The sequence below is a fragment of the Candoia aspera genome, chromosome 3 (assembly GCF_035149785.1).
Source record: "Candoia aspera isolate rCanAsp1 chromosome 3, rCanAsp1.hap2, whole genome shotgun sequence".
Lineage (NCBI taxonomy): Eukaryota > Metazoa > Chordata > Lepidosauria > Squamata > Boidae > Candoia > Candoia aspera.
This window is the reverse complement of record NC_086155.1, coordinates 185225815-185297903: the sequence shown is the minus strand read 5'-3', so window position 1 is coordinate 185297903 and position 72089 is coordinate 185225815. Positions and strand designations below refer to the sequence as shown.

The 72089-nt window shown below is 40.8% G+C and overlaps 2 protein-coding genes across 6 annotated transcripts; one reads left to right on the top strand and one right to left on the bottom strand.

Moving 5' to 3' along the window:
* Positions 1–14126: 14126 nt before the first annotated feature.
* LOC134494369 (GSK-3-binding protein-like) lies at positions 14127–16237 on the top strand. Its single transcript, XM_063299506.1, has one exon. It carries the CDS (start codon positions 14512–14514, stop codon positions 15211–15213), a length of 702 nt encoding a protein of 233 aa, XP_063155576.1. The 5' UTR covers positions 14127–14511; the 3' UTR covers positions 15214–16237.
* Positions 16238–28408: 12171 nt separating this feature from the next.
* ESRP1 (epithelial splicing regulatory protein 1) lies at positions 28409–71523 on the bottom strand. 5 transcript variants are annotated; one of them, XM_063299503.1, is made up of 16 exons: positions 71373–71523; positions 71043–71175; positions 70085–70213; positions 68019–68132; positions 63468–63582; positions 57095–57193; positions 55550–55604; positions 51952–52062; positions 44482–44614; positions 44349–44391; positions 39310–39611; positions 38072–38290; positions 34834–35032; positions 32962–33130; positions 31179–31284; positions 28409–29608 (listed from the first exon to the last, which is right to left on the bottom strand). In XM_063299503.1, the coding sequence occupies exons 2-15, from the start codon at positions 71172–71174 to the stop codon at positions 31194–31196; spliced, it is 1911 nt and encodes a 636-aa protein (XP_063155573.1). In that variant the 5' UTR covers position 71175; positions 71373–71523; the 3' UTR covers positions 28409–29608; positions 31179–31193. The 5 variants fall into 5 exon arrangements, with proteins under 5 accessions (XP_063155573.1, XP_063155575.1, XP_063155574.1 ...); XM_063299505.1 differs by having other exon boundaries at positions 34846–35032; positions 71373–71522; XM_063299504.1 differs by lacking the exon at positions 71373–71523 and having other exon boundaries at positions 71043–71338.
* Between the last annotated feature and the right edge of the window lie 566 nt (positions 71524–72089).

The following is a 72089-nucleotide window of genomic DNA, read 5'->3' as shown; positions in this document are numbered from 1 at the left end:
CACGAACTTCTTCTTGCACAATTTAGGATCAGACTAAAGAGATTAGGGAAGACCCACAGATCAGCTAGATATGAGCTCACTAATATTCCTAAGGAATATGCAGTGGAGGTGAAGAATAGATTTAAGGAACTGGACTTAGTAGATAGGGTCCCGGAAGAACTCTGGACAGAAGTTTGCAACATTGTTCAGGAGGCGGCAACAAAATACATCCCAAAGAAAGAGAAAACCAAGAAGGCAAAATGGCTGTCTGCTGAGACACTAGAAGTAGCCCAAGAAAGAAGGAAAGCAAAAGGCAACACTGATAGGGGGAGATATGCCCAATTCAATGCAAAATTCCAGAGGTTAGCCAGAAGAGATAAGGAATTATTTTTAAACAAGCAATGCGCGGAAGTGGAAGAAGACAATAGAATAGGAAGGACAAGAGACCTCTTCCAGAAAATTAGAAACATCGGAGGTAAATTCCAGGCCAAAATGGGTATGATCAAAAACAAAGATGGCAAGGACCTAACAGAAGAAGAAGAGATCAAGAAAAGGTGGCAAGAATATACAGAAGACCTGTATAGGAAGGATAACAATATCGGGGATAGCTTTGACGGTGTGGTCAGTGAGCTAGAGCCAGACATCCTGAAGAGTGAGGTTGAGTGGGCCTTAAAAAGCATTGCTAATAACAAAGCAGCAGGAGACGATGGCATCCCAGCTGAACTGTTCAAAACTTGCAAGATGATGCTGTCAAGGTAATGCCAGCAGATTTGGAAAACACAAGAATGGCCATCAGATTGGAAAAAATCAACTTATATCCCCATACCAAAAAAGGGGAACACTAAAGAATGTTCGAACTATCGAACAGTGGCACTCATTTCACATGCCAGTAAGGTAATGCTCAAGATCCTGCAAGGTAGACTTCAGCAGTTCATGGAGCGGGAATTGCCAGATGTACAAGCTGGGTTTAGAAAAGGCAGAGGAACTAGAGACCAAATTGCCAATATCCGCTGGATAATGGAAAAAGCCAGGGAGTTTCAGAAAAACATCTATTTCTGTTTTATTGACTATTCTAAAGCCTTTGACTGCGTGGACTATAACAAATTGTGGCAAGTTCTTAGTGGTATGGGGATACCAAGTCATCTTGTCTGCCTCCTGAAGAATCTGTATAACGACCAGGTAGCGACAGTAAGAACAGACCACGGAACAACGGACTGGTTTAAGATTGGGAAAGCAGTATGGCAGGGCTGTATACTCTCACCCTACCTATTCAACTTGTATGCAGAACACATCATGCGACATGCTGGGCTTGAGGAATCCAAGGCTGGAGTTAAAATCTCTGGAAGAAACATTAACAATCTCAGATATGCAGATGATACCACTTTGATGGCTGAAAGTGAAGAGGAACTGAGGAGCCTTATGATGAAGGTGAAAGAAGAAAGTGCAAAAGCTGGCTTGCAGCTAAACCTCAAAAAAACCAAGATTATGGCAACCAGCTTGATTGATAACTGGCAAATAGAGGGAGAAAACGTAGAGGCAGTGAAAGACTTTGTATTTCTAGGTGCAAAGATTACTGCAGATGCTGACTGCAGTCAGGAAATCAGAAGACGCTTAATCCTTGGGAGAAGAGCAATGACAAACCTCGATAAAATAGTTAAGAGCAGAGACATCACACTGACAACAAAGGCCTGCATAGTTAAAGCAATGGTGTTCCCCGTAGTAACATATGGCTGCGAGAGCTGGACCATAAGGGAGGCTGAGAGAAGGAAGATCGATGCTTTGGAACTGTGGTGTTGGAGGAAAATTCTGAGAGTGCCTTGGACTGCAAGAAGATCAAACCAGTCCATCCTCCAGGAAATTAAGCCAGACTGCTCACTTGAGGGAACGATATTAAAGGCAAAACTGAAATACTCTGGCCACATAACGAGAAGACAGGACAGCCTGGAGAAGATGTTGATGCTAGGGAGAGTGGAAGGCAAAAGGAAGAGGGGCCGACCAAGGGCAAGATGGATGGATGATATTCTAGAGGTGACAGACTCGTCCCTGGGGGAGCTGGGGGTGTTGACGACCGACAGGAAGCTCTGGCGTGGGCTGGTTCATGAAGTCACGAAGAGTCGGAAGCGACTAAACGAATAAACAACAACATTGATGTCAATCTTTTCCCTCCCAGCTTAGCTTTTCTACCAATGGATTAGAATAGCATAAATGAGCATAGATGGTGGAATCCTTGGTGCTCTCTGAGCTTGGTTGTTTGCTTGCAGATGTTTCATTACCTGACTAGGTAACATCATCAGTGCGAGCAAGTGTGGAGTTTGCTCTCTGTTTATATACAGTGGCTTGCCCTGCCAGTGTTGGTGGGGGTGTGGTTTTCTCCCTGGTAGTTCTTTGATTCAAGGAAGGAATCAAGCAAACCCCACACTCACTCGCACTGAAGATGTTACCTATCAGGTAATGAAATGTCTGCAAGCAACCAGCCAGGCTCAGACAGCACCAAGGACTCTACAGTCCAACCCTAAGCTAGAGAGATTCTCTTCTATTGGAGCATACAGTAGATGGTGACATGAGAAGTGAACACATAAGGAGCAAACGCCCTGTGTTGTTACTTAAGCAACTTAGCAACTTGTTCACAATGACAGTTTAACCTAGCTAATATCTGAATTATTAACTATTTGAGATTTTATTTCTGAATGTAATTTATGAAAGGAATATAGGAAGCTGATTAAATGGGGTCAGGTATTGTAGCAGATGCTTTACAAGGTTTTGGGAGGAAACAGAGGTGGTGGGGCAAGAAATTTATTCTGTACATTCAATAGTTGGCTGTGTTCATACCTCCCATTAGGCTAAAATGTGGTTAGTAAATTTATGGCTCAGTGCAGTGCAAATCCAGAACAGCATTCCCCCAGAGATATGCACAGCTCCCACTCTCCTTGGTTTCTGGAAGTCCCTTAAGGGTGGCTGTGGAGTCCTTGCTGAGTTATATTGAATGTTGGGGACTACTGTTTTGGTCCAGGCAGCCATGTGGTTTTTAGTTGTGTTTTTAATATATGTATTGGACTTATGGTATACCACCCGGAGTCTTCTTGGAGTTGGGCAGCCTTAACAAATCTAATAAAATGAATAAATGAATAAAAATGAATAAATTAAATTAAATTCAGTTAATTCAGTAAATTTAAAGATTTTACTGGGCTGGCATATTGTAGGAATAGAATCTTTTTATTCTTTCCAACCAATGGAATGTTGGAAAGAAAATACATAAAAACAGGATCAGGACTCTATCAATCAGCAAGGTAACTCTCTCGAAACAGGGCAGAATGGGACCAAATTCAGGGTAGCAGGAGAAGCCAACAGAAAGATTGAGCCCCAAAATAGTGGGATTCAGCCAGGATTGAGAAAAAAAGCCCGAAAAAATGATTTCAATGGAAGAGGCAACGGGGTACCTGCTTGGAAGGTTGGTGTCTCCTCCTTTCTAAGACTCCCTCCTTCTTCCTTCCCTGTCATGTGCCCTAGAGCAGTGCTGTTTTTAAGGCATGGGAAAGAATTCCAGGAACCATGCTCTGCATGCATTCCCTAGTTTCTTTTCTAAGGCAACTAGAACAAGCATACTTAACCGTTTGATTGGTGGGCATATCTGGAATATTGACAGCATGATGGGACACCCTCATAAAATGACTATCACGGTGGTGGTGGTGTATTTACAGAATAACTGTCCTGATGAGTTTTGTGCTCAGTCATAAAATCCACACTTATTCAAAGGCCAACTGGTATTCCTTGCTTCTTCCTGCAGCTTCAGAATGCTACCTACCACCCTAGCTTGCGTTTGTGTGCAAATGGGTATACTTCCAAATACAAGCGGTTGTGGCCATCCACTCATTTTATTTTCTAGGATTAGTTATGATCCCTATGTGGAAACTATAGGCATTCTTGGGAATACCATTGTACTGGAGATTGGTGGTTTGCATTACATCTAATTTTTAAAAATATAATTGGTATACTCACACTGTCACCTATCTCTGAAACAGAGGAGCATATTGAAATGTATCTTCTGAAAAGGAGCAGTTGTTGTTGTTGTTATTGTTGTTATACATTTTGGTATCTTAGTGTTCTTCCAAGAAGCTCTTCACATAGTTCAACATCTTCTCACCTCCATTTTATCTTCACCACATTCCAATGTGACAAACTAGGCTTAAGGGAAGACCCAGAGACATTCAGTAAATCTTTAGGGCTTCCTCCACTCAAAGGAATATATAGTATATTTGACCCTTATGGGGAGGTTTAAGCTCCTTCACACATGAGATGAGAGGGGTAAAGGCCTGAAAATGGTGCTTTTCCATGCTGGTCCCATTTGTGGAACAGCCTTCACCTAGATGTTCAGTTGTACTTTCAGAAAGACCCTGAAGATGGAATTGCTCCTTGGGGTATTGGAAGTCTAATGGTTTTATCCCTGATTGGGGCAGGTACCATTTTTTTTACAGTTTAATCTATTATTCTACTGCTTTAATTCAATTTTATTTTATGTTATCAACCTGCTGGGAGTCAATATAGATAAATAAGCCATACCATATGTCTCCGCTGCTGAATATCACTCTGTCAATCACACCAGGTTAACCACAAAGCAGCAGTGCATTTGCTCATACATTCAAGAATAAATGCTCCCTTGCAACAGTCTCTTACTAGAGTTTTAGGAAGAATGTTTAAAAACCAGCAGGAAAATAGATTTATACGTGTGGGACAAGAAAAAATGGTATTTGCTCCTCTTTCTATGATGGAATGAGGAAGGCGTATTTGTTAACTCACAGAGCACTGGAAGCTCCGGGTACATTCAATGATATGGTAGGGATAGTGTGCGTTCCTTGGCCAGTGCTGTCTGTGCTGAGCTTTGCCCAGTTTGAGCTAAGCAGTGATAGGCGAAAGTGTTTTCTGCAAGCTCTAAACTTCCAAGCCAATGGCCAACACCACACTGAAAGGGTTTTCAATCTGCAAACAGCAGAACACAGCGGAGGGACTGATGGTGGGTTATCAAATGATTTGAGGATTATTTGTAAAGAAAATGTTGGTGGCCTGGTAGAACCATGACTGAATGAGATTTATGCTGTAAAGTAGAGACTAGCCTAGACCCATCTAATGAACTTCATGGCTGAGTGAAAATCTAACCCTGGGCTACAACCAGTACTGACATATTTGTTTTAGCATATTGAAAGTTTGTTGGAGGTGATACTTTGGTGTAAATAGGAAAACTTTTTCTGAATATGGATTAGAAATGCATTTCTCCCTACAGAATTGGCGCTTTTCATAGCATTTTTTTCATTGCACCTCCTTGGTGGAAAAGACTTGAGCTGTTAAATTTTTGCCTGATACAGTTGTTAAAGGCACTTGAGCTTTATCTGAAAAGAAAAGTGGCATGCTTAGTCAAATGGGCTCAACTGCTTCTTTTTATATCTATTTTTTCAATTATATGTTTATTTTAAGTACACATCACATAAAATGCTAAGCCATAAAATAGTTTACCTTTAGCTTAATATGATATGTAAACATAGCCATTATGTTTTAGCATTATATACAAACTAGGGCAAATCATTTTTTAAAAAAATCCTGGCTATGTATCCATGCATTCAGTGCTTCCCCTCTTTTCCCCCTTACTTATACACCAAAAAAGAATTTTTCATTAATTCATAGAGGATTGTATTTACAGTATTTAAGAGCAAAGTCAATAGATAGTTGCCTTATTGTTCAGAAATGGGGCTTTAGCATACACATATCTGTCCTGAGACACAAACAAAGGAAGTTTAGTTCAGCTCCAGGCAGAACATCTTGTAACCTACATACAACCAAAGGCACATGCTGTGAATCATCACTGGGGACTTGTTTATTGATTGTTGCTTTCATAAATCTATTATCATTAAGCTGGCTTAACACATTGTCAAACATCTGAGTATCATTTCCTGCTGACTGAACTTGGCATCTTCTCTGAAGAGTTGGAATTCTCAAAGACAAAACACAGAAATATATATATGCATATTAAACAGGAATAAATTTAATACTCTTTAGTAAAATGTTGTTCATTCCTTTGTAATGTGAAAGGGCTCCATATGTTGAAAAGAAGCCACAGAACCATAGCAAAGGTCCCACATCACAGATCCCAAACTTCCTCAGCCCTTGCTACTTCTAAGAACCAATTCTGAAACTGAGTTTGTACACATAGGATGCAATGATCTGCACTTTTCACATCTGAATATGGCTAGTGGAACCACAACTCACTGAATGTACACAACACACTAATCCAAAATCAAAGAAGTCATGTTAGAGCTTAATATCTGGGCTCCATTTGTCCAATATAAGCTACAGGAAAGGGTTAACAAGGATGCAGACACTGCCATCTTATCATTCCCCTCATTGCTCATAGCTTGCTAAATTGAGGTGAAAGCTTATCTGAGTTTTGGCATTTTGTGTTGATCCAGAGCAGGTGCCACTTTGGATATGTGGAAACCAGAATTTGAAACTAAGACTTGTATATTACAAGTCCAGTTTTTCACAAATCCAAAATGACAACCTCCTGGGCCAGGGTTCTCCAAAGTGGCCAGTACTGGCCCCCAAGGAACAATGGGACTATCCAAGCGGTTGATGTCATTGTTATTATTATTATTCATAGTGCTATTAGTTAAAGTAGTATTTATTAAATTATTTTCATATAATAAATGTTTGGGGGTCGATGAACAATCTGAAACTTCATGAAGGGCTCAGTGAGTTGAACAGTTTGGGGACCCCTGATCTAGTCCAACCCAAGGTGCTAAACGTAACTCTAAAACTCTACTTAATAAGCCACGTGCTTTCAGCAGTGGGAGCAAGTCGATGGTGTGTGTGTCTTAGGTGGCTACTTCCTGTGGCTGAGCTTGTGTGGATGCAGCCAAAGTTCATAAAGGATGGCCTGATGCCAGAGGAGGCAGAGCCTTTTGCATCATTTACAGTGAAAAGTGAATTTACCTGGTCAGTTTAAATTCCATTTTCTACGTAATTCTATTCTTTTGCCTTCCCTCTTGTCACCTCTGCTTCTGTGTGGGCTTCCAACTGATTGGTAACAGGTGTGAGAAACAAGGAGAGTAGGGCTTGAGAACCAAATGTTAAAAGCAGGGAAACACTCAAGAGAGAATAAATCTAAAAAGTGTGCTAAATACCAAAGCGCAGTACTGATTTGCTTTTACAATTCAAAATTTAGATTACAACTAAGTTACACATATCTGTGTACACACACACAATATGTTACAATTAATAAAAAGAAAATATACTGAAGACAATAGTAAATATACCTTTACTGTCATGGAAAAAATTGGTCTGACCGTCCTCAGTGCATAGGATGCCATTCAGTCCTTAGCTGTGATGTCATGAAGCACAGCTGCCTTGAACGAATCCTCACAGCAAACCACAAACCACAGGTCTTTGGAAGACAAACCTAAGGAATCTTTTGGTGCTGCTTCAAAATTTGAAACACATGAAGTTGGACTCTGTGGGAGCTTTTCATCAAGCATCAGCCAAAGTAGTAGAAGCATCTTGCCAACAGTCACTGCTCATTGCTAAAGCCGAAAAGTGTGTGATACAGAAGAGACTCTTCTGAAGCATTGCTGCTAGGTGCCAAAAGCAAGAAGAAAAATTATTGGAAATTTCGCTGACAATTCTATGACACATCACATTGATGACATACGGTGCAATAGTGGAAAATCTTAATGGTTGGGGGTATTTTTCTTTTTTTCACAGTTCAGTGTGACAGTAACACCAAAGTAACAGAATGGTGTCAGTTGCTTTTCTAGGTTTGATACATTAATAATGACACTGTGAAAATAAAACTCATTAACGGAATCTGTGATCGCATCAAGGGCTTTCAGTGGCCTGTCGTAGGAAAGAGTGGTTGGTGTACGCACAGATAATGCTCCAGGCAAGCTTGGCTCTTGGTCTGTATTTGTTACATTGGGGGGGAGAGGTGGTGGAATCAGTCAATTCAGACAAGCATTTGTCTGCTAAAATATTCCTGGATGATACATGTGTTCCACAGTTGCAAATATTTTGAAGAAAACCACTTTAAATAGAAAACATTTTGCAGGTCTTCTCATGGATTTGGAAGGTTATAAAACCCTTTTGTTTCACAGAGATATGACAGCTTTCCAAAGGTAACATGTTTTCAAGGTAATTCAAGCTGAAATACATACTATAATACACCATTAAAACTTAAACAGAAAAAAATCCACTTTGGAAACATCAAACACAAGCTGAGACCCCTAACATGTTGTTATTTTGTTTTCATCACTTGTTGGAAATCGAAGTTACCATGAACATTGTCAAGAGGATGTGAACAACCAAATTATTCATCTGGACTGTCTTGCTGATGAATTCATCTGCTATTCATCCAGACAACTTTTCTGGCAACCTTACTCATAAATTAGTGTGCAATCTCCATTGATGTCAGTTCACTGCCAGGAGCATTTGACATAAAACATAATTTGAATGTGAAAAATCATTTTAAAAATTCAGACCTGGAGGAATTTTGGATATTTTTAAATTTACCCAAAAGTCAGGGAAGAAGCAGTAGCTATCATTTCTATGTTTTTTTCCATGTAACTCTGTGAAGCAGCTTTTCAACTTCACTCACAACAAAAATGAAACAAAGGAATTTATTGGTTGTCAAAAACAATCCTGCACTGTGCACTTTAGTCTTTCAAAAGCTAGGTTTTCCCAACTTGTGAAGAAAATAATATCCTTTACATTAAATCTGGCTTATTTCTTGTATGTGAGATGGGTGGCCATACAAATAGAATAAATAAATAATTTAAAATGTTAAATTACATTTTCATTAAAACTTTGTTAGAGGAAAAGCTGCTTATTTAACATTTAAAACATCATAATATTTTGTGACTGTTTCTAATTTTAAACATGGATTGAAATAATGGTTAAAAGAAGGATGGGTTAAATGAGAGGTGAGGAGGTATAAGGGTTTCTAAAAGATGAAAATAAGAACATGATGCCAGAAAGTTTGGGAGCCCTTGTAATACATGTTTTCAGGGGTCCTACTGATGCTAAAAGGGGGAAGCAGTATCAGCTGCCTTTGGCAAAACATCCTGTTCTGAGCCATTGCATCAGGGCAATGCAGTCAGAGATTCTGGATTTACACATCATGCTAAGATAGGATTTTTGTTGAAAATGTATAACAAGCCCATTCACTGATGGCCTATTTCAAATGGCAATTAACCAAGATGTTATCAAACTTCAAAATAGCTTCTTCCTAAAGTTCTTAAATGAAGCTTCCATATAGAAGCAAAACACAGCCCGATAAGAAATTTCTTCTTAATTTCATTTCTCATAGATAATAGTTTGAAATGTTGGAACCATGTTTGGCGAGAAATGAGATTAAGAATACTGTGTTTAGATTTTGTACCTATGTATGTGGTTGGCGAGTTCCTTGTTGTCACTTAGCAACCTTAAGTGCTTTGGCAATCGGGATGTTTAAAGAAATAAATGATTGCAGGTTCTTTGTTTCATATGTATTCTGGTAAATTCCGTTATGCTTCCTTTCTTAGTCTGTGTGTAATAGACTTGCAGATTGAAAGAAAAATGGGAAAACAATGCCCTAAAACAGCATTATTTTGTACAACCACATCACCAAGTAAATCAGCCTTCCTCACTCTGATGTCCTACTGAGGTTTTGAATTTTAACTCTCATAGCTTCCACTCATTATTAGAGCTAAGAATAATAAGAATCCAGCTGGAGGAAGGAGGCAGTATGTTTTCTCCATATCTCCATGATTCCAGTTATTAACAGTCCAATGAGGAGAACTATAAAGCTTTTTAATATACTTCCCAAAAATAAATAGGTTGGAACATCAATCAAATATTATCTTTTAGAGCAGATTAGATATATAATAGCAATGCATTTATAATATTGTATTCACTTGAAAGGAAAGTGACCTGAATTCAAGACGACTCACTCTGCACCACCAGAAAAGACTTGTCTACTCCGGTAGCCACATTCTCAGCGAATATAAATTAACCCACCTTTTTAAAAATTAGTCCACAGCAAAAGCACATCTGGACCTGTCAGATGACACTGGCTTGTTTTGAGAACCTGGCCATCTCTTTCTTTTTAAGCTTTTTTTTCAATAGATTTGAAACCAAAGCAAAGCTGGTCTTTTTGTTGTAGGACTAGACACTGGCAGGGGGATCCATGGGGGAGTCAAAAAAGTCAAGATGGCAGTTGGGGTTACAGAATCAAAGCCATGTCCCTTTTTTATGTATGTTGTAAGGACAGGATTCAATCATGCGCTTGTGGTTGCCATCTTGACTTTTCTGACCCACAGTCCCCATACACACTCCTGTGCAATGGAAGGAACTCTTGCCTCATCCAGCCTCCTTGCTCTTGGGCTCAAGGAAGTTATTCCATCTCAAGGCAGCCACTGGTCTCCTTCTGAACGAAAGGGGGAAGTAGACAGAACTCTTGTCAATTTTATTGTTGCTCTTTTTTTTCCCTGGGCTTCTCGTACACAAGGATGAGTTGCAACAATCTACATCATACATTGCTTGGCAATAAACTTTTTTTGCATTTCTTTTTATATATATGTGTGTTCTGAACAGATTGTTCCTAAATGTTTGTCCCTTTTTTTGCAAAGAATCCATATATATAAAATGAACTTACCTGTAATGATATAACACCTTTGCTAATTCTGATAATTCAGGCTGTGTTCTTAAAAGAAATATATTATATACACACATACACACGTACAAACACACACAACAATGCACCACTGGATAGGAAGACAGCTTGTGCATATAGAAGGAAGCGATGTCATAATCAAATAAAAAGCTGAATTGTTTGGCAACTGAAATATAAATAACATAAAGATGGAAGTCTGAAAATGACTGCCATAAAAGCAACTGTAAACAGGTCAGGACAACCTTGAAAGGACATTCTATACTAGATCATCAAGGAAAGAAAAATGTAAATATGCCCTCTGAATTTACAGAATGGAACAGAACACTTCTGAGGAGTGGAGTCCTAGTCTCTGTAAACAGATACATTCGTCATATTTCTCCCACTGTATGGGACAAAGCAGGGTAAAAAAACCAGACTTTTCTTATTTTCACTGCACAGCTCATTAAGGGTACCCTGGAATGTTGCTGGAGAGAGAAACACACCTCCCCTCTTCAGTGCTTGGTTTGTTATCCCTACACAGATTGCCTAGCCTCAACTACAAGTTATTGAATAAACTCTAATTGGTTTACACAACATTCAATTAAAGAACAACAACAAAATACTATGGTTCAGTGGGCTCTGAAGTCTCTCTTAAACTTGCTGATACAGTATAGAGTTACTGATTGCATCGTATAAACAGTTGCTCTTAGAAGAAGAAAGAATGAGCTACTGAATGGTTAGCCTCTTCATTTTCATTTGCTCCAAAGGCTGCAGAGAAAAGGTCTAAAAACTGGGATGCAGACATGCATCATGATTTACTTGACCTGTATCAGTGTTTCATGATATAGGCTAGATTCCACAAAATAAATAAAGCACTCCAAAACATACTATTTGTTTGGTTTGGATTTAATGGAATGTGAGACCCAGCCATTATGAGCAGTAATTGATAATTTATGGCATGTTTACATCCAGCTGATTGTGGCTTACTCACTAAACTTTGGCTCAGCATGAGATATGAGCTCAGACATATTGAAACTTAGAACAAGGCAAGTGAAATGCTCCTATAACAGTAACGTGTTCATTCAACAAGTTAGCCTGTGGTTTACTTGCCCTTGGTTTATTAAATAACCTCAGTTGCCTGGATTTGAACAGTACATTGGCTGTCTTGGGAAAACATGCTAAATCACACATGCCAGCTAACAACACTTTATCTTAACATGTATGTACTCAGGTACAGATTTCAAGGCAAGATAAATATATGCTGGGACCTGGTTCCTATACATTTGCTATAGGTAGAAAAGTTAGAGAGAAGGGTTTTGAGCTGTACTAGTTTGTTATGGAAGCGATGTATGAGAATACAAAAATGTATTATTGCTGTCTTCTTCTTTTTCCATTCCTTCTCATTCACTTGTGGCTGAACTTCCTATTTCCTAATTCCAGTTTATGCTTCTCATGAAACTTTTCAGACTCAGGACTCACCTTTAACTCAGAGATGTGCTTGGGGTCCAGAGCCTTACTTTTGATGCTGTGTATGCATAGCAATACAGCCACTGTTGTGATCCACTTTAAGATGATCTTGCAACCCAATAATACTGCCTTGTCCAATCTGGTTGGGCTTATGCTGGAAATGCTACCCCGTTAGCTGGTTGGCTACAAGTCAGCTTTCGACTTCAAAGGCAGCCCTGTGTAGAATGTGTTACATGAGATGAGAAGGACAGGAATTGTTAGGTTGTCCCAGTCAAAATTGGCACACTAGGCATTCCTCCCTGGTCATGGCCTCTCCCTGCTGCCCCGGCAGGAGCTCTAAATCCAGAAGGATTCCCAACTCACATACCTGCTCTTCTAGGGGGGAAGTGCAATCCCAGAGTGAAAGTCACAGCAGAAATTAAGCCAGATTGATCACTGACAAGCAGCAACTCTAACACACCGGGATTTAATCTGAGTTCACTTTAACTCAGTGCTTCCCAAACCTGGGTAAATCACCCCAAATGTTGGTAAAAAGGAGCTTCTAATGAGCAGTTTTGGGCAATGAAGGAAAAAGTTTGGGAAGCAATGCTCTAACTCCTCCAGGTCATGATAGCCTCCAGGCTCCAGACCAAGCCTTCCAACTGCTTGGCTGATCTGACAATACAGCTGATGATGCTTTACCTCAAACTAATGGATGGTGTCAACCAAAGTCCAGCAAACACCATCTGGTACAGCTTTCTGATCATCTGTCTTTTGCTCTGTTCTTCCTTCCACCATCCATCACACCCTTTCCAATCATCATATATCTCCCATTCCTTACAATAACCAGGCACCCAATTGTATACTTCCTGCCATCTCCCACCTGGGTGAGTTTGCACTAATCACTCTCTTAGCCCAACCTACCTAACAGGGTTGCTGTTGGAAAAAAATAGATCTTATACTTAGGGCCACAACTGGGGGGGGGGGGCAACCGGGGCGCCAAAATGAGCGTGGGGGGGCGCCAAAATGAGCGCAGAATCCACGTTTGCCCTGGGTGACACAGACCCTAGTTGCGGCCCTGGTTATACTGCACTTAGATATAAGCAGGTTCCAAATAAAAATACTACTACACTAACTACCTGAACTCTTCGTCATGATAAAACGTAAGATCTAAAAGCCTGTGTTGTTCACGTTTGAATTCTTCTGAAAATGGAGGAGCACTTGAGCAACTCAAGTTAATTTTTTGGAGTGGTTTAGAAATTTTCTAGACCTTTTCCCTTTACTGTTTAATTATGTAAGACAATTTTATATACCTGTTACTTTCCAGTTCCAAATAAAACAAATGATATAGCATACTGGTTCTTTATGATTTCAGAGCACAGGGCCAAAGCAACCTGTCCCAATAGGAACAAAGATGGTTTCAACTGAACATTAGAATGATAAAACAGTTGTGAATTCCACTGCCTGGGAAGATCCTCCATACTCTTTATTCGAAGTTTTTTAGTAGAGGCTGGATAACCACTACTATCTATAAAGAAGACTAGATCAGTTTTTGTGATCAATGGCCTATTCACAGCATGTGCAGTCTTAATTTCCCATAATTCCTACCATGAAGCTTTGTCCTGCAGCATTATGGGAAATGAAAAAAAAGAGAGAAACTGCTGACAAGGATAAACCTACTGGAAAGCATTTTTGCTAAGTTCCCCTCCTCCCACCGGCTCTAGCTGTAATTCAAACCTTCTGCGCATTTACTTAGGAGTAAAACCCCAGTGGAGTAAGTTTATTCCAGGGCAAATAAGCCAGCAACGAGCTGTCCCTCCCCACTGCCTTAGATCGTATCTTTACAACGCATGCCGGGTGGGTGGGTGTGCGTTTGTTGCCATGCTGACCTCCCCTGGCTCCAATCCAGGATCATGACGCCACTCCCGCCCCGCCCCCTGCTCTCGATCACAGAGACCCCGCCCACGCTCCCGGTCGCCGACGTTGAAATAGCAGGCGAGTCCACTGGAACACAGACTGTCACATACAGGGGAAGAGAAAAATGTGTAGAGGAAGAAGCAGTTTTAATTAATCGTCTTTTTCGCGTTTTTGCTCAAACTTCCATCCACGTGGACTACTCGCCGTACAACAGAGGACTCTGCGTCGGGGGAAGCAGCCGCAGTTCTTTGGCAACGTGAACCCCTTTGCTTTGGCAGCCCCCCTCTTTCGGTTGGAGCGGTTGGATGCGCCCGGCGCGCGTCATCCATTGTTTACAAACCAACCGCAGCAGCAGCAACAGCGTTGGAGAAGCGAGGGAGCGGGAGGGCAGAGGGCTCCCTTGGCAGTTGCGAGCGCCGTCGCTGCGGTGGCCCTAAAAACAGCGGCGCGCGCCAAGCGAAGGGGAAGGCAGGCAGCAGAGCGGCGACCAACCGGCGGCGATGCCTTGCCGGCGCCCGGGCGGAGAACGCTTCCTGTTCCTGGAGCGCGCCGCCGTGTCTTTGCAGAGCGGTCCCGGGACGGCCGGCAGCGGCTCCAAAGAAGTGGACGCCTTGGTGGCCAAGCTGGGCGAGGTGCTGCAGCTGAGCGCGCAGCACCGGACGCCGGCGGCGGCTCCCCGCCTCCTCCCCAGGCACCACGGCCGGGACCGAGCGGCTCCCTACGCCTCCCCGAGGGGTCTCGGCTTCCTAGCCTCACTACACCATCGCCACCCTCCGTCCCACCCGCGCCAGTCGCCGTCGCTGCTCCTGTGGCCGCCGCCTCCCCCCCCGCCGCCCACCGCGGACCAGAAGGGCAGCCCGCGAGTCTCCAAGCAGCTGTGCGGCCGGGGCTGGTTGCGGAGCTCCGCCCGGGCTGGGAGGAAGCAGCCCCGTCGCCACCACCGCTATCGCTCGCTGCTGCCGGCGGGCGACGACGAGGACGGCGACCCTCACCGCCTTCTGCAGCAGCTCATCCTCTCTGGAAACCTCATCAAGGAAGCGGTGCGAAGGTTGCAGCTGGCGGCCTCGACGGCGGCCGAGACTTCCACCGCGGGCTCCCCTGGCTCTGTTTCGTCCGCCGGGAGCTGCTGCCGCTGCAGGAGCAACGGCAAAGGAGACGCGGGCGCCGCGTTCGCCGTCGCCTCTTTGCAAGCCCTGCCCTAGCCCCGCTGGGACGCAGCCTGGCCCTCGGATAGCCGCCCCGCCGCTCCCCCGCCGAGCTACGGGAGGGCGCCGCCGGGAAGAGACTTCGCCTTTTTGGCCTCCCTGGTCGCGTTACGCGCGGAGAGGGACGCCGAGGCACGGGCGACCGGGTGCGACTGCGAAGCCCCAGCGACGGATTACTCAAGCCATGCCAGATATTTGAAGCAGACCCACGCGGTTTTAGCCAGGACTTTCAGCGATGATTATTGGTCGCTCTTTCGTTACTGCCGAGCCACTTGACGGGCTGCTGCTGTTTCTCTTTAAGGGAAACAAAAAACCGAGGTGCTATTGCAGCCCCGGACGGTTGCTCTCCAGCCTCCCGCCCAGCCGTTGACCAGGTCTCGTCCCGTCCCCCCCGCCCCGATGATCCGGATCTGCCTTGTGTGCTGGAGGTTGCGCCTGCCGCCAGGGCCCCGACGCCCTACCTCTCTCGCACTCTGTTCTCCGCGTGGAAGCGCAAAGAAGGGACCATCCCGCGTGGCATTGTCTAGTGTGACACCCTTGCGCGCGCGCCTTGGTGCGCGGGTTGGGAGTGGGAGGGCATGGGCTGTTGCATAGTAAAGACCTGTCCACGTACGATGTGAAGGGGAGGGCTGGACACTGTAGACGCTGCTGGACACACACATAATCCGGTTTGGAAGACCATGCCCTTCCCTTCTCCATCTTTCTCTCCAAGGTCACCCCTTTTCTCCCCCCACCCCGTGTTTTGGTGTCTCGCTGTGTTCCCTAGGCAGGTGCCGTGGTACTGTAACCCTATCCCCGCTTGTTTTGACTGGGCTGTGGGCAAACCCTGGGTGTTTTGTAACGGCTGGGAGTCTCCCGAGGACGAACGCGTTGGTCCAAGCTTCCCTCTCCCCCACCTCCGTTTCTTTCCAAAAGCTCCTCCTCTCCCCTCAAGCCGGATTTCTCAGAAGGGGGGTCATATTACAGCAAGCTTTCTAGGAAAACTGCCCCGGCAACTCTAACTCTTCCTGCGGGGTGGGGGGAGGGGAAGGCGGTTGTGATGGGTGGGGGGAGATGTTCTCCAGCCAGAAGAGAGCCAAGAGATTTGCTTGTTGGTTCCTGTATTTCATGGCAAGTCAATATACCCCCAAGGAAGGATATAAATATTTGCCCCTGTTTCTGATTAGCCGGAGAGGAAAATTCCATTTCGGAAGACCCCTGCCTGCACTCCCCCGCCCCGCCCCGCCCCCCCCCCCCCCCGGTCCCTGCAATTCTCCTCCTTTGGGGCATTCATAGTTGTTGTTTTTAAAATTAGAAATACAATCTCTGTCTTGAATCTGTATGAAGCCATTTTTTAAAAAAATGTGAATCTAAGTGCTGGAAAGCAGCTGGCTTCCACTAAACATTGTCAGAGATTGTGGATGAAGAGGAACTCTGTCCACAGAAGGTAGCTAAATCACAAGCTTTTTAAAATAAAAACAATAAGATGTGTATATATATATATATGCGTGCATGCACACATACACTCTGGTTTAATCAGCAGAAGCAGCTGTTGACAGTTTGTAGGTATGTCTGTATACACGCTTTGACGCATATATATATATATATATATAAACGTACATATGTACACTTCGTAACGGAGTGTTGAAGTTGTGTTCCTGGTTTTCAGGGGTTGTCTTTAATGTGTCTCTATTGAATAAACATGGTAGACTTTATATATTAAAAATGGAGTCTTCTGTGTCCTTTGTCCTGAAATGGTTTATGATGCCTCCTTAATGTGCATAACCAATTATTTTGCCTATTGCTGAGAAAGCTGGTTGGTTGGTTGTTTTTTTTTTTTAGCACAACTGGTAGAGCGTGGAATGGAAAGATCTGGTTAGAATTTCTACACTACGCAAGTCAGTTCCTTTGTTTCCTGCCAAGCACTATTCAAGGCACTTTTGTTCTTATTGCTCTTGATACTGCCTCTGAATGCAATAATATTTGAAACCTGCTACCCCTCCCTCTGCACATTTTGTGGTAGGAGAAAGAATGATGCTGGACCCCTTACAGCAGGTCTTAACTTGATTACAATTGAGCTACAGTGATCTTGGATGCAATCCAGATCCACTGAGATCACTAGCAGGCTCTCCATTGAAGTATATAAGAAGAGTATTGCTTTCTTTAGATGCCAATTAAAATAAATGCCAATTAAAATACTTTCAGAACACTCATTTGACGTTTGCTTTGGATTGCTGGATATAATTTAAAATATACTTTCTGTTAATCTGCGTCCCAATTTCATTCAAAATCTATTTCTTTGTGGTAGTGGTTTTGTTATAAAGAAAATGAAAGTGTTGTGTCAGTGTGATCAAAGCAAATAACACTTTGCCTGGGTTACCAGAGTTCTGCATTAATCAAGGTCTTCATCCAGAATACTAGGAGAAAATAGATTGTAAAAGGTAATAGAAGACTGTTAGTGAAATAGTCCAAAGAGAAATGAATCTTTTTGTTTGAACCAGTAAACTCTAAAGCCGTAAAAAAAATAAATTGTTAGAAGTAATAAGTAATATAAGTAAGTAATATAAGTAATATACAATTATTGAATAAAAATCTTACAGAATAGATGTGATTAATAAGTAACATAATTCCAAATCCAGAGTTAATACCTTTGTTAAGACTAAGCCACATTATACAAAAGACTGAGTTTGGATCTTCAAGAACTCTTTGTTATGCAAGTGGATTAGAGGGATGCAATCTTCTTTTTTTAAAGCTAAGTCTTCAGCCAGTCTTTTGCAAAACTGGGTTTTCTACCCACTGGCCACTAAGTTAAGGTCAGATTTGTCTCAATATTTTTCTGCCTATGGCAGTGTTTTTCAACCTTGGCAACTTTAAGATGTGTGGACTTCAACTCCTAGCTGGCTGGGAAATTCTGGGAGTTGAAGACCACAGATCTTAAAGTTGCCAAGGTTTTAAAAAAAATGCCCCATGGCCTCTAAATGTGTTGGGCTATTCATTGTTCCTAATCAAACACTGCCAGTTTTTATATATCCACAGGGATGATGGTCCACATACATCTGGGATGTGCCAGGTTGGGAAAGGTTTCTCCTTCTGCCTTATAGTTCTAAAGTTCTTGTCTGGGAAGAAGAGCTGTCAAGGAATTGGCCAAACTCAGCAGCTGCAATTTTGAATATTAATTCAATGAATACATTGTCAATATTGACTACACTGACAAAAACCACACTCTGTTCATTTAAAAAGTAAATATGCCATATTATTAGAGTTAACATATTCTGGGCCTGTTCACAATTCAATTCTCCCCATCTGAATTTAGAAACTATGAAGAAAAACATAGTTGTAAGAGTTCTGTGGAAATGTTGCTGAACAGACTCCTTCTACAAGTAAACAAGCTAAAACAAATGTGGTCTAATAGCTTGCCAAATAAGGCAACAGGCTTTTTTTAAAAGTCGGGCAAAACTACTACTCTGGAGCAAAGTTTAACTGAGACATGTTAATTTACAACATTTGTGTATGCGTAACAGAGATTGATTCCACCTCATGACTTAGTTCTGACATTATAGTGTGACAACCAATCAAAGCAGATTGTGGCTCATGGTTATTCATTTTTATTATTTTGATTTATATCCACCTTTTTATCCAGGGGGACACTTACAGCACCCAGCAATTAAACATAAACTATATTTTAAAAGTATTAATAAATTATATGCAAATCTGACCTGTAAGTTGTATGGCAAAAGAACCTGGCTAATCTTGTCTGGGCTCAGAAACTAAGCCAGGTTTGGTCTGGCTAGGATGGGAGACCACCAGGAGAATCCTAGGACTGTTGGCTAGATATAGCAGAAGGCAATCGCAAATCACTTCCATATTTTGGCCAAGAAACCTGCTTGACGTTTCCCCGAAGTCATAGGGAGACAAGTTTGATTGTCTGAATCTTTTACCTTTATGCAAGCCAGCTGATCTGTTGATGGATGAGACAAGGTTGCTAGCTGCCAGTTGCTAATAGTAATAGCAACAGGTGATCTGCAGCTGAATGCTGGGAAGAGAAACAAAGATGAGGTGGTCAGCTTGTGTGTGTAAAAATACATATGCAAGAGTGTGAAGGCTTTATGTGTGTACCTGTGGCTTTTTACTGATAATGTGTGCAGCTGAAATCTTTGTTTCCTCTATATCTTAACAATATAATTTTATAACTGCTTGCAGGTGAGCAACATTTGGGGGGGGATCTTAGTCTTTGTGGCCTGAAGGCCATAGAGTGGGTAGGTCAATGTCATGCATTGCACATAAAAAAGAGATGGAGGTTCAGTTGTGGCCATTATCTTCACTTTGTTGACCATAACCTGCAGGTGCTGCTGTTCAGTGGATGGCAACTCTCTTATTAGTTTTTCACAGTCCAAGCCAAAAGGGCACTCTGAGGGCTATAACAAGGGAGCTTGGGAGCTGCATGCTGATTTGAGGCTGCAACTTGTCCTGGAGAAGTGTATTAGGCTCACACTGACCATGGGAGAAAAGATATTGCAGACTTGGATTGAACAAACATGCAAGGTCAATCTGATTTTTCCCTATCACTTCAAAACTCCCCATATCAGTGTTTTTCAAACTTGACAATTTTAAGATGTGTGGACTTCAACTCCCAGAAGTCCCCAGCTAGCATGCTGGCTGGGGAATTCTGGGAGTTGAAGTCCACACATCTTAAAATTGCTGAAGTTGAGAAACACTGCCCTCTATTAACATGAATGTAAAAGCATACTCCTGGCTTACTGTTCTCAAGCCAAGAAAGGCAAAGGTAAAATAAACAAACCAGGTAGTGCTTCCAAAACTAAGTATGTAACTGTCAAGCTCATATTATACAATGGAGTTTTTAGAATTTAGAGTCCTAATCTTAATTCATGGGGTCTTGCCATCAAACTTTCACTGCCCAAAATAACGGTGATAGGGTAGAGCCAAAAGACAAAATAGAGTATTAGGATTGGAGCCAATTACCTACTACAGCTTATTTCCTCCACTGCAAGCTTTGGCTTTTACAAATCAATATGTAAATTACTAGACATCAGGGATTTTAACAGTTCAAAACTGGATAGCTCAGACTGTAATTTATTGCTGAGAATATTGAGAAAAAGTGCATGTCCCCACTTGTACCTAACCACAGCACACTAATGCCCTAGCAGCTGCTTTTTTTCCTCCCCTGTCCTCAGGAAAATGCCTTTATTTCATCCCCAGCCCATGACTGAGACAGCTTTCAGTAATTCTCAGCTGTGCCAGTGTTGACATAGCATTTCCTCTCTTATTCCTACACTATGTGAGGGAAGTCTCAAGGTGTGTACAATCTGTAGGTTGGGTCTCCCATTATCTTGCAGAGAAATCAGGTGACTGCAGTGACTGGGAACAGGGCAGGTACAAGCGAGGTCTGCCATGGAGAGAGCAAATGTCCCACTGTATAGTTTGTGGATAGCGCTATTGTTTGGCAGTGTGGAAAGGTCCTAAAAACAGAGTGATTACTACAAGGGCAGTTGCTGTAGAGATCATGTTCTATTATTTCAGTTTAGCTCAGTGTTTTTCAGACTTGGCAACTTTAATATGTGTGGATTTCAACTCCCAGAATTCCCCATGCTGTCTGACATTGGTCTACCTCATAGTTTTTATACTGTAGGGACTTGATAACACCCGATATAAATTCTAGCTTACCTCCTACCTCAAGTGTTTTGAATACAAAGCTTTCAGAAAGGTGTTGATATGTTAATTCAAACAGCATTATCTTTTATCAGAAAGCTTGGTCTCTCTCTGCCCTGTGTAAATCCTCACCTGGCTGTGGTCTTTCTCTGGCCTTTGCCCTCCTTCTGTGGTCTGTTTCACCTATTTTAATATTAATTTGTTTAGTTCTAGTTTAGCCTGTTGTGTGAAATCCAGCCATGGCGGTTTTTAAATCCTAAATTACAGCTTAGCAGATTGTGCAGTTCCAGCCAAATGTGGTTATTTAATGCCCCAACCTTGGTATCCCCCAAATGTGTGAACTACAGCTTGTAGAATTCTCAGCAACAGCCACGCCAGCTGAGGAATCTGTAAAGTTGAAGTCCACATAACTGGAAAGTGTCCCAAGTTGAGGAAGGAGAGTACGCATCACAATGGTGAACAATGTGTATGGCGTCCAATGCATCATAGTAATAGTGCCAGATGGCTTACAGAAACCGACTCCAAAACCCTCATGGTAGCTATATATATTTGCTTGGATTTGCTGAAATTAAAATGTGATGTTGCATCATACACCAGCAGGTTAGTAGCAAGGGAGTTTCTTAAGGAGGAAGTTCTTACCTATCAAACATGTGCATTCATTAAGGATAGTGTGTGCTGTCAGCATTATTAAATGGAGATTATTCCAGATGGTTAAAGCATTGGGACTTGGAAGACCCCTATTCAAGTAATCAGTCTTTCACCAAAGGCATCTGGGGGAGTGTGTGTCAGAGAGCAAAAGCAGCCTTTGCGCTAATGTCACTCAAGCTCTAGTGCTTTTTTATGTGCATTGTGTCAACTGCACACACATATTAAAGGGGCAGAGTTTGCAGCACAATGGTATAATGCTGCTTTCATCATTTTGACAAAAGTACTGGATCCTCTGATACTCATTCAGCCTCAGCTACTTCCAAGAGTTGTAGTGAGAATAAAATCAGAGAGCTCCTGAACAAAAGGAAGATATAAATTGGATAACTACTACTAGTAATAGCAAGAGTAATGTATGCAATAAATAAAATAGGCACAGGGTCTGGTAGCACCTTCAAGGCTAAACAACTTTATTGGAGCATAAGCTTTTTTGAGCATCTGTATAACATTTGAATGTCTTTTATTGACTATACTTGCACCACATTTAGTTAAATATAGTTGATAGAATTAACAAATTTTTCTGGTTAGTGTGTGGTTTATTTATGGTTGAGTGTGTGGTTCCAATCCAGAAAAAAACATTAATTCAATAAACTGTGGCTAACTGTTATGCAAGTATAGTCAATAAAAGACATTCAAATGTTATGCTTCGTCACACATAGCCTCAAGAGAAGAAAAGATTTATTTGTGGGTTTTGAAGTCCGTTTGTTTTCAAAATATTCTAAATTACTTTTCCCTTTTGCTACCAAAATGTGCATTAGTGTTTGTGTAATCATGAAAAATAACCCCATTTCTGTCTCCATTGTATGGAGGTGGATGGTAACAGACCTCTAAACACAGGTGGGAAAGCATGCAGAGCACGTGTCTGGAATTATTTCCATCCCTTTTACCAGTGGCCATAGAGGCATGTGTATTTTCTTCTGTGGAATGAAGTAACATGTTTCTGTGTGTAAGTCTGGGTTTCTGTTCTACCCTTGTGTCTGTATGTACGCTGGAAGCATGGGGTGGCTGCATGGGTCACATGACCAGGAGAGATGGAGGCTCAGCCTAGGCCACTCACTAGCATTCCAAGTTGCCTCTCCCACAGATACGCGAGGAATTTTTTTTCCTCACATGTTTTTTTCCACAGCTTGAACTCTGAGAGCCTTTGGTCTTGATCCTCATTTGTGGGACAAATAAATAAATAGTTGCTGATATTTATTGACCTGATGGGTCAATAAATACAATGCTGCCTTCAAAGTTGTCATTGGTAGCAACTCCAGTCCTCAGGCCCACCTTCTCCAAATGCTGCTCTTTCAGACATATTTGAGTGTGACTCCCATAATTTCCACACTGGCTATGGCAGTTAGAAATTATGGGAAGTTTTGTCCAATATATCTGGATGACACTAGGTTAGAAAAGGCCATCTTAGGTTCCATAGTTTTTTAATGACAATATCTTTCCTTCTTTTGTTTAACTGCTGAAAGTCACATGGTGCTTCATCTATGTGTTGTGTACACATAGTATCCACCACTAACTATTATGTACACTTACTGTTATGTATATGTGTATTTGGTATACCTAGTGTCTGTTTCTACCAGTGTTTAACTGAACCCACAGAGAAGATGATTGTAAACATTTTCTGGCAGTGTTTAAAAACATGCCTCCTATATAGAGGGTTTCTTCACCTGGTTCAGAGATATTAATCATCAGTAGGTGTGAAACTGCTGAAAAGGCTGGAAGGAAAGGTGTTCAGAGCAAAGGAGGAAATCCCTCTTTTTCAGTACTTTTTCTAACTGTAATTGCTCTTCTATCTGGTCGAAAATGCAGGGCCGCAACTAGGGTCTGTGTCACCGGGGGAAAACATGGATTCCAAGCCCATTTTGGCACCCCCCCAGCGCTCATTTTGGTACCCCCCCAGCGCGGCACCCGGCGCACATGCCCCGCTTGCCCCCCACCCCAGTTGCGGTCCTGCTGAAATGCATGAAAGCAGGAAAGCTCAGGTCCGTGAAATCAGCTTGTAGGTCAGGCTTAACTCTCCTCGTTAGTTCTCTCTGATGATTGCAACAGATGCAGATGCTGTAATACAGTGTACTGACAACAGAATGCTCTTGTTATTGCAGCAAATTATCTAGCCCCAACTGCATGTACTCTTCTGCCTTGTTCAGCTACATTCTTCTGATATTTTCCCCACTCTTCTGCTTGTCTAAAAAAATCAAGACTCTACCGAATGCATTTCTATTGCAGTAATATCAACATACTTGTTTGGGACTATATGTTTCTCCACAGTAGCACAATGGGGGGTGGGGGAAGTGTTGAATATCTCTCCCCCATAATACTTCTGCATCACTTTGTACAAGTTTTATTAAAATAGCATCATTTGAGAGATCCACAAACACATGCTTCATATGCCATTTTTTTGTGTTCTTAGTAATCAGGGGCTTATTCAGTTTTCTTACACCCTTTTTTGTCTCCTCCTTGGTTGTCTGGCTTATACTGTAATTTACATTATAAATTCCTTCAACATGGAGATTTAAGAAAAGTTTATACATGTTTCTCTCTAAAATACCATGTACAGGGACACTGCTCTATAAATAGTAATAATACAATTCTGAAAATTAGCTCATGTATTCTCAGACATGTCTACATCCATACACATATACACACTCATATCACTCTACTGTTTTTAAAGAGGCACATCTGGTGGTACTAAAAATAGGGGCTTGTCAGCACCTTGGTAATTTTAGGCTCAATGAGAAGCTATCCCCATGGTAACCATACAGTTGTTGAATCATTTATTATTTGAAGGAGAAAACCATAATAGCACTGACAATTTTTAACTCCAGAGCATCTTAAGAGTACTTCATTTTCCTGTATGCCCTGCTTCAGATCATTAATATTTATCAAAAGGCCCCAGCTCTTAAGCTTCTTTCAATTTGATGTGTAGAACCAGCATGGCATTTTAATGCATGGGATGGGCTGGAATTTGAAAGTATACTCACAGCATACACATTGCAAGAATTGCTATTTTTGTTCTGAAGAGATGCTACATTGCAAAAACTCTAGTGCTATATGATTTCAATTAGTCTTTCCCACAAAGCCAGATTGTTCTTTATTCCATTGATGGCTTTCTATATATTGCAACTAAACTCTTCCAAATATACCTTAAAACTGGGGTGGGCAAATTGCAGTTTCCAACAGCCACTTTTCAGTCTCCCCAAATCAGATCACAAAAATTTGGCAGCAAATGGCCCAAAACTGACAAATTGAGTTTTTACCACTTTTTAGTAGGAAACCAAGAGGAAAATGAAATATATAATAAGTCTCTGAGAGGCTGAAAACAGTAGAAAAGTCAAAATCCCTTTAATAGCCCCTAATAGGGAAAAATCTACCATGTCCTCTTTGATGTTGTCCAGGTGCTGATATCCCAAAGATCCATCTTTGGAGACCAAAAGGTTGCTATGCAGGCATGGACAGAAAAAATTGCAGTCCTTGGTGCTCTCTGAGCTTCGTTTTCTTGCAGATGTTTCATTGCCAGACTAGGCAACATCTTCAGTGCAATAAAAATTTGCTGAAGTCATTTCATACTTGAACTGAAAAGTCCAAATGCCTGGTGGCCCTCACAACTCTTTCCTCAAGCAGCTGGTTGGTCTCAGTTGATATTCATGGAGTTCCCAATTTGGGGGGGGGAAACTATTAAAAACATTGTATTTAAAATAAAATAAAGGCTCGGTTTTACTGCAAAGGCAAGATCATCCTTGCCTTGGAATGCCTCTGGATTCACATGGTCTCTGAAGAAGGCATTGTGTGAAGGGTCTGCCTGCTGATGTTGCACCTCAAGAGCATCTCAACGACTGGTTCAAAATGAGAAGGAAGACGGGTCCCCTTACTACTGCTGCTGCCTCGTGATCCTGGTAGCAATGGGAGGGGCAGCAATTGTGGGGAATGGGAAGATAATTAGGCAGGTTTTTTTGTACATATTTTGATAGTATTTTTACATGTTTTTTTGTAAACTGCCTTGCATGTAATGCTTGCTATACATTTTAAGGGTTCGTTTTTCTTCTACCACTGTGCTCTGCTACACAGTTTGCCTTAATCAAATTTATACCTACTGCATTGATCAAAATCACTATCTAGCCTAGTTGATGTACAGTCTGTCACATTTCTTTATTTCTGTTGGGAGGGACAACCCTAATCATTTTTATCTCCAAGATTGTAAGTAATTTGCCACCACTAACATCCCAGACCGACTGTGCATTCAGTCCAATTTCACTGACTTTCAGTTGCAAACCTCATGGCTGAAACATCTGGCCTTATTTTTAAACTGGGTTTGCCTCGATCCTGGTGTTTTGGTAACAATTTTCTAACGAACAGTTCTGCAATGCTCAAAAGTCTGCAAGCACTTTCTCTGGGCCTCATAAAGGCACCACTCATCTCTATTAATGACATTTCATGTAATCAGGAGAGAGAATTGGCAACTTGATCTCTCCAAGAGGCAACCTGATTTCTGCAGAAGAATGAAACCCACCTGCTTAGGAGAAGGCTATTCATTTAGTAAAGTCCAGAAAGTCCAAAAGAGGACTCATCAGTCTGCTGCCTTAGTGCCCTTTAAATGTGAATTAATTCCCATGCAGGCACACATATCCCAAGGGCATCAGGTTGGGGAATCAGATAATTTCCCTTCTTTTGCGACCTGCATGGAAATGCAGCTTAATAAAAACAAACAGCATTTAGACTAGGTAACTGTTGAGGGCTGGTTGACAAGGCCAGCGCACAAGCAGCACCAAAGAGATTGCAACAAAGCAACAGGGGAATTACGCGGGAAGACCAAGATTTAGGCTGAATGCTAAGCACACAATCCTCTTGGCTGCCTGAATCCTCAAAATTCAAATCTGGTTGTGCAACCACTATTGAGTATTTCTGACAACAAGAGCAACTACCTGGAACTAGCCTTAAGAAAAAACAGTAAGACAGTACTGATGTCCAGAGAATTTCACCCAGTCCTTCCTTCCTTGTGTTAATTCACATCAAGGCATCCAAAAAATCAGAATACGTCTGGTAAGTCTTTTTCCAAGTAACAAATTTTATTAAACAGCTTAAGCTTACATGGTTCTCCTCCTACAATATTGAGGTTTTCCTTAAGTGTTGTCCTTCTCTTACTCAGAGCTATGTTCATGCATGTAGTACAAACAATTTCCATGCACAGAGCATAAATTCTTATGATTGCAAGCAAGAGGGTCTGATGATTTGTATTCAGTTAGGGAGAAAGGAGCACATGCAGAAACCATCTACTGTTGTTGAGAATCTGGTCCAGAACTTACCAAAGTAAGGCTGAGATGGGATGAGAGACAGGTTAGATCTTGAGCTCCCTCTTCTGGAGTAGTTCAGAAGAACAGGATTGGTTCCTACCATACTGAGAAAAACAGGGCTTTAACACTTGTCACTCTCCAGGAGTCTGCTGATGCTCTTTAAGTGTGTTTATCACAAAAGAAAGGTAAATCTGCATGGTAATGTTGCATGGTGTCAATATTATACAAACGTCTACTTAGAAGGACCTGTACAGAGACATAAAAAGAAACTGGATCTACATCAGGATCTGTTAAATAAGCTGTATCTGGCTAGGTTCACACATTGCGATAAGCCAAGCCAAACAAACCAGATAATGGCTTAGCCTGATATGGAACCCCAGTTATAAAGACAAACACTTTTCAACTTAAACTTCTCCTGTTCTGTTTCCTTCTAACCCCACTTCAGTCAGGTATCTAGTGTTCATTATCCCTGCAGTGGGGCCGAATCCATGTCAACCTATTGCTTAGGAGGAAGATGGATTCTGCAACCTATTTAAGAATATGTCCCCTCTGTAGCTTAACCATTAGCAGAAAATGTTAAATGTTCCTAAAGCCAATGCAATAAAAGATACCGTGAAAAACAGTAAATCAGCTGAAGTGGTGAAAATGGAAAATGTGTGGAGCTGGGTGCTGCTCCTGGTAACCACCTATATGTCAGCAGCAAGACAGGAGGAATTTGCCCTTTCATTCTTCCAGGATGGTTTTCCAACTTTCAGTCTTGCCTACAGTCATGGGATTCCCTCTGGTGGCTTCCTGTCCAAGTACTAACTAGTCTGGACCATGCTTCACTTTTTGAGATCAACCAAAGTCTGTTAGATGCTGCCACTTAGATGATAAGAATTCTGGGAATTGAATTCTTAAAGTTGCCAAGGTTGAAAAACACTGCAATAGAATCTGAAAATAGAATTGAAGATACATTCTCATTGGCTGACATTATACTCAGGTTTCTAATGTTTGATAGCAAAGATATTTAATGTGCACTGGAGATTTTTTAAAAGCCTACACCTTACATGCCAGTATGCGAGGATCAGAAATAGGAGGAACATGGTTTATGGGACAGGTGTTAATGCTTTCAACAAATAGTGTATCACCTTTGTCTAAAATACACCAGATGGCTTCATAAATCATCCTGCACGTAGTGTATAAGAACATTGGGCCTGCTGCACAGCCCCATCTTTTGTTTGTTGTCTTCCTGGATATGGAATGTTTCATACAAAATGTTTTCTATGAAGAGCTTGATACTGATGGCATCTGTTACTGAGGCTGTATACTAACCAGGGATTCTGGAAGGAAAGCCCAAGATTATACAATATTATAAGAAAATATATTTCCACAGAGTTTGGCACTATTGCTAACGCTCTTGTATGACCCAGTCCTCGATGCAAATCCAGTTATGTTCAGTTTCCAGAGCAGATGTTTGTTGACCGTTTTTGGAAGAAAAAAACACAACTTGAAAGACCAGCTGCTTATTCCCCCACCCTTACTGCCCACGTACAAAATTCAAGAATTCAATAAACTGATTTAAAACAGTTTAATATTTGTGGAAGACGAAACTGTAATGTGAGTCATCAGTCAAAGAGCATAACATTCATACAAGCAGGTTTGTACAGAATCCAGCAAAAACAATTCAAATTGATTTTTACAACAGTGACATAGCCCTTTTTAATTTTATGTTTTTGTTAATTCATTAAGAACACCAGCAGAAGAATTGATGTAGAACATTAAAATGAGAATTTCATATCCCAGCCCCCTATAATGTAGTGGATCTCTACATTTTACTCCACACATTTTAATTCCTTCCTCAACAGGAAAGACAATGGTGAGAAAGTGAGAAAATCCTCATAACTGTCCACGGCCTAAGTTTAATTTGATACTAGTATTTATAAGTTATATATTGGCTTCTGGAAAGAGTAGAATTGTTGAAGGATTTGTACACCATTAATGGCCTCCCCACTGTTAGATTATCTGGGTAGAGGAACTTAAATATACAGTAGTCATGTGCAATATACAATTTTTTAGAGCATTAGTTTATATATATTTATATATTTATATGATATATATTACAAAATGATACAGCACTCTCTCCCCTCCCCACCCCATACTGCATTTTACACTGACAAGTAAACCTGCCTAGAACCTGGAAAATATTGTTAAACAAATAAATATACACAAATCAAGGTGTGTGATACACACCCAAGCACACATACACACGTGTATACACACAACACACACACATACACAAACCTCCATGGAATAACTCTGAAGGTCTTCAGACCCTTTTGTTTTATTAAAAAAATGTGCATGGAAATAAAAAAAAGTTGGTTTGTCATGATGTGCTGTATCAACAAATGTTAGCAGTGCCTTAACCTTGGTAGGATACTTTGGGTGATCATGGATAAATGTAACATTTTGAATACAGGAAAAGATACCTACAAATACCCTTGTGAATTCGGCAGCGGTGCTTTCATGTAGTGCTTTCTGTGGTCCCCAAAGCTTTCAGTGGCACGTACAGAATGAGGGACAGGAGGAAGGCTATTCCCGGGATGGTATGTGTGCATGTTCTGTTATTTTAAAAATCCACACAACCTCCTGACACCAGCAGATATCCAAGATAGTGGAAATTCTGTTTTAGGAGATTGCAGCCATGTAGAATTCAGAGCCTGCTCAGCGGGATTTCCTTTTTGTTCAGTGAAGTTGTACTGGATGTGAGCTGGAGCCTATAACAAATGCAGAAGGACTGGCTCACTTCATTCACATGGTTACATAATTGGACTTACTTCTAACCTACCAGCTCATTACCACACTGGATTCTTTCTTGTGCAAGTGGTAGAATCTTATGCAATCTGCCCCAATTTGTTCCTCCTTTCAGTGTAAGCAGAAAGTCAGTCAGTGCATTCACATAACATGCTAAGCCAGCCTAGTATTAGCAGGGGTTAAGAGAGTCACCTCCCCAACATTTTCCCAGAGAACATCACAAACCCCAGCTAGCTGTATGTTGACACTCCCCTTGCTTGGTATCCCAGCAATTTTGTCTATCAGATGACCAGGTGCCCCAAACAGTGGAAGGGCCAATAAGGTCAGAGGCCATTTTGCATAAGGTGGGTGAAGCTAATCCCTCCCCACCCCCTTGAACGTCCTTCTTTCTTCCCACACAAGCTTGGGAAGGAGTAGAAATGAGGTAAAAAATGAACTAAATGATATGGCTGAAAAGGCCCCAGTTTGGGCTCCTTCTTCCTTCCATCTCTATGTATGTATGCCAGATAAATTAACTGCCTCCATCTGTCCTGGTTTGGACAGCACAGGAAGCCATTGCTGAGTTAAATATACATACATCAAAACATGGATACAAACTGTGGATTTTCGCCTTAGCCACAAATAACAATGGCCTCTGCACGTTGCATTAGGCTTGAATAGTCATGACTTAGAAGTTGTATGAACAAGGTTAGTTTCACCTGCATGGGCTCTTAATGGGTGCATGAGGGTTGTAGATGCTGAATGCAGCCCAGGTGAGGAATTCCTTGGTAAACGTCATCACTGGTGGCAAGGAATGAGCGGATATAATCAGAGCTGAGTCATTTTTTGCCCATCTCACCCACTTTTTCTTGCCTATTAATAATTTCCAGGATTAGAGGGAGCATGTCTGTGGGAGCCAGATGCCCTACTTGTGGGCTTCCCAAAGACATCTGGTTCACTAGAACTGGAAGTCAGATTCTATGCTGAGACACATACGGGACCTTATGCACACTGAAGGCTAAACCATAGCCAGTGGTGAAGATATTATAACATGTTCTTCTGTCAAATAAAATCAACATTTGATAATCCTAAACACATTTAGGATTTGAAAGTGCATAGACAGGAGTACTATATGCCATTAGCCAGGAAAATGAAACATGGGACTTGTGTGTTCAGAAACAGAACAAATCTCTCCAATCGGCCAAGGCAGGAACAATCTAGTGAAAGCTTGTGAGCTGGCAGGCCTGTACTGAAACAGTTACGTGATGGCAGTCCCCAAGGATAATTTGTCACCTAATAATCTGAAGATGCACGTGGATGCAGTTATTACCCCATTTGCTATATCTCACCATTCAGAAATGACAGCATGGAGCAGCCAATCCTTGGCCAGTAATCTGAAATGACCCTGGTAGGTGAGGAGGAAAGTAAAGATGGACAGATTTTGGGTATTTGGAGAATTGTAGGGTTTGGATGGGAGGAAGGTGAGAAACTACACCAAGAAAAGCTATTAGGAAGGTTCAGGATACTGGCAGAAAAAAAAGTATGGAGCCTTACCTTTGTTCAGAAAATTTAACTACTTGGGCCTTTAAAGAGGAATCCGTTCTTTGGGCAGTGCCCTGGCCTACCCATCTGGGTGTACAGATCCATTCTCTGCTGCATGCTGTAAAATCAAAATTGAACCACGATCACAAAAGGAACAGTCGAATGTATGTCTGTTGTACAACGATGTGAGTGAAAGAACACTGACAGGGGAGTTGTTGCAGTTGAAAGAATGGTCTGATGAACACTGACCGTAAGTGCATTTCAGATTCCGGAGAAGCCACCTGCTGGTCACCAAATGGCCATTGCTATGCAATTATTCTGCTCTTTGTATCTTGTGGCCTTGAATAAAAGTTCCAAGGGCATGGAATGATCAAGAAAGATCAGTTAGATAGCCACATTTACACACAGTGCTGTGCCATTAGGGTCAGATTTTATAAGATACTTGCTCTTTGGAGGGCAAAGAAAACCAGCTCTTCACTATTCAGTGAATAGTTAATAATTTTGCAGAATTTTCACAATTTAGAGAACTGACCTTAAAGTCAGGGTCCTCAGTTCTTGGGTATTAACATCTCCTAAAAATCTTGAAGTTTGTCGTCCTTCTATATTCTTCACCCCTTCTCACCTCAGCCTTGTCTCACATTTTCTGTTCATTGTCTCCAGGTCAAGCACAGACTCCTTCTCCAGTGCTCCTGGATGACCTTCCCTTGTTATGTCGTCCTCCTTTTCTTCATCACTGTGCAATTCTTTGCACAAATTCTTCCTCAAATTTCCTGGCTTTTTGAATTTCTTCTTCCTACAACCTGCTCTGTTCCCTGGTATGTATTCCCTCTGTCCCTACCAGGCTCTCTCAAAGCCCTGGATGATTCTTCAGCCACAGCCAAATCAATGGGCCTAGCATCAGATGGCTTGAGGAAATGGATACACTGCAGTGACAAACAGCTAGTTCTGATGCTAGTCCCTGGCTAACTCAAAATGGAGACTATCAGCCTATATTAGATTTTTTTCTCTGAAAATCCATTTACTGAACATGGACAGTAAGCCCTAATGCATTGTGTATATAGCCAGGCATTGTGGTTCATAAACTTGTGATTATCGCTTGTATTGTATGTGAACCTAGGCAACAAACTAAGCCCCTGTAATATATCATTTCTGCCTAACTAGAATTAGTTACTGAATTTACATATTAAACCATGGTTTGTTTCAAATAAAGTTATTGAATAAGCCACTGCGATTGGATTAGTAGATAGATGAGCCACAAATAAACATTATAACATTACAGCTCAATAGTAATGTTCAAATCCAGCTGGTTTTCTTTCCTTTGATTTCAGACTAATTGACTGTTCTGAACAAGAGAATAACCCCACTGAGAAAGCCTTCTGAGATCTCCTTCATGCACAGGGGATGATCCTCTGCTTCCCTTTCTCTCTGCACTCCATGAAAATCTGCGAGTCTGTCTTTACAAAAATGGCCTGCAAAGGGCTGCAGATGAAGGGGAAAAATTGGCTAAAATCAGACCCCTTGCAAAAAAGGAAGCAACTTAGAGCCCAACTCTGCACATCACATTTTGAGGAGGCCTCCTTTCCAACTAGTAAAACATAAAAGAATGGTTCTGTCCACAAGCTGTCTAAACCAAACTGTGTTTTGATACTTTTACCCACTGATAACAGGCAAATTGTAGCAAGGCATCCTTATTAGCGATAAGCGACTGCTTCTCATCCTGCTCATCGCCTGCATTTCATACAAGGCGTTCTTCCTTCCCCTTCCTTTTGTTTTCCCTTGCCTTGGCGGGGATTACCTAGGGTAATAGGTGGTGTAGTTCATGAAGAGCTGAGTGCCGGCTGGATAGTACGCTGTGGATGGCTGAAGGGTGCGTGGGTTGAGGAGTATGGAAGGCTGGTAGAGCGCTGCTTCTGTTGGGATTATTGCGGTGGGTGTTGGAAAAGTGTATGAAGGTGGAGAAATACCTAAGAATAGGACAAGACAAAGGGACCATCAGTCACAACATTTCCTGCAAAGCACAACAGCTAAAGCTTAGGCCGCATTCTTGAACCTAAAATGAGATCTATTTATATGGATTTTTCTTCAATTCTGGCAGAAATATATAACTGCTGTGACTTGCACTTGCATTTTTAAGGAAAGCTTAACTAGGTGACACATGATGAATGTCATATGGAGCCTTTCTTCTTTTGAAAGAAATTACTGAATCACACTGAACTCTCTAGATCAGGGTTTCTCAACCAGGGTTCCGTGGAACCCGGGGGTTCTCCAGGAGGTCACTAGGGGTTCCCTGGGAGATCACGATTTGTTTAAAAAATAATTTCAAATTCAGGCAACTTCACATTAAAGAGGTAAGTTTTATTCTTTACTTTTAGTTTAAGAATACTGTTAATGCATACATACAGGCCTACACATGAAATGGATATAATAATTTTGTAACTTCTGGCCTATATTTGAGCCTGAATGTGCAGGGATTCCCCGAGGCCTGAAAAATATTTCAAGGGTTCCTCCAGGGTCAAAAGGTTGAGAAAGGCTACTTTAGACAAAGAGTTAAAGAGTTAATTACTAAAAATGGAATCTTACTCTAATCATTTGCAAGTGGCATGCTTCACTTTTTTCTTTTTTTTGTTAAATTCTCCACGCATTTACATTCATTAAGAGATGTGATTTGTGTGTCAGATCTTGGAATTATATTACAGGCTGTAGTTTAGAATATTAGTATGCTTTCGGAAGTTGCATGAATTCTGTTAGATTTGATCAAAAGTTTGTTTAATCTCGCAATTCCATAGTAGTCAGCCAAATGATCTAGGAAGCTCAGAAGCAGAGCTTGAAAACAACATTGTTCTCTTGCTCTTTGTTGGTCCCCAACTGGCATCCAGGAGAAGATCAGCTCCCAAGCTAGAAGGTGCATATAACCATCAAGGACTATAGCTACTGACAAATCTTTTCAAAGCCATTGGAAGATCGAGCTACATGTTACATTAAAGACACACTGCAAAACTCTTATTCTTCAAGGGGAGAGACAAGCTGGACTTGGGAAAAAGTAGTCTAATTTTTCCTCCCACTACAATGCTTCTGAAAAAATGACCATATAAGGCCCATTGCTGCCAATTAGAGACCTTTTATTATGGTTAACTGTTGTAGAGAGCAATTCTTTATGAGGAGCAGCATAACTAGGAGAGACGAATTAGCCCTTCTTGGTTGTTATTTTTCTGATCTGGTTCAGGATCCCCTTGCTCACTTTAAAAAAAAAAGTGCAGTATTATTGTGTCCTTCAGCTCTGTGGGATCCTATTTCTCATCATTTCAAGGAGCTAAACTGTGCTACAGAGAATCAACAGTAAACTTAACTAGCTAAGCTGCAAATAGTTTATTCTAAAAATCATCCACACTTGCCCAGTGCAAATTAGGCACCCAAGGGTGGGAAAAAAGAGTGTATGTCAGCAGAAAAGTGAGAGTAGGGAAGACAATTCCTCTTTAAATCACAATAGTCCACAACCCAAAGGAAAATAACCATCAAAGTTTGCAACTGATTTCAAGTGGGAAAGTTTGCATTCTCTATCCCCATATGCTGAACCTTTCCAAGAGAGGGGCATCAGAGTCAAGAGAAGAAGCCCCAGCACCTACCAGCATACAGCACAGAATAGCACCAAGACCCAAGCAAGACTTACATGGTAACTTACATGGTGGTGGGGATAAGCCATTTCGATTTAAAGTGCCCCCCATTAATACAAAGTTCATCTCCTCAGCAGAACATTGAAAGACTTCAACGTATCTGTCTTTCATGGTTTTTTTATGGCACTTCTGAGCTGCTAAGAAGGCTCGGTCTGAAGACTTCATTTGAATAAATGCATCTCCTGAGGGTCGACCCTAAGGACAAAAGAATGAAGAACTGGAGCAGCACAACAAAACCACTTGCTCGGTATATAAGCATAGCTTTGCCTTAACAATTGTAAGGTTAAATTGGAAGACTGAACGCTTTTTCCACTCTGTGTTGCTGTATGTGCAGTATCGAGTTCCTAAAATGTATGAATTTTTCAAAGGATTGGGGTCGTCTTAGCTTTTTTAAAAAATATGCAATGCAAAGCAAGAGATTGCCTTTAAGAATTTACACTAAGCATTTCTCCATTCAATAATGGTACAACTATTATTTAAATCATGATGAGTGTGCTTTAAAGTAGAGTTTTTCAAACTGTTCCACGGAACCCAGTTTTTGGGGAGAGAATTTTCCAGCCCACTTATTTTTGTGAAAAACTCACATGAGCGAGTAACAAGAACTGTATGAGTTGAAGTGTGGCATGAAAATATCATTTCTGGTATAAGTAATGGAAGTTTCTACCTCACTCTATAGTAGAATTGTGAGCTATTTATTGCTGAAGGAAATGCTGGGCTTACCAACATTTCCAACAAGCCTTGAGTTTGTGCCTTCTCATCCTCCTCCAGCATAGCTGCAGAGAAATAAAAATGTCTGCTCCAGTTATTAACCACTGCTTTGCACTATTATGTGCAAACCCAGAAAAATGGTATTTTAAGTAGGAGTTGGTGAGACAAGCCACTTTCACACTGTAGTTAATGAAATTGAATTATTTGTCTAAAGCTGTATTTCTTAAGCAAAATCTCTGTTGAGACCTACGAATTACCCCCATAATATTTTTCAGATGCCCTGAAGCTGTAACAATGGAATGTATTAAAAAGCAAACCTTTCCCCATAACTATGGGTTATTTACACAAAATAATCCTTTCTTCAGGTTATCTCTGTTGTATGGGACATGATCACCCCTAAACCTGCATGAGCTAGAAAAAGACAATACAATGGCAGAAATAAAAGTCATCATCATAAAAGCTTCATATGGACCAGAGAGTACTTTTAGGCAGTGCTAGAACTGGACAAATGGAAGAATCAGTTTCAGCTAATTGGTGCTTCAGAGAGAGGTCAGCTATCAGATTTTTAGCATCAAAAACCACTCTAGCATATAGCATGAAGGGCAAGAGTTCTGATTTTTAATGTTGGAGGTCTACTTATTTCAAATTTTAAAAAAATGTTTATGTATGCTACAAATTTTGAAATCCATGAAGGTGTTTATCATTTTAAAAACAGTAACAAGAACAATAACAGTGCACACAAGAACATAAAACAGAGCGAACAAGCGTAACAGATGGGGCAAAGTGTGCCAAACTTGCCACATAAGGTAAGGGACGCCCCCATCTCACTTTCATTTCATAAAAGTGTATAAACTATCTTGTTATGTAGTGCCTTCAGGGTGGATGGATGTGGACTTGCTTTGTGGACTGAGAGAGAGCAACTGGCCCAAAGTTATCCAGTAAGCTTCTGGGACTGAGGGTGGAGTAGAACCCGGGTCTCGCTGCTTCTAGCCAATACCTTGGCTCTACACCACACCAGCTTTTATATTTCTTGACCTGAAACATTTTTGTTGGGCAATAAACTAGCATTATGGATTTATCTTCAAGAACACAGCCTAAAATAATTCTTGCTGTCCTAAAGTAAGTAAAGGGACAATACCTTTCCAGACCACGTTTGCATCAAGAGGTCACCTGGACCATTTTTGCTTTGCCAAATAGTGACTGGGAAACATCTTTGATAATCGTTAGGTAGCTGAAAAGGCTTTCTACATTCAAGAGGCACCCATCAAATCCACAGTTATATCTCATAACTGCATTGACCAGCAGTAAATCTCCTCCCTATTACAACTAGGGGCTTTGGTAGGAAAGCCTAGCTCACCATCCCACAGCAGGGCAGAGGTACCATCGTATATGGACTGTGAATGAAGTGTGCTGGGCTATCTTCATTCTGATAGCCTCAGAGCATGTGCCATTGAAGTCATGTACTTTTTTGTCCTCCTGGGACTACACAGATCTCTCTACTAACTTGAGCTTAGGAGGGATCTTAAACTGCTAGGCAAGGTTCCATACAAATGAGGAAGAAGTATTCCTCTTTATTTCATATTTGTTTTCTTCAATGCTGGCTTTCTGTTACCTTGTAATATTATGGATATGACCATGACATTTGACTTTTGTGAAGTCCTGGTATGGTGGTAGGTATAGTCTAAACCAGGTATGGGCAATTTCCTTAGCCTTAAGGGGTGCAGGTGAAGTTAGGAGAGGGCTAAATAGCTTATGGCATCCCAGTTGTTGCTATACTCGCTCCAGCACTCCTTGCTATTGGTCATGTTGGCTGGGTTTCTGGGAATTGTAGTACTGCAACATCTGGAGTGCCACCCCTGTTCTAGAAAGTGCACACATACCATGCTTCTATCTTTCCTGCAACAATCTTAACTGCAGAGTCCTTGGTGCTCTCTGAGCATGTTTGTTTGCTTGCAGATGTTTCATTACTTGACTAGTCAGGTAATGAAATGTCTTCAAGCAAACAATCAAGCTCAGAGAGCACCAAGGACTCCACAGTTCAACCCTGAGCTACATATATTATCTTCTATTGGTTCTTAACTGCATTGAAATCACAGGAATGGAGAAAATGAGGGCGTTCTTCCCATCTTCCCTTCTGTGTGCCACTCCCTGATTACCACCATTCTGGCCACAGATTTCCTGAAAGGCAATCTCCCAAAGAGGCAGATTCTGAAAGGCCCAATGCTGTGCAGAAACTAAAGTGTTCCATACTAGCATTTATACCTAGAGGTCATTATTGTTGCTGGACCTTTCAGGAAGTCAGCCTTTTCCTTCTAGGCCAAGCAACTATAAAGCCTTGTCTCCATGCAAAAGTGGGAGCATCGGACACTCTGGCTTCCTTACTTGATTTCTGAGCCTTTGAGAAATGTATCCCTTTAATCAGGTCTGGCCCTACCACTGGGCAAAATGAAGACCCATAGTCCCATTCCTTGTCTGAGGAGCAACTACTTCATTGCAAGTAAATTCTTGTTGGTATTCTTCACTAACCTGGTGATTTAATACCATGTGAACCCCATGAGTTCTGATATCTGCAGAAAACTCCCCCAGGAATCCCAAAATGTCCTCAATAGTGGCAGCATATGGAAGACCACGCAGACGAATACAGTCCCTGACAGTGGTGGGAGGCACAAACTGCTGAGGTAGCACAGGAAGAATAGATGGATTTGGGAGAGGAATGAGAGGAGCAGAGGAATACCTGTTCAGGACCTGCAAGCAAAAACAATAACCGTGGACTGGTTATTCAGAGGCAGGAAACATACATGATAGTGTAAGCTCTAAAGTCAGCTGAATGCATTTGAAAATAAAGGCTCCCCATAGAGAGTAAGAGAAAAATAGAAAATCCTAGCCATGTTCATGATCTGGCCTTTCTTGTTTTGAAACCAAGCACTTGGCACTATGGCCCTCACCGCTCCAAAAACTATTAAGTATAGTCCCTCATGACTAAAAGACCATGCATCCCTATTCTGCACTGACAGGCAGCAAATCTCTAAAATTTGGGTTATAGGGTATTTTCCATGCTTTTCCAAACGATGCTGGAGATTAGATATGGAGTCTTTATACTCAGGCATGTATCTACCCCAACTACAGCTGCTTCCCAATTAATTGGCTGAACTTGATTTTTTAAAAAAAATGTAACTTAAATTGTCTAAGGCCTCCTCCACACTCTCCTTGCCCTAGCACTGAGATGGTCTGCTAATCATTTGTAAAGGACAGATCATCACAACATAGTCTCTGTCTCAGTGCCTGCCACCACTGAAGGTGGATGAAAGCCATCCAGCAGGAAAATGGCTTCTTCTATCAGAAGACACAATACAACCTTCTGTGTGAACATTCCAGTGCATCAGGACTGAGTCATGGCAGTACTATCCCTCTCATCTGGCCAGTGGGCTTGCCCTGCACCATTTAGGGCTTATAATTACTTTATTTAATTTTGGAGGCCATAATTTAAAAAAACATTTCCCTAGTTCAGGATATTGTCATCCAAAATGACCAACTAAATGCTTTGTAGAAGTTCACTAGCCGTCAACTGATATCAAAGAATTACCATCTCTGATATCAGAGGTAATATATAGTCTCAATGACTAGGTTTATCCTCCATGAATTTGTCTAGTCTCCCGTTAAAGACATTCAAAGTGGTAATGATTGTTTTATCTTACAGTTGTAAATTCCGTAATTATCTTGAATTAGCATCTCACACCATAACATTAGTAAACACTGGCTCTCACCTGCTGTACCTCAGCTGCTGTACTCCTGAAAAGTTCTATGTACCTTTTACCCAACAAGTCCTTGTGCTTTTTTAGTGCATTTTGTGCATATTCCTCACAGGCAAACAACACAAATGCATCTCCCGTTGGCCTATTGTCAGGGTAAGTCACAAAAAGGATTCCTTCTTTTCCACCCGTCACAGGACAGTGCTGACCAAAAAATGCTAACACTTCTTCTGATGTTACATTGAATGGGAGACCCCGCATCCGAACAATCACTTGGTTTTCTTTAGAAAGGAACTGGGCTACTTCATTGGATGTCCCTTGAAAAAGAACAAGAAAAAAAAATTAGAAATCTAGGTACCCACCCATGTCCCAGAATTATTAAGAAGGAAAGTAGGTCTAATGGGACAGCAACCTATGCATAGTGTGGCAACCATCTTAGGTGCAATGTGCAATATTTTTCCAGTGGCATGGGAAGCACACACACACACATATGTATACACAGTGGCATCATCCAGATTGCCAAGATCTGTCCTCATTGGTTAATTCTTTTATATCCTTATCAGATTTCATTCTGTAGAGGGTAAAACAGGTTATCTGGAGCCTTGTGTAATGGTAGGTTGAATTAAGAAAAGGCTTGACTAGAAGCACCCTAAAATAGAAGCATGTTATTTTGTAAAATGTGTGGCTTTTACCCAGCTTATATCTCATTGAGAAGTGAAAGTGCTTTATTGCCAGGGAAAAGCCAGGAATACTATCTTATGGGGCACATCCTGACAAGTCATGGAACATAATTCCTTTAGCTGTTCGTTAAGGTCCACCTCATCTAAGGTAGTGTGTAGCCTTCATTTAGTCTATAATCAGCTAGACTGAAATAATAGAGTCATAACATGGATGCTACGGTCCAAAAGAAAAGTTTATTTATGTACTCCAGTCAGTACACATGGTGTTTTATTGAGCACAATGGAACAAAACTCAGTTCTAGAGAGTTTACAATTTGATTGATAGATTAACCATAAAAGCCATCCCACTTGTAGATGAAGGACAACTAGTCACCATCTTGAAAGAAGGGCTTTTATGGAAAAGCTGTCTGGATTTCCTCAACAGTGAAAAATATCTTATTTCTGATATAAAATCTTGACAAAATCATAATGGTCCTTTCCCAAAGTTCCTCACCAAGAGGAAAATATATGCCTCGTGAACACTAGGTTTGAGTTAGATTTCTGCTAGTGGTTCACTCACTACAACTATTAGAAGAAGCTATGTGAGTTTACTTTTTCTTTGATAATAATTTTATTAAAGATTCTAGTTACAACAGTAAAAACTAATACAAACTAAAAAAAGATAGAATAAAAAGAAAGTAGAAGGTACAGAAAAGAAAGGAAAAAATAGAAATAGAAAAGGCAAGAGTATAGTAAAGAAAAAGAAAAGAAAGAAAAGAATATAGTAGAAAAAAAGAGATAAAGAAGTGACTTCCCACCTTCATCACAAGTATAATCAATTTTAGTAACTTATCACCTCCTCTTAAAATACAACAAATGATCTCTTCTTCCCATATCCCATCTCTTATCTATAAACAAATCCATAAAGCATCGTCATTTCAGGCCTGGTGTCAGCAAAAGTCCATTAAGGATTACCAGAAATAACAAGATATTTATTTTAACCTTGATCAAATAAACTAACTGTATATTCCTTCCTTTTACTTCTAACAATCTTAATCTGTAGTCCATTCAAATAATGTCTTAGAACTTGATTTCTTTTCATTTTTTCTTTGTCCCTTCTCACAAGATTCTTCAAAATTTTAACAAGCCTCTTTTGTAAATGCAATATGGGAAAATTATAAACCTTTTGGTTTATTGTTTGTATGGTGTGAAGGTGAAAGGTCCCCTGTGCAAGCACTGAGTCATGTCTGACCCTTTGGGGAGATGCCACTTTCGCAACGTTTTCTTGGCAGAGGATAGCGGGGTGGTTTGCCATTGCCTTCCACAGTCGTCACCTTCCCCAGTAAGCTGGGTACTCATTTTACCGACCTGGGAAGGATGGAAGGCTGAATCGACCTGAGCTGGCTACCTGAGAATCCAGCCTCTGCTGGGAACCAACTCAGGTCATGGGGAGAGTTTTTGTTGCAATACTGCCGCCTACCACTCTGCGCCGCACGAGGCTATTGTTTGTATATCCCTTTTAATTATTAAAACATCAGCCAGTTTCTTTTGTATGTCTAGTGTAGCATCTCCATATCGTTCTTGTAGACTGTCATTTGTAAATCCACTTTCAACTCAGTCTCTATCTTGTCAGGTAAAACTTGTTCATCTTCCATAACAAGTTTTAGACACAATCTCTCCTTAGAGGCCAATGTCTGTACTGAAATTAATTTCTGACTCCATGTTTTCAAATATATCCTTTAGTATCTCCAATGTTAGAATATTTTGCTTCATTCTGTAATTGAAAGTCGAGTTTATGTGTTCTTCTCCTTTAACTGTAATCTTTAGTTCCCTGTAGTGTCCAATTTTTAAAATCTTATGTTTTTTTTAAAAATTCAAAACAAAAGCATTTTCCCATGGGAAGGATTCTTTATAATTAATTCCAGAATCTTATTTCAAATTTATCTGAACCCTTAGTCTGTTTGTAACTTTCTAAAATCAAAGTTTTAATCACCCGTTTGCTGTTCATTCCAAAAATTTTTTTTAAGTTCTTAAACTTGCGTTTAATACTTATTTCATTAAGGACTGAAGGGAACTCATTCAGTGCTGTCAAACTTGTTGATCCAAAGGTTTCTAATAGCTGAAAAGCAGTTAACAAGCAATTTCCAAAAGTGATTAGAAAAGGAACTATGTAAACTTAGTGTCCTTTCAAAGGCACCAATTGTGGTTTGAGCAAGATTCCCTTGTCTCCCAGAGTTCTAAACCTGCTGGAAACTGCTATCTTGCGGTCTCCTCATGAGGAGCAGCTGTCTGGAGCATTCTGGGTGATCTCAAGTCCTCTCCTTGTCCAGAGAGGTTTTGAAGAGCTGATTTACTGGCTGGCTCTTCATTCCACTGTTGTCCTCGGCTCCACTTTTTGTGGAGCTGTCTTCAGCCTGCCATTTTTTCCTCTGGATTTTACTTTTTTCTGCAAGGATGCCTATGCCTTACTTTTAAAAAGGGAGGATTATCTTAGTTTTGCTGAGGATATGCTAATAGAGGCAGATAAATATTTTCCACCTAATCTTCCATTTGTGAGTTGTCTTAAATTCAGGACTGTCTTTCTTTAAGGCAAATGCAATATTTATCTTTCTAACCTAGTATAATATCTAAAATTATGTTCTGTTTTTACAAAAGTTGCCTATTTTTTCCCATATTCTTTTCCATCTACCAAAGAACTGTGCATTTTCCTGAAAAACAGAAGCAAGTATAGATAACAACTGGACTTTATATTTTCAAAAACAGGGGACCAACAATTCTTATTCTACACCATAGTTATTCCTGGAAGGAACCACTATAGCATTCTACAGCTTCTTCCCATCTTTCACTGGGAATTGGACAATGTAACAACTTAATTAATTAATCTTTCATCTTGGCTTTGACTGTGCAAGCTTCCATGGTTTTCCAATTTGCTTCTCCCCAGCAAAGTTTATATCACCTTGCATAGCTAAGAGATCAGGAAAGCTTGCCTATTCTTTGTGATTGTTAAGCTGGTTTAAGGTGGTATTAACTAAGATTGATTAGTTAAGATTGATTCCTATTTTTTTAAAAAATCTATAGATGCTGAGAATAGCATTATCCATGTAAACATGTGTGTATTAGTAGTTCCACATTCACTATTACACAAGAAGATAAGTCTAAAACAATCTTCCTCAGTCTGATGTTCTCCAGATTTGCTGGCACTAAGATTCAAGAATGCCAGCATACATTGGGAAGGCAGCACTAATCTTTTTCTTTGCTTGCAGAAAACAGAATGCCTCACTGTAAACCACACTGTTGTACAGAAGCTCTATTCCAATGGCTCCTGGACTAGAAACTAAAAATTAAACTACTATAGTGCTTAAGGCTTCCACACCCTAGTAGAGCAGGTTCTGTATCCTCAAACCATGTGGTAAGCCCTACTGTTACCACCCAGTTCACACTGTGACTCTTGTTCACATACAGTACAATATGGTTTGTTAGACTTAACATACTTTGTAAACTGGTGGTTTGTGGTATGATCCCAGCTGTTGATTGATTCAATAAATTATGGCTAAGTAATCATGACTTACCATATTTGAACCAGACTGTTTTCTTTAAATATTTACAAGGCTTCAAGAAAGTGCCTTTACATTACCATTACAGCGTGGGAGCACCAGCTGCATGGTTCAGTTAAACACTGCAATTGGTAATATCTGTACACTACTGGACCATCATCGTTTCTTGCACTGTATCTCTGATCTTGTTTAACATGCCTTTTTGTATGTGTGTGCGCCTTCAAGTCAGCGTTGACTCCTGGCAACTGCCTGGCAAGTCCCTGCAGTTTTCTTGGCAAGATTTTGGAACTGGTTTGCCACTGCCTTCTTCCTTGGATTGAGAGTGACTGGCCCAAGGTTACCCAGCTGGCTCTGTGCCTAAAACAGGACTAGAACTCATGGTTTCCTGCTTTCTAGCCTGGTGTCTTAACCACTACACCAAACTGACTCTCAACATGCATTATGCTAGATAATAAATTAAGACGTTCCCATTTTTGAAGTTGCACTGCTGCGTTATGCATGTATTTACATTTTTATTGGTGTCTTGGATCAATGGCAAGTGCAAAGTATGCAGGTTCTTCAACCTACAAAGAAATTGTAATTAGCTGAGTCTTGCCCTAAAATCACCTGGGGAGCTTAATGGCCAAGCAGAGTTATGTACCCAGAAATCTAAAGATCCTGGCTAATTTGATCAATAATTTCAACTTAAAAGAAAGGAAGGTTTTACCATTTAGGATTAGCTTTCCCCAACATGGCTACTGCTGAAAATTCTGACCGTTGAAGACCACACATGTGGAGAGAATGTGGGTTACGTAAAGCTGGTTTAGAATGTTAATTTGATTTACAGAAAAACAAAGATTACCTCCAGCAATTTTCAGGAAGTCCTCACCTGTTGCTTTGTACACCTGGGAATAAGAAAAGAAAAATATGATTAAACTTAGGCAAACCTTTCACCATTTCACCCAAATGCAGATTTTAGAATTTGACCAACTCACCTCAATATACCGGTTCCCCATGTGATGCTTGTGTCTTTGCAATGCTAGTTCTCTGTGCTCTTCACTTACAAACCTGACAAGGGCTTCTCCATTTCTTCTGCCTTGGGCATTGAGACAAAGCGCAGCCCCTCCTCTAAAGAGATAAGATAGCAAAGAGAGGCAACAAAAAGGAAACTTAAGTAGATGTTCCTTTTTATAAAACCTATACTTACATGGAAAGGAAAAAAGACACGCTGGTTATTCTTGGATGAATTCAGATCTTCTATTAAAAAATAACAATCAGTGTAATTATCCCATGTGAATTTTAGTAAAAAGTTCAGTTCTAAAGTTCATTTCCTGTTATTTGTATTGAAAAGATTTTAAGAATAACTACGACCATCTCGGCAAGTTTATTCAATTAAAAGATTTGTGGAAGTTCACCTGACCGTGGACTTCTGGCTTTTAGTGGCAACACCTTGATCTACAATCTCAGTGTCATCAATGCAGTAGTTATGTCCTAATTCTGGACTGCTCTCTGACTTAAATGGTAAAACAGATAACTTCATTTTTTTCTTAAGTAGTGGATGTTTTTTGAGTGAATTCTGGATCCTCAAGCAGAAGGTTAAAAAAAGAAGTCACCTCTCACTCGCCAATCTTTATCCTTGACTAGCAAACAGGTTCTAATTAAAGAAGATGAAGCTGAGGCAACACCCCCCTCCCCCTTTATGGAAATGCAAAAAGTTATATTAACTCCTGAGATCCCAAATATGGTGTCTATTCTAGAATTGCTTGTAACTTTAAAAGCCTTTCTTGTGACTTAACCAATTATAGAATTACAGAGTTTCAGCATTTAAAAACTTCTGCAGAGGTTCTGAAAACATCTGCTGAAGAAATAACACACTACCTTGATACCCTTGATAAGAACACGGCAGAACTCAGAGAGTCCCCCATTGGGGGAGATGGGCGGTGATATAAATATAATAAATAAATAAATAAAATGCCATTATCTCTTCTGAGAAAAAAAAATCAAATTGAACACACTAAAAAGTACACTCAACAGACCACTAAGGAATCTGACAGGTAGAAGAAAGGGAATAAAGATGTTCAAGATGGCCTGTCGAGGTTTGGAATGTAGAAATGATCTACATATTTTTGAATATTTCCTGTAATGCTGAACAAATTTATTCTTTGGTGCTGTATATGGCAATGTTCCTGCATGAGATTTTTCTCCCTACAGCCTGAATACAAGCTGGAGATAAACTACACATCTTCTAAGTTTCCACATCCATTCACCACAGAAACCTGGCCTAGTGATGGTTCTGTTTTTTCCAATTCGCAATTTGTGATAATAATATTAACTGTCCAGTTAAGCTGGCTTTTTGTAATGAAAAGAGAAGGAGATGTTTTTTCTAGAATTGTTTCCTCAGGTAATTCAGAAATGCAAGCTGTTTAATGGTGCATGTTTAGTATCAAGACAGCATGGGATGAATTTTTCTCTCTATAGCCAGCTTTTTTTTTTTTTTGCTTATCTCTGGATTCTGCTGAGAAAAAATGTTCTGATCTGAAGCTGCTGGTGTATTTCTTTTAATTTATTTATGAAAAACAGGGCTGCTCTGTTCTTTATGACTCTGGACAGCTTACACACTACAATGATAAGCATTCTATAAAAACACTGAAGTCCCCAAAAGTCCAGGAAAACAACAATTATTTAAAAAGCAGAATACCATACAAGGGGTCAATCACCCACTCTAACCCAAGGCCTGGGACAGAGTCAATCCTTAAGGCCCTTTTCCTATTTTTCCTTTGCTTTTTATAGATTTTTAAAGTTCTTTATTAAATCTGGAATCCTAGTGGAATTTTTTAGATTTTTAAAATTCTACTTTGCGTTTTTGTTGTTATGTTATGTGAAATATTATTTTAGCCATGTAAAGGTTTATTTTTTATTTTTAGTCTAGACCTATGGAAATATTTTTTCTACAAGCAGTGCTGTATTTATGTCATCCTTAGTGGTTTCCTGGAATATTATAAGTCTTTGGTGACCTTCTAAGAGGACATGGATAATGTTGGAAAGGAAACTAAAACAGCTGGAACATCCTACTTTAATGATTCAGTCGACTAGAGTTTTATTTATTAGATTTATATCCCTCTTCAAGGCGATGTGCATAATGGCCCCTCCTCCTGTTTTTTCCCATAACCACTCCATGAGATAGGTTGGGTAAGAGAAAGAGACTGACCCAAAATCAGCCAATGAGCTTCCATGGCTTAGGGGCACTAGAACCTGGGTTGGTCTGTGCCTAGTCCAAGATTATTTTTCATCACTATTGGACACCCTAGAAAACGTGTAGTAAGCGTTGGGTTTCAACTTCCATATGATGGAAATGCAATACAGTATTATAGAATATTGTCTTATATTCTATAATGTTCTACAGCTCCACCATTTTGGCTTAATATGCATATGTTTGTTAATATGGTATTGGGAAGATGAGTAAGAGCTAAAGATAAGATGTTATACTAAATTAGATTCCAGATTTTTGGTATATATTGAAGCATGAAAAATTCCATGCATAGCCTCACCTAAAAATACTGTTTTACTCTGCTGCAAAGACTCTACCCCATCTGATTTAAAACTCTTGATGGAAGACACGTACTTATTTCCTACATCTGAAGAGGCTTTTTACTGAGGCTTTGAATATCAGTATTACTCCATTTGGTCAACTTTTTTTCCCCAAATGTACTTTTTTTTCTCATCCATTTTTGTTTCTGCTTTTTCCATTTTTTTAAATTCAAAGCTTCTCTTTTTATGTATTAAAACCAGTATGTTTTTAAAAGTCAGTTGACCACATACAGCTGGGAAATTACAGGTCAGTCTCAGATATACTATTTTCTAGCTAAAGTGATTGAGAAAGGACAGCCTTGAATCTGAAATGATTGGATGCTGATAATCTAATCCCAATTCAATTCAGCTTCTGGACGGAATTTGAGACTGACTGTTTTAGCTGTCAAAGTGGATGATTTATGATTGGAATTAGATGGTGTATTAATTTTAGATTTCTTGATGGTCATCAACATGGTATCCTCCTGGATCATCTCAAACAGGGTTTCTGAACCTTGGCAACTTTAAGATGGGTGGACTTCAACTCCCAGAATTCCCCAGCCAGCCATGCTGGGTTGCCAAGGTTCAGAAACCCTGATCTAAAAGGTTGGATCTTGTGGCAATCCCGTGAAGTCATTCTACTTCTTCCTGTCTGATCCAGAAGGTAGTGCTTGAATACCAAAATTCATTCTATTGGCCACTGACCGTAGTGTCATCTTGCCTCCCATTGCTCCCTTTGAACACAGTTCAGCGCCACCAAGAAAATAGTTGATACTCTTTGATAATAGACAGAATGAGGGTAACATGTTGGAATTAAATCCAGATAGGACAGAGGAGTTGTGGTCAGGAGGGAACCACACTTGGCATCTGGGGCTCATCCTGTCCTAGACAAGGTTGCATTTTCCTTGAAAGATCAGCTAGCACTTCACTTTGAAGCTCAGCTGTTTCTGAACCTCCAGCAAGAAACACATCTGCGCAATTAACATGTAAGGTACCAGCTATAACAGGTGCTTAATGCTTTGGTTTCATCACCAATAAAATACTACCCTGAAACATCTGAGACTATCTTCATATAACATCTAAAGATAATGAAAATTATAGCAGCTAGGCAACTAACAGGTGCACAATATAGATAATATCCATATTGAAAGGGCTGCATTGTTTTTTTGCCAGGCAAAATGTACAGTGCTGATACTCTATGCAGCCCTGAAATGGTATGGAAATGCCTTCCTCATTCTGAACCTCTTTGCAGGTTAAGATCTATAGAAGAGGCCATTTTAAATATTTTATTTATTTACTCACTCAGATGCAGAGTAACTTATAACTGGCTTATAGCAATAATACTAAGAATCATCCAAAACTATAAGGAATAGAACACATCCACAACATAACTGATCTCGCTACATGCCCACACCTCAGGTTAGTTCAACACTCCATCTTGTCCCCAGATACCCTCTGGAACGTCCAGGCTTCTAAGGCTCTTCAAAAATTTAAAAAAGAAAGGGCAATTTCTGGGGATATTGTTCCAAAAGAGCGGGTCATCACTAAGGTTTGAGATCAGGGTCCTTAAAGATGGCATTCCCTTGGTGGTGGGACTCTCAACAAGTTTTTTCTCTCTGTTCTTACTAGATAGGCAGATTCTTCCTGGAGCAGGTAGTCTTGCAGCCCTAAACCATTCAGGGCTTTAAAGGTGACAACCAGTACTTTAAATTGTATTCAGAAGCTAATTGGCAGTCAGTGAAGCTCCCGCAGTAAAGGGCAAACAACAGTCCACCCATAACTTTTCAGGTCTCTGCATGTTGAACCAGCTGCAGCTTTCAAATGATCTTCAAGGGCAGTCTCAGAGTCAGCAAATCCAGATGTGAAATGAGAAGGGCATGAGTAACCATCAAGAAAGATTCCCATTCAAGGAACAGTTGCAAAAAGCTCTCTTGGACCCAGTCTCTGCTTACTGTTCTAGCAGGTGCTGTGAGTCCAAGGGGACCTCCACATATGTGAACCAAGTCTGGGGGAGAATCATCCCATCTCTGGATTATCTCTGGAATTGGTCACCTTTCAAAATCCACAGCCACTTGGCCTTCCTAGAATTAACCTTAAGCCTGTTTTCCTCCATCCAGACCCTAACAGTCTCCAGGCACTAAGACAGAACTTCAACCACATCTCTTGCTCAGCAAGAGGTGGCAACATATAACTGGATACCATCGGCTTATTGATGATACCTCATCCTTTGCTGACAGATGACTTCCCCCAGTAGCTTCAAGTAGACATTGAACAGTAGTAGAGAAAGGGCCAAGCCCTGCAAGTCCAGGAGGACTTGATCATTCTCCTCCATACCAACTGGAGCTGGCACTTGGGAAAGAGAAGAACAACTGCAACATATGGTCCCCAACTCACAGATAGCCTAGAAGGATACCATGGGCAATAGTATCAAAGGCAATTGAGACATCCAAGAGAGTTGCATTCCCCTATCCTGGTCCCTTCATTGGTCATTCACAAGAGTGACCAATACAATTTCTATCCCATAACCAGGCCTGAATCCTGACTGAGAAAGGACCATAATCCACTTCATCCAGGGCTGCCTGCAATGGTAGACCCACCAAACTGTAAACAACCTTCCCTAAAATGGGAAGGCTGGAAATAGGTTGATTGTTATCCAAGTTATCTGGGTTGAACAATAGCATTTTGAGTTGGGGGGATGCACCACTTTCTCCCTCATGGCTGATGGCATAACCTTCTCACTCAAGGATGCATGAAGCACTACCCATGTTCCCATCATCTCACTTTCACTAAACAAGAGGGACAGGTGGCAGAAGTAACTTCAAGAGAATCCCATCCACTTCTGGATCCATAGGCTCCAGCTGATCCCAGATAACCCCACAAGATGAAGTTGTTGTTGTGCTGCATGACTAGCCAATGCCCAGATACTACACTTTCAAAAGCCCTTTTCCTGAATTGCTCACAATCTACAGAAGCAGCTGTCTTGGGAGTTGTTCTGGGGTCTCCACCCTCTCCACCTTTAGAAAAGGAGTTAAGAGACAGCTCTTCAGCCAAAAAGTTCAATTGTTTTTAAGTGGTGTGGGTTGTATTATTCTTCACTTTTGTTTTGCTTTCTGCTTTACTTATTTGTGTCTTTTCTTTTTCAAAAAATCTTATTAGTTGCCTTCATGAAAAGCTGGAATGTAAATAAAATCACAGCAGAAAAAAGCAACAACTTTGCATAAATATATGAATAGTCAAATTACTTCTGCTGTAGGATTTGGGTTCTTTCAGAGCAGGATACTCAGATTCATATGCACTGCTTATACATTTTGTGCCTTCAAGTCCATGTTGACTCCTGGCAACTGTCTGGATGGTCCCAGCAGTTTTCTTGGCAATGTTTTTGGAAGTGGCTTGCCATTGCCTCCTTCCTAGGGCTGAGAGGGAGCGGCTGGCCCAAAGTCATATGCGCTATTACAAGACTATTAGAAAAAAGATTGGAGTAAGCACAATGCAGGGAGATTCTTGAATCACCCAAATTCCTTCTTTAGTATTTGTTTCAAGTAGAATATTGCAGGTACTGACAGTCTGTTCAACTGTTTGGCAGCAAGAGAAATGCATGGGTTGGGGGACTTTTTTGCAGAGAATGATGGGTTATAAAGCTGTAGGGGATTTTTCACCAGTTTTTTGGGGGAGGGAGGGATAAAATAGCACACATGTCCATTTCTCTTCCACTATAAATATTTAGTTCATTCTGTGCTTCCCTTCCCAAAGAATCATAAACTGCAGGTGCTCCACCATTTGGAATCAGCCCTGTTATCGCACTGGGGACAACTGCTACAAAGTTATTCTCTAGAACAGAGCTTTCTAAACTGTGTGTCGCAACATGCGTGTCGGCTGCAGTGTGTAGGTGTGTCACATGGCTGGGGGATCATACAGGTACTGCGCATGCGCAGTATGTGTAATCACGTCAAAACAGCTGATTCCGCATGACTTCCGGTGATGTGGCCGCACCTGCAGTGTGTTAGCGTGTCACCAACATGAAAAGTTTGGAAAACCCTGCTCTAGAACTTCCATGGATTTGCTCTCCAACAAAATACCTGCAATCATGCAAATGTGGCATCCACTGAAGAACGGCACGGTCAAGATAAGGGATGAAGCATGCGTCAGAGCATCACGACAAAACCTCCTCCCCTTTTGTACTTGGGCTGCGACATGCAAGGGGTGGAGCTCATATTATGAGCTCCCAATGCATATTTCATCGTTTCGGCATTGTTGTGGCTAGTTGTGAATGCCTCTGGCAAACTTAACTTTTCTTTGTCCAACGTTCTTTGTTTCTGAGGGCATTTGTCACTTTAATGGCACTTGTACAAAAAAAAACTGTTTCAGGCCATTTTATCAAATGGGAAAAAAGCATTTCATACATGCTTTTGCTACATTATAATTTCAATGTATCTACATGATTTTTAATCTTGTCACCAGTTTACCTTATGCATCAGTCACAGAAGCCAAGATAATCCTTGATGGAGTGCAAAGCTCTGGAGAAAACTAGCATGGCATCCTTCCTTTCAGGTGTCCCCCATTTAATGCAATAGGGACCAATTGTCACTCTTTTACTATAGGGATAGGGAGACTGTGCTACAAATCCCAGCATTCCTCACCACTGTTGAGGTATCTGGAAGGCCATAAATTGCCATCTTGAATAGGAATTGGGAAAAGGGAGGGGCCTTGTAGTTACGCTGAACTTCCAAGTATACTGATATATACACATACATTCATACTGATGTCCAGATGCCTTGCCTCTCCCTGAAGCTTGGTGAGAACCTTTGGCTGGCTACCAAGGTCAGCCAATAAGCGGACCTCTGGGGATAGTTTCAGAACATATCCAAACATAATGGGGATATCATTCAGATGGGACTAACTTGGCAATATTTAGGCCTTTGAAGAACCTAGCAATGTCCTGGTCCGATGACTGCCACGGTAAGCCTCTGGCTCGGATTACGGTGTTATCATCCACAAGCTCCATCTTGCTGCTGTAGATCAAATACAAGGATAACAATATTAATATCTTTAATATTCCCACCATCACAAACCACAGCCAGAACATGGCTTTTTCACAGCCGTAAATCCACATCAAAACATTTTTCAGATAATTAAGCAGGGGACTTTAAAAATCACCACTAGCTTTTGAAATTAGAGACTCATCCTCTGGTATGATATAATTCACTTCTGTTGTTCTGCCTAATTTTAACCTTCACCTGTACAGATAAATATAGTCATTTGTACTGCAGTGATTAAAGTATTGGGGCTGTACCCTTAAGCTGTTCCTGTCTTGTGTTGATGCCAGATGGACTCGGTTTTAAGAAAATTCTGTCCAGACTTGGATGCTTCAGCAGCAACTTGCCAAGCATTCAGTTTGTAATGCCAGCTACCACCACCCTCAACGGATAATTCCCCAGCTGCTGTGCCCTCCCAGTTTTCTGTTCCAGGAAGCGATTTCCAATGTCTTTCTTTTCTGTGAACAGTTCTTATTGGATGTATATACAGTACATTTATGTGTATATATGTGTACCTCTCTCTCTCTCCAGTATATATACATATATATATATATATATACACACACACACACACACATAAAATATTTGTATACAATGTTAAAATAAATTCACATAAACAGGGTTAAAGCATCAAAATGCACATATACACAGGCACAACAATCAGCATTAAAATTTAAAACATTCTATTCTTGCATCTTTCTTTTCCAAGATTTGGCTGAATAATGTGTGTTGCGGCTAATGTTGGAGAAATCTCCCAAAGGCATTGTGGTTACTGTATAACACTTGCTTGATACGTAGAACACCACCAGTTCAAAACTCTGTAGATTTTTTTTAATACAACCATTTTGCTTTTCATAACCCATTTTACTGCTCTTTTTAGCAAGTCTTTTGATGTACCATTTCAACATTTTTCCTGTCACAAGGAAAATTGGACTCACCCCAGCTGCCAAATAGCCCCTTTGCAGTACTAATTCATTTGGGCTATTTGCAGCTGGAAAAGGATGGAAGGTCAGTCCAGCACGTCAGATTCAATGATGCACCAGTGGGCTTGTTAGAAATAAAGTGGGCAGCTCGTGGAAAAGAAAGTAATAACTGTAATTTTAAAAATATGCTGGGCTGTGAACTGATGATGTTCTATATATCAGGCAAATGCTCTAAACACTAAATTACTGGAACACCATTGGTAAAAGTAGCTGAAGCTGAGATTAGAGAGCTTTAGGGCAGTGGCCACTGACCCAGACAAGGGGTATTTTTGCCACTGATGCAGTAACCAATCAAAGTGCAGGGGTTTGCCCAGAAGAAAATGAAGCACAGTGGGCAAACTGGACAGGGAAGCTAGATAGCAAACACCACTTTCAACGTGGAGCAGGAAAACATGGGCAGAGGTTGTATTTATGGTGGGCTGGGAGGAGTAGATGACTTCATTGTCCTTTTGTACCAGAAATGGTTGGCAGCCTGTACCAATGGCAGAGGAACCTGGCAGGATGGATATGCCTAAGATAGAGAAACTAAGGTTCAATTTCCTATTCATCTCCCTAGCAGACAATGTCTTTCAGTATACATTGTCTTTTTCTATATTTGTAGAAGAAAGAAAAACCATATACATTTCCCCAGTCATGAGAAAAAACTGCACTTATACATCCGATTTATAAGTGGAGCCTTTTCTCATAACTGTGGACATGTTCCAATTAATGTTCAGTCCCCACAAATGCCTTAGTAGAGATAAATGTCATTCTTCAATTTTAATGTGTCCTTCAGACTAAGCCTATTTCGTATCTTTTAAAAATAGAGACAATATTTTCTGATTAATTTGGGGAGTTTGGGCACACTCAGGGCATATTTTGACTGAGTGGACAGACTGACAGACTGGAAAGAGTTCAATGACTGAATAAAAATGACTGTTCTTAAATGCAAATTACCTCCCAACTACATGACTGCCAAAGCTCTAGGTTTTACAAAACTGTCCTTGTTAATGAATATATTACGCAGTGGTGAGATTGTCAGAATAATAATTTAAATGCTTGCTGGGAAAAGAGCTTGTTACCGTTAAGCGGCTGCAAGGCACTCTTTAAAGGAGTTCCTATCCAGGGCCTTTTTTAGATATTGAAAGTTCCAGGGGGCAGAAAAAAATCATGTTTTGCTTCTCCTTTCTTGGCACTGTACCCTAGGTGAATATAATTTGTGCGGCCATTGCAGTCCATAGCTCAAGAAACTGATGTTGGGAAACCCAACATAATGATGCTATATTTTAACAAAAAAGTATCATTCCATCCAGTGGTGTCTGCAAGGCATGGTCAAAAAAGTTATGATGGTGATCACAATGGTGCAATCAGAGCTCCACCTGCTTTTTATGTGAGTCACATTGGCTTACTTTTACTATCTCCTGTGGACATCCCTGATTCCACCTGATCATTTCAAATATCAAACTTCAGTTTGAACAGTGCTTCCATCTGCAATTCTCTGCAACTGTTCCCATATTTAGCCCCTTCAAAAGTCCTTGGTTCTATCTGTTGAGGCTTTGTCCCACCAAAGGCAATACATGATCCTCCAGAGCAGTGTTTTTCAACCTTGGCAACTTTAAGATGGGTGAACTTCAACTCCCAGAATTCCCCAGCCAGCCATTCTGGGAGTTGAAGTCCACATATCTTACAGTTGTCAAGGTTGAGAAACACTGCTCCAAAGGTTGAGCTGCAATTTTAGGAATTAAGGGTTCAATAATGTTACAATTTATGGTTGGAGAAATAAGTATGAACGCATAATAATGGGAGGGAGGTGGGAGGAGAAGAGAACCCTATCAATGAACCTCTCTTCTATACAAACAGCAATTCTTTGGCTCACCCACATTTTTCTTTTTTCGCTTTTAACAGCACAGCCTGGAAGGTATTCTTTATGGAACAACAGAATCAATGTCCTGTGCTGCTGATTAAAGAGAGAACCTTTTTTTTTTTTTGCTAATTGTGTTCTGTCTGTTATGATGACTGAGGTATTTTGTGATACAAAGTATAAAGAAAGTTTTTTCGGGGGTTGGTCATTTGTTCTTTAAGAGGGGTTAAAATAAAACAGTACTGCTTGGTTGCTAATTTTGGAATCTTATGACGACTTCTCTGTCCTTGTACTCCTAATATTTTGAATTGTGCAAATTTGCATTTTTCATATGACAGTTCCTTCATAACGTCCCAGGATTCTTTCCCAAGAGTCAATACTCTTTTACTTAATCTGTTTGTGTTTGGCCTGGGTGCCTACAACTGCCCTCTGTATCCACATTTCTGCAACTAATGGAGTCTAAATTAAATTTCACACTGACCACTATGGTCTATAGAATACTGCGCATATATAAAGGTATTCTAAAAATATAATTTTATAACCTAGATATATCTCATGCAGGCCTATTAATAGGTTTAATAAATTGTTTGAATCAGTCTTAAAGAAGCTTTCCATATTTTATTTTAAGGTGCATACTTACCAGGTTCCACTTTCAAATTTATAGTTCACCCTTTCTGGATCTGAAAACCTGTGATCTACAAAATACAGCATGAGATCAATTCCATTTTCAACGATATGCTTGAACAGCAAAATGAAATACTCATCCACCTGCCATAGATAGGTAGGTAGGTAGGTAGGTAGATAGGTAGGAATAATCTCATTGCATAGCTTGCTGCTCTAGGCCCTTTTCTTGTGCCTCTTCTCAACTTTATAGCTGGTTCTTCTTTCTTCAGCCTTTGTAGTGTGCAGAGAATCAGAACTATAGATTTGGAAGGGACCACAAAGATCTAGTCTCTCTCCAATGTGCAGGAAAACCAATTGAACTATTCCTGAGAGGGGGCTATCTAACTTCTTAAAAACCTCCAGAGATGAAGAACCTACAACCTCCATAGGTAGATTTACTGCTGTGTCACCTGCCCCCTTCAAAACTGTACTTTCCATAGAATGAAGCATTAGCTGAGTAATGCAGCACATGCTTGCATGCAGGAAGAGTCAGGTTCAATCCTAGGCACATCCAAGGAAGATTGGTTATGCCTGTCCATATATCACTGAACTTTCCTTGTACAGTAGTCCATATTTGATCATTCCCACTTGATGGGCCAGCAATCTGACAAGGAAGACTTCTCTGCCTGAATCTCTCTTGTATTTTAGCCAGTTAATTGCACCCTACTTTTGATACTCTCCTGCAATAATGTTCAGTATGGCAATAGAGAAAGTGATAGAATCAATGCTGTCTGGTCAATGAGGAGGAAATGAAAATAGGTTACATCACATCTGCACATATCCTAAACCACAAGAAGTTGCTGAACCAGAACCCCAAGCATCCCTCACTGGGCTTGCTAATTAGGGTTATTGGGTGTTGAGAATTAGTTTGGTGTAGTGGTTAAGGCACCTGGTTAAAAACCAGGAGACCACGAATTCTACTCCTGCCTTAGGCATGAAGCCGGCTGGTGATCTTGGGCCATTCATTCTCTCAGCCCCAGGGAACTGGCAATGGCAAAACTGTAGGAACTAATCCAGGTAGTCACCAGGAATCAAGACTGACAGGAAAAGAAAAAGGAAGTTCAGCCACAGCTAAAGCCAGATGCAAAAAGTGTAGCCAATCGTGGTCTGTCCATATCCTCTTTGTAGCTCCTGGAACAACCAAATTTTTCACTTTTTAGAACTTTGAGGGGCTAAAGAAAAAATGGGTACTCAAAGCCCACTTTATTTCTTTTGATTATGTGCCATCAAATCAGTGTTAACTTTTAGCAATCACATAAATGATTTTATACCTTAACATGTCCTAAAACAGGTAAGGCCCTCATTTTTGGAGCACAGCCCTTGAGATGCTGTGAAAAGCCTGATGCACTTCTAGGCCAAGAAAACTGTGCATTCCAGCACCAAAGAATTCCCATTCCTCCTTCAAACTTCCAAAAGACCCCTCAACAATCCCTCAGAAAGGCAGTAACAAAAATAAGATTGACCAGGTCCACACAAGTAAAATTAAGCCATCCCAACCCCCCAAAATACCCTGTTTGCTTACTGTATGGTTCTGAAATTAGCACTAAAACGACATTTCCCATATCTTCCACTTGGTGCATTCCAAAACGCTGTGTTGAGCTCTCCTTGTCAGGATTCAGATCTGAGTACAGCAGTCAAGAATCTCAATACAATCGTTCAAATGGATTAAAGTAGGTGGTAGGCCTTCGGGAGCCCATCCCAACCCCACCTTTAATCCCACCAAAGGCAAACTGTGTCCTCAAGTTTCTGTCTGACAGGCTGATTCCAGGTGTTGGTGGACTTGGCAGGATGTTAAGGGCTGGCAAGGGAGTGGATTGTTTCCTAAGCCATCTTCTTGGTCCCATTCCTGCACATGAACCTCTGACAACAGAGGCCAAAACTGTTCACCAAAAATCTTTTTTGGTGACATCAGCACATAGCCTTCTGTGGCCTTCCAGTCAGTACTTGCAGGGTGGAACTGCAGACCTAACCCTTCCTCTCTGTAACAGTTTTTTAATTCTCTAGTTAGTTTTTTAGTTATTTGTCCCATGTCCCTACATTCCCATTCTTCATCCCCATGGATTATCTTCCCTTAGCAGATCAATAGCAATAGAACAGAGTGTTAAAATGTATTTTGCTATGATTCACGCAATTCATTTACCATCAACAGCTTATTTGTTTTTCAAGATTGGTGACATTGTAGTTATTTTGGTTAACCAAAGCATTTGTTGACATTATGAAACATTATGATGAAAGCAAAATAGAGGGCCAACCTGTGAAGAGCACATACCTCTTGCTACAAGCTATTAGCTTCTTTAAAAAATCAATTCACATTTCAGGAAAATTTCAAAGGAAGGAGGAAATCTGCCTCTGAACGTTACCCATAAAAAGACAGTTGGCAATAAAAAAGTGGATTAAGGAAAACATTTTGCTTTGCCTTCTGTCTTGATGTGGGAGCTTCAAGATTGTGAAGATGTTTCAGCGGTGGAAGAATTTCTCTTGACAATACAATCTTCAGGATCGGATGCTTTGGGTCCTCAGTTCCTTTAATAGGTTTGGAATAGCCCTGTGGGAGCTTCCATATGGTTACATTGCTACCCTATCTGCATGGAACCTAAGTCCCCAGATTGCATCTTCAGTGTTAGAATTCTGTATTTTTTTCTAAACATTTGAATGCCATCTCAACATTTAGCTCAAATGAGTTACACAGACTAGCCCTATGTAGGCTTACCATTGGCTGTGTAATGGTTTCTGCATGTCTAGCTATCCTATTTAGAGGATAAGGGGAATGCATTCTCTTAAGCCACATGACTTATAAGTAGCCAGTGCAAGCTTGATTCATTCCACCCTTGAGGTATTTGTTACTACGAACTGGCTAAGCAAGCTTCACAAGTCAAGAACTGCAGCTTATTAGTCAGGACAGAGAAGGCTGACAGATCCTCCAGTATGCAGGTATTTACGGGTAAATTGAAACACTGACATCCCCCTTCCAAAATTCCTAGTTCATTTCTCAGCAAACAACTTTCTAAAGTAAAAAAAAAGAACTTCAGGTTAAGTTCCAGGCAGAAGAAATACAAATCAAATCTTAGCACGTATAATTGTCGAATATGCATACATAGGTAGAAAAGAATGACACAATGGATAACTGGTTCAGCAACAATATTTCCAAGAATGATGCAAGAGTTAACAGACCAAGGTTCCATGAGTCAGAGATGTGACACTGTAACACAAAAGGCCAATATTGTCCTATGCAGGAACATTTCAAGCAAACCCTTAGAAGTAGCAAAATACCATTACATAACACTGGTTAGGTCCTTTTGGGAATCCCTTATTTATCTCCATTCATTGATACTGGAAAAAAAAGCGGAAGGATTCTGACGATATAGCTGTAGGATAATAAAAAAGTAGCAAGTGTTTTCCCAACCAGCAAATAGTCATCAATTAGGAGACTGCTCAGCCTCATTATTAAGACACTTCTGTCTGCCATAAAGAAGTGTGATTGACTGGCATGTCAGGCATAAAAGGCCTTATTTTCAAACATCTGAAAATAAGACCTGTTATAACTGTTGCCCCAAAGATGAGAATAAAATTATATGAAACTCAGACTGCACTCTAGGAAACAGAAAGCTGGGTTACGTCATAAGTGATCAAACGTGTTAGATTTATATCCTGCTTTTCCTCTAGGGAAAAAATCAGGATGTGTCTGCTAGCACCTTTTCTGACTAACACGTTTTATGAAAAGGCACAAGCTTTCATGAGCTTCTGTGTTAGAAAAAGTATTACCAGATCACTACCGGGTTTTTTTGCCATCATATGCTAATGTGGTTTTCCTCTTACAATGTCTTTCCCTTAGGGGTGAAAGAAAGTGGCACATATAATACAGTATCTCTTTCTATTTTATTCTCACTAGGAATCATATTTGGAAATAACAGCCCCTATGAGGTAGATTGCTATAAGAGACAGTGACCGGCCCCAAATCACTCAACAAACTTTTATCGCTGAAAGTGGACTGTTTTAAAACTGGAGAGCCAATAGGGTGGTTGAGGTGCTGGATTAGACACCAGGAGACTGTCCCCACCCCCACCCCATGAGACACAAATGCTGATGGGGTGGCTTTTGGCCAGTGACTTTGTCTTAGCCCAACTCACTCACAGGTTTGTTGTTGTGGGGAAAATAGGAGGAGGGAGCATTACATGTGCCTCCTTGAGTGGTACAAACAGAAGTTGGATATACTGTAAATCTAATCAATACATCAATCCTATAAAAATAAAAGCAGGATACATATAGCATTACTTAAGGTATCTAGAAATCTGGAACTGGGTAGTAACCATATTAATAATTATGTACAACAAAAACATATTTTAAATTTAAACCAAGAAAGGTAAAAATCATGATTGCGTTTTTATTACTTCAGACATCTCTTTTCTTGTGAAACTTTTCCACCCAGAATGGTTTCCCCAAATATTTGCCATCATATGGAAATATACCAGTCCTTTCCTATTCTCCAAGATCTTGTCACATTACCTGTTCGGCAGCAATTAATGCCCCCCTCCTCCAAAATGAGCTCTTTATGCTCTAAGGCAGGGGTTCCTAAACTTTTTGCCATCACACCTCCCTTTAGGGTAACCTTAACTGTACACACCTCCCCTACAAATCCAGACACAAAAATGAACAATGGAAACAATACAATGAAACTTTATTTTAATAAAGACATAAAAAATGAAAAAGCAAAGGTTTTTCACACCTTCCCTAGACTCTATCTGTACTTTCCCAAGAGAGGTATACCTTACAGTTTGGGAAACCCAGCTCTAAGGTATTACCGTGGTTATCAAAAAATGTAATAAGGCCAATTTAGGGCCTAATATAGCAGTCTCCGTTGCAATTTGTCCCATTTTAATAAAAAGTTCAGTCCAAAGTTGACTGAACAACTTTACAAGACAGCCACAAATGTTTTTATTTCTTCATATTTTCTCTAACACATCATGCTATAATTTATCAGGTAAAGTTCCCTTTGCATTAAATACTATCTATAAAATACTTGCATTGAATTTTCCCTAATTTTGATCAAGATCAAACTGTAATCATAAAGGCATAGATAAAGGGGCTTTTATATCCAGTTGCCATATTGCTTCCAACCCACTGGAAACATTTGCCTTATTTTCTAATAAAATCTGGTAAAGAGAGTGGACTTGAATTTGGATTTTCTTGCTCCTCGTCCAACCCTCTGATCTCTCTTATAACTGTACATAGTAGATATATGAAATTGTATTTCATTTTATTTCTTTTAAATTAAAAGCATCTGTTAGAATTTATATTCGGGGCAAAGGAATTACACAGAGAGATACTGTTTACACATTTCTCCTGTGTACTGATCTATCTCAAAATGCAGTCTTCTCCTACTTCTTTCATAATCAAAGAACAATGGTGAGGATATCCAAGAACATTATTCAACACCCTGACCAGATCACCAAAACCCAAATAACACATCCTGGGGGTGGTCAATGCCTGAACCTAAGACAGTACTTATTAAAAAAGAACTTTAAGTTGCTCTTGGTTTCGATATTTCAGTTACAGTGAACATCTCTTTCTTCAAGAAAGACTTGGGTTTAAAAGTAAATCTAGATATATTTACATTTATCTATAAATAAAAATGTTGAACAAAAATTGATTTAAGCCAAGAGAAACTGACTTTTGAGGTTAAGCATGCTATATAATACAGTAAAGGATTATTATTCTGGATTTCTTAATTGGATTTGGGCACTAAATCTTTTCTCCACATACCCAAAATTCAGCAAGGAAAAACTACGTTGCAAATTACCTGTGAATGTTCTTATACTCCTGTTTCATGGCATCCAGCTATGTGAATTCAGCTGTGCTTCCAAATACTAAAGAATTTTAAAATATGGGCATTCTATTACATAAAAAACTCTTTTATCAGTACCAATTCTCCTTCTCTTAAGATGTTATCATTGTTACCACTACACCCAAATCATAAGTATCTTACACAAAAGTTCCACTGCTTTCAATTGAACTTTCCTTCCAAATCACATTAAACAAATCTCTTGGCCCCCATGCACGGAAGTTCACAGGTTTGGGACTATCTTTCAGGTTCTACAAAGGCTTTATTTAATTGCCTGTAAACATGTTTTAGCAACCGGTTAGAGTACATATTTTACGATCTCACTCCACCACTTCTTATTGCTGCAACTGTCTTTCTGTTCTTGGGGTTATTAACATATAAAGAACCTCCCACTCCCCTTGTTACACATCTCAAGTGTCTTCACATGTTGGGACGTGTACCCTAGAAATGGGGAGCGATGGATTGTTATTGCTTTATCCAGACCAGAGCTTCAACGTCAATGCCAATTTGTCTCATAAATTGCTGGGCCAGGGGAAAACTCATTCTGGCAAGGAGGAATTTTAGCCCACATTGAACACAGAAAGAGCACAGCTGTTCAACTACCAGGGCATTTCAGTTATTTTAACTCAGGTAATAGCCTGGAACCCTGGACTTGCAAGGAGCTCCTGCCATAGGCAGCCTTTTCAGCTCTCTGCTCAAGCTTGTAAGGTGGGGCAACAAAATCAGCCTCACTTACAACAATGGCAGTTCCAACTTGAACAATCAGTACCTAGTGTGTACTTTAAAAAAAAATCCACAGAAAATTTCACATAAACCTTGATATGTAACCAAAACAGAGCATGCAGACAAGCAACTCTGATTGGGCCAAACGATGTACGTTCATAATACATCACAAAAATACGTTTCACGAGCAAACCCAAAGCCACTCAACAAACCAATATTCAGAAATTATCCAAAAGTTGAACTAATGTTGTTCTACGCATTGCCCACAATTAAGAATGTAGGTAGTAAATGGTATAGCATTAGCGCTGCTTTTCACTGGTATTTATTTCCTACACATTTTTAGGAAAGTGTATGCATCATAACTTTGTTGCATACAGTGTTAACATCTGTCAGCTAACATAACTTTAAAATGTGCCCATTCAGTGAAAATTTTACAATAAACTTCCTTAAATTAACAAAATGTGTTGGCCTATCTGAGGCTTGCATATACATATTTTTTACATATTCTCTTCTGCATCTCATTGATCCCATTTTTCTTCTAGTTTTGTAGTTACAACAATCGCTTTCACAGGGTTACATAATTTACATCAGTTCGGAGGTTGCACTAGATTTTATGCAGTATATTGAGCAATATGTTCCAAAGAGAACGGCCCAAGTTGAATCCTCACTGGAGTGAGTGCTGGTGAAATGTGTAAGAGAGAATACCACCTTTGAAATGGCATGGAGGGTTCAAAAGCAAAAGACACCTGAATTGTTTCTAGGAGATTCAGAATCCCCAAGTGGGGGGAAAAACATGGGGGTGAACTTTTTGAAAAAAACACATGGGGTAAACTCTGCTTATCTAGGGTAGAGCTGCATGAAAGCCACATTTCTGAAGGCAGACCTTGAAGAGCTCAAAATTAACAGAAGTGTAAAATCTGAAATGACAAATACCTTAGACTAAAGAAGAATAGGCAACCCACTGTCCTTCTAATCTTCTAAAACAGTGTTTCTCAACCTTAGCAACTTTAAGCTGTGTGAACTTCAACTCCCAGAATTCCCCAGCCAGCATCTGGCTGGAAAATTCTGGGAGTTGGAAGTCCACACAGCTTAAAGTTGCCAAGGTTGAGAAACACTGTTCTAAACTATAGCACCTGCTGTTCGACCTACTATTTTGGTATTCTGTACCAAACCACTTCCTGATTTAAAAAAAAAAAAGCATTTAAAGCTACATTACATAGTTCTTATTAATTGGGGCAGGATAACATTTTTCAACTAAACAGAGGCAACATCTATACTGTTCTTAATATTAGAGAAATATGCAGATAATTTATGTATTTATTTAAAAGGATACATTGTATCATGGAACCAGCATCTAATTTGTCAATTTCAGGTGACCCAGGGCAACATTTCTTGAATTCTTTTCGGAGATCAAAAAATGAGTAGAAGCATTCAGGTAACAAGATATTCTGCAAAACAGGTTATATCTAATAAACCAAGGTAGCAGTCACTTATTGTTTGTAATTAAAACAATCAACTGATAATGTGCTCAATTAACATAACTGACCACCCACTTACACAGAGTTGTGCTAATTACACATTTGCCAAGCTGCGTCTTTCCAAGAAGCAATTCCTGTCTGTCTTGATGACAAGTTTCTTCTTCAGTGGGTGAAGAAAGGCAGGAGGGGAGCAGCTACCCTTGACCTGGCATTAACCAGGAAACCAGACCAAGAGGGAACAGTGAGAACTTTCAAGGAAAGTGACCCATGTAACGATTCTAGCCATTAACAGAAGCTAAAGCTGAGTGTAGTTAAATGAATACTTCAAGAAAGTGTGCTTTAGGGAAAAAAATCAAGCAAAAAGAAAAGAAAATATTCCATGGCAGGAGAACTTAATGGGGAAAGGAACCTAAGAATGGGTAGCAGTTCTTTAAGGAGGAAACTCTAAGAACACAATTGCAAACAATTCCAGCAAGGAAGAAATGGAAGAAGGCAGTGTAGCCATGTAAGAAGCTAGTGAAAATCTGATAAAAGGGCACATGTAGGAAGTGGAAAAAGGACAGGTCATCAAAGAAGAGTAAAATCAGATAGCTGGTATTTTCAGAGATGTTGGCAAGCGCAGAACTAGCTGAATAAGCAAAGAAAGCTAAGAACCAAAAGGATTTCTTCTGATATGTTCAGAATAAAAGAGAGAAACATCACTGGACCAGCTGCCTTGTAAAAAAAAGTGGCAAAAAGATCAAAGATAACAATGAAGAGGCAGATCTACTCAGCTCCTAACATGGTCCAGTCCTTTTGAGAAGAGGACGTCCGTTCTGCTGGGCACTTATGAACACCTGACTGGAGGAACAGAATTCCAAGTTGGATAGTATCCTAGCCAGGGAATACCTCCTATCCTTGAACAAGTTCAAATATGAGTTACACCTGGGCACTGAAGGAAATTGTTGATGGTCTGGCTTAACTCCTCTCCATCATCTTTAAGAAATCTAAAGAACAGATGAAGTATGAACTAGAACAGGTGCAAAAAAGGAGGGCAGTGCAGAAGACTAGAGAACTGGAAACATTCATGATGAAGAATGAAAGAACTGGGTATGTTAAGCTTTGATGAAAGATAACTGAATGGGATATGATAGAACTCCACCAGTACCTGAAAGGATGTCACACAGAAAAGGTCAAGATCTATTCTCCATTATTCTAGAAAACAGGGTACTGAATAATGGTTACATGAGCGCTGCTTCTGACTAAATGTTATGAAAGATTCCTTAATAGTAAGAGTAATTCAAGAGTGGAACCAATTATCAAGGAAGGTGATGAGGTCCCCTTGGTAATTCCAGCCCAGTGCAAAGGTTAGACTTCATTGCCTGAAAAGGTCTCTTTCTAAGCTAGCAAGTCTACCAGCCTTTCCCTCTCTGGTAATCTACGAAAGTTCTACTCTTCCTAGCTGGCAAATCACTGAGCTTTCTGGATGGGATCAATAAGAGTTCTAACCCAATGTATCTGGCAGCCATCCTGTTGCAAAAGCAAGATCTAAGTTTATCTTTTGCCAATATGCAGGGATGAGCAGGCTTTTATATTTCAAGATCATAGCTAAAAGAGAAACTAATTTGCCTTACACACACCAGGATTCTAGTTTTCTTTAATTACCAATTTCAGACTTAAAGAAAAGGATGGTGGCTGTGCTCATGTATTACACTAAGTCATAAACTGATAGATTCACAAAGTGGTTTGATTGCTTTTGGCTTAGTGTGTTGTATGGACCTAGTTGTTCTGGTTTGTTTAGCACCATTGTTCTTCTAGCATGGTAAGTCAACCCAGTCATGGAGTCTAACAGATTTTACAAAAGCCCTTTTAAAAGTCCAAATTCAGAATCTGCAATTAAGGCAACAGCTCTGACTTTTCAGGCTACGCCTACAGCATTAATAATTTTCAACCAAAAGTAAATAAAGCACTCATACTTCCTTCTGCCCTATTATTTACTATGAAGAATATTCCTGTACAAAGCCCATAAGCAAACATCCAGTTTAAGCCTCCTCTTTGGTTTACATAAAATACTTAGCCAGATCGCCCATCCTGTCCTGTTCACCATAACATTTTATAAGATTTTACATCCATTTGATCGCAATTCAAGACAGCATAAAGATGTTTGATTAGAGTTATAGTTGTCCTACACACCCGGGCATTAGGAAAGGCTGCAACATGAACCAGCTTCCATTACTCATAGAATGCAAGGAACAGTTTAACTGAGCTCATTCCAAAGGAATGATGATAAAATCTCTCTCACCCTGTCATTTTAAGACAGTTTGCCTCAAGGTTAATTTCTTTCATTTTATTTCAGAATGCCATGTTTTTGACATAACAGCTGTAGAGTTTTATTTTGTTGGAAGGAAACAACAACAACAACAACCCACATTTCACAATAGAGTTTCCCAGCTTTGAGGACAGTTATTCGCCTTTGCAGCCATAGTTTAAAAAGATGGGCTGTAAGTCTTCCATCCTCCAGTTGTAAAGAGGAAATTTTCCTTGACTCAGTAGGCTAGTTGATGCTCTGTCAGACAATAAACTTTGGGCAAGCATTATTTCTTTGCATGGCTGAGAGAAGGGAGAAGCAAAGGAGTGCAGATGAAGTGCATACTTTTGTGAATGATTGATTTCTGTTTTGTGATACATTGACAGACACCTGTTTCAAGTCCCTTGAGAACTCTGGAGGGAATTCATTGCTGAAGGAGACTTACATGTTACAGGCTGAATGTAAGCTGGGCTTGACATGACAAATGAAATCATATGGATCGGGTTGCAATATATCACCCATTTAATCTTGCTCAGAGGCTGAGTAGAAAATCAGCATGCTCAGACAGTGGTAAGTTTGTCACAACTATGGCTAAATGTAAAACAAATTTTCCCCAAAAGTTTGCCAGCTAGATCAGTTCATTTATCGCTTCTCTCTCTCTTTTAAAGACCAGCTGAGTAACCACTGTCAAACCACCATATAACAAAATATATAAACATATAAGATCTATATCTTGGATTGTACATTTATTTAAAAAACATTGTTTTTATTGGAATTTTAATGTCTATTTATTCTGGGTTTATTGTAAACTGCCTTGAGTTGCTCTTTGAGTGAGATGGGCGGTGACTAAATTTGAAATATAAATAAATCAATGAAAGCACTTCAGCTTTGCTATAGGATGTGTACAGGATTTCAGAATATATAAACTATGCAAAAGAAGATACACCAAAATTGTTCATTTGGTGGGAGCAAGGGAAGATTAAAAAGATGCAGCCTGTTGTGCCTTTATACTAAAAGGAGAACCAAGTCTGCTTGGACCAACTAAGCACTGTTTTGGGTTTCAATCCCTCAAGAATGTACCTTTTTTCACTCAGTGATATGAAGGAAAAACCGCAGTATGGTCAAAAAGAAGAATCTTAGCAATTGACTGAGACTAGTCAATTACACTTTGAGCACATCTGTTTTATGAGAAATGATACCTGCAAATTGAGAAGAACTCTCTTTATAACAAAGTGAAAGGAGGATGCCAAATTAGTACCGTAAGGGTGGTGTGCTTTCCTATTTTCTAAAACCAGGAATATTCAAATATCAACCAGATGCATACCATATACATATTTTTGTCACTGAAACACTAACAGCAATAGGAATGCTTGGAGAATAAATACTGTTCACTACCAGAATTTCAAGATCTACAGCAACGTGATTTTAAAGGTTCAGAGGAGAGATTTAATCTTTGAACATATGAATCATTAAAACAATGAAATACACTAACTGCAGCCAAATATAAAGTTGCCCCATATGTAAAAGACAAATACATGTGCAACAGTTTCTTATATAGAATTGATATAATGCAAGTAACCATTATTGGGTTAAGCACTCTAAAAAGTTATGTTACCCATGCTTATACATGTCACATTTATTCTAATGATTTCAGGATAATTGGCAAAAAATCCAAAACAAAGCAGTACAACCAAATAAGCAGCAAACAAAATGCCTAAACAAAGTTGAGAACACTTTTAAGATGGTTTGAATTCCTAGTTCAATAAAAAAAAATTTCCCAGCTATCTATAAGACATGATGGTTGCTGCTAGGATACTTCATTCTCAGTACCAACTCACAGGCAAGCTCAGCTATTGATGCAAAACTAAGATCTATGAAGATTAAGCCAATTCTTAGTTCTTTGTAACATAGAAGTACAAAAACATTGTCCATGGATAATAAAATGTGGTACATTGTTATTTTACATATTTCAAACACCGGGAAACCCAGAAAGTTCAGCTAGAGCAGTGTTCCTCAACCTTGGCAACTTTAAGATGTGTGGACTTCAACTCCCAGAATTCCCCCGCCAGCTCTTTTGGGGTTGGGAAGAGAGAGGCAGAATTTATTGAAGTTCCCTTACCTTTTTAGATGCTTCAGGGTGCAAAACCTGCCTGATATGAAGTTGCCCATCAGTACAGAGACAGAAGGATGTACCAACGCCAATATTTAGTTCATTGCTCACAGACTGGTTGAACTAAAAAAGGATAGAACACAGAAAGAAAAAGATCCATTTATGACATAAAAGTGTATTCTGTAAAAGTAACTAAACATTTTATACTTTCAGTAAGGATGCACAACTTAATGTAAATTGGAGGCATTGTTTATGAAATGTTTAAGTCAAACAAACCCCACGAAATAGGAAGTTCTTCATTTTCTTCCCTTCTAGCTCTCTAACAACTTGAGTTATTATCTTACTTTATATCACAGCCTGACGGAGGAGTCCTCCAAATCCCCAGCACCATGCACAAAGTCTGTTTTAATTAAAGCCCTGTTTTTCCAGTGTCAAAAGAATGGGTATCAGTTCAAACCCTTTCAGTAATAATTGCAGAAACAGCAGCAGGCAATGGCTTGGTGAGCATATTTGACAGAGCTAATGCTTGTGATTTCTTTTGACTTGTCTTAACATGATCAACATCTTTCCAAAAAGCTGTTGTTTTTAGAAAGATCACCTAAACCAGACTTCTCCAGCCTTCCAGATAACACAATCATTGAGAATTGTAATGCAACACATTTGGTGGCAACAGATTGCAGGGTAGCTTGTGTGGAATTATAGTATCTATCCAAACTGGCTGGTACAAAGAGTGAAAAAGATAAACAGGGTCAAAATTAGTTAATACTGGGATGGGAGATCACTAGGAAACTAAGGCTCTAGGCCAACTGGAAAGCTGAAAAAACTTCCAAAAAGAAGATAATGGCAAACCATTCTTGTACTGTTGCCAAAAAACCCAAGGTAGATGTTCCCATGTAATCACCAGTACTTGAGCTCAACTTGAACGAGTCTGTACCTTTCAGCTGAAAAGCTAAAATAATTCCACTAATCTTGATGCATTTCTAATAATCAATTTCAACAATCAAGAAAATGACAAAATCATCCTAAGCACTGTGAAAGGGGAGAAATCTAGGTTTTAGTGGGAAGATTAGATCAACCTTCCTCAGCCTTTTAAATGTACTAGACTGCACACTTGGAAATCTACTGTTGTCTAGGAAGTATAAGAAATCCAAGATATTTAGAGAGCTCCAAGAGGTATCTGATCCAGATCATTAGGGCAATAAACGAAGGTTAGTTTTTGTTTAGACTGCTGTTCCAACTGGGGGGGGGGCGCACCAGAAGCTTTTCAAGTGTTCATCTACATCTTATGCCAGCCCACAGTCACATGAGAAAGAATGATACTGTTATGGGGTATTTCCTCGCTGATTTATGTCATATACTAGGTCAGTGTTTCTCAACCATGCTGGCTGGGGAATTCTGGGAGTTGAAGTCCGCACATCTTAAAGTTGCCAAGGTTGAGAAACACTGCCTTAGGGTCATCCAACCATTGTTGTACTGATGTAGCAGTAATGAGGTAAGGCAGCTGGGTGACATGGGGCATCCACAGGGGTGTCAAAAAGTCAATATGGCAGCTACATGGGGCATGTAAAAAGCCGGGCGCTTTGATCACATAGTTGTGGCTGCCATTTTGATTTTTTTTGACCACCACCCCACACTCCAGTGGGTGAGACTAGAAGACTCTCGGTGTCACTAGTGAGGAAGTGATTGCAGTGCCATAGAGCTGGAAGAAGCAAGTGTCACTGACCTCACTGAGGCTCTTGATTTGACAGTCACACCACTAACATTGCAAGCCTTTTTACTTCCTTCTTTCGCTGACCTGATCAGGCTGGCCATCCCAGTTCACCCCAAAGCAGCGGGAAAACCGAGTCGCCTCGAGCCCACGTGGGCAAGCAGCCATCCGCCTCTCCCGCGCTCTCGCGGGCCGTGACTCACCTCTAATCTCCTTTCCTTCCCACAACACACCCAACCCCGGAGTGATCTGGTGCGCCTCGCATCTCCCGTCTCGCACACCCCGATTTCCAGAAAGCCCCGTCGGGCGGAGGGCAAGCAAGCCAGAGAGGGCCCTGGAGGAAAGGGGGCTCGCCCGTCGCGCCTACCTGCCCGAGGGCTTGCTCCAGCTGCGGGGCGAGCGCCAGACTGTCCTCGGCGAGGCCGGTTTCCTCTCTGCATTCGTCCGTCAGCGCCAGGCGATCGGGCCCGATCAGGACTTGGTGAAGATTGCCCACCTCCAGGGAAACCGGGGGCGGGGAGGAAAGGAAGAGATCAGTTCGCCCCCGCGCTATGGCAGCCCGCCCGCCAGCCCGCCCGCCAGCCCGCCCGGGAAGCGAGGCCAGAGGCGGCGGCGAAGGAGGCTTTCTTGGCCCGGGGGGTGGGGTGACCCTCGGAGGCCTGGTCCCTTCGCCCAAGGAGAAAGTGGCCTTCTTCTCTGTTAGGAGAGGCTCCCGGTAAAACTCCGGGCTTTCCTTCGGAATCGCCCCGCGAAGGGCTTCCTCCCACCTGCTTACGAACCGCAGGGCCCGTGGCCGTCCCACGGTTTTCTTTGGAGCCCCTGGAAGCACCGAAGCGGAGCCGGGCGGCGCATTTACATAGCCCAGCTGGAATCCGAAATCGGGGATCCAGCCGTTCCCTCTCGACTCCTGCCTCCAGCCCCGCCCTCTGAGGGGACGCATTTAACCCCGCAACGTTCCCCGATATTTTTTTTTTAAAAACCTACCTTCCCCCTCGAATGAAAACTCCCACCCTCCCCAACCAGCATTGCTCATCACAGTGCAAAGACTGCTTTCAATGTCTGTTTTCTCCCGGTGATTCTAGTTTCTTTGCAGACTATCCATCCCCACGATTCACAACAGTTCAGACAAAACCCCTCCGAAGTTCTACTGAAATCGATTGTGGGGCTTTCCCCCCAATAAGCACGCATCGGACTGTCCTGTAGCCTTAACTCTAATTCTTAACCGATCCGGGAGCCAGTTAAGTTAAGGCGGAAGGGAGAAGAAGTTCCCCCGGCCACGTTATCAGGTGAATTCGTAACCCGCCAACTCCAACCCGGGCAAATACCTTTTTGCTGGCCAGATCTACCACCCGCCACAGCAGCTGAATTAATTCTCTCTCATCGGAGCCCAGTCGAGCTCCGGTAGCCCCAGCGGTGACCCCAAAGAGGATGACCAGGTAATCGGGAGACGTCGTCATGCTGAGGGCGGAGGAGAAAGAAGCCCCCGAAATGGGGGGGGGGGGAGGAAAGGGGGAAAAAAAACACACTTCACCAAACTTTGCCAAGAAGAACCCCCCGCGCAGCAGCCAGCCAAGCCAGCCGCTACTCCGGAGCCCAACTCAGCGTAAGGAAGGAAGGAAGGAAGGAAAGGAAAGCGCCCCCTCCCTGGCCCCCACCTCCAGCCACCAAAGCGCTGCTTTTCCGTCCTGGACTTTCTTTTAGGAAGAGAGACGCATGCCCCGTGCGGCTTTCGGGGGGTGGGGGGAAGAAACTTAATTACATGGGAGCCAATTCCGAAGCAAAAGTTCGGCTACACCCCTCGGAAGCGCGCAATGGCTGCGGGCTTGGCTGTTTAGGGAGGTGGCTTTACCTGCCCACTCCTCCCCCCCACACACGTGGTGCAGGTAAGACCGAGCGCGCTGGAGACACCTGAGAGAGCCCGCCCATTGGCTCTTTCCCATCGGGACGTGGCAAGAAGGACGGGCCAAGGGCTCACTATACGGGAGCAGAGCGCCAGCCAGGAAGACCAGGGGTGGGCTGGGTGAGGCGTGCAGAATGTAGGCTCAGAGACTGTAGCCGGGTAGAACCGCTGATTGTCCTCTCTGCCTCCTAGACGTTTCACTGTAGTGTTCCCTATCCGGTGCTTTCCAGGTGTGTAAGCAGTCAGAGTGGTTGGGAATGATGGGCAATATAGTCCAATGCTCCCGGAAGGCTGCTTTATTTTTTGCACGAGTTGGCCGGACTTTTGTGTTGCTGCTAATAAACATTGCATTGCAATTTCAACCATTCCTTGCTTTGGTTGCCATCTTTATGGTGAGCCCTGCTGCAAAACTGCAGTCTTGTGACACTTAAGAGGACAATTTATTATAACGTAAGTGTATGTTAACCATACC

What these genes read in the sequence shown, in the direction of transcription:
- LOC134494369 (XM_063299506.1), top strand. Translation starts at nt 14,512, where the DNA reads ATGCCTTGCCGGCGCCCGGGCGGAGAACGCTTCCTGTTCCTGGAGCGC.
- ESRP1 (XM_063299501.1), bottom strand. Translation starts at nt 70,657, where the DNA reads ATGCGTCCCCTCAGAGGGCGGGGCTGGAGGCAGGAGTCGAGAGGGAAC. An exon ending in AAATTTGAAAGTGGAACCTG is followed by an intron (nt 52,063 to 55,549) that starts GTAAGTATGCAC and finishes TTTGATCTACAG; the next exon opens with CAGCAAGATGGAGCTTGTGG. An exon ending in ACCACCATGTAAGTTACCAT is followed by an intron (nt 33,131 to 34,833) that starts GTAAGTCTTGCT and finishes TCCTATTCTTAG; the next exon opens with GTATTTCTCCACCTTCATAC.